Raw genomic sequence first — 72,089 nt, forward strand, 5'->3', positions numbered from 1 at the left:
ATTAGATGGGTTGAAAACAAATTGGTTTGAAATACCTGATAATAGTGATCCTGCTTGCTTACTTGTACCTGATAATAGTAATCATGCCTGCTTACTTGTGCCTGATAATAGTAATCCTGCTTGCTTACTTGTACCTGATAATAGTGATCCTGCCTGCTTACTTGTACCTGATAATAATTATCCTTCTTGATTAATTTTACCTCATAATTGTGATCATTGTTTCATACTTCTGATGGAATTGGCAATACCAACATATCTATATGACCGTTTCATAGGACCAATCGTTAAAATCTATTAAAAAAAAAACTTATTCCAGATGAAAATGATGCAAAGGAAATTGATAAATGAGTACAGGTGTACAAAAGCAAGTCAAAACTATTAGGTTATTGGGGAAAAAATGTGATACAGCACAAAAGCTGGGTCTGAAACTAAACAAATCACACAGAAATGTATTGTTTGTTCAGCAACCTTGGTTTAAATCATATATTCAATTCAATACGAGTTTGAGATAAAGAGCTGACTAATCATGGTTTGAAAAGGCCTTCTTCAAGTTAATGAGCAACTCTTTTATTTGGAAAATAGTCAGTGTGTCTTCCTAACCTTAAAAATAATATTACGACTATTTGGTCTTAAACTAAGTAATAGAAAAGAACGAAAACCAGCAAGTTTTGTAAAATTCAACAAATAATTTTGTTTCCTGTTATACAAAGTGAAAATATAAAAGAAACTTACGGTATTTTGACTTAAATCCCAAATAGTCCTAGAATTTCTAACACAATTCCTACTGAGTAAAGTGCTGGATAAATTTTAGTGGCGTTTCAAATAAAATTCAACGCTGAAGGTGTTTACATGCCTGTAGTGACATGTAGTCTCAAAGGTAATAATGTACTAATGGCCTGAAGTGTATGCCTACTGATGTGCCAAAACTCGTTTGATAAATCATAATAATGTAATCCAAGAAGTCCTTGTTTGAATTCACTATAATTCCAAGTTAATGTCTCTTTTATAGAATTGTATTTATGAGCACTCTGTGTTTCTGATAAATAAATAATTTGAATAAATAAATAAATAAAAATCAAATACTAAACACAACAAATGATTCTGCTTCAAGATCTTACATCACAATTAAATAATTTTTCAAAAATTATACGTTAATGTCTCTGTCCAAGAATATTATTGAGCGTTTTCTAATTCCAGTGACTAATAAACTGAATAAATTAGCCAGCCCAAATCTAATGCTGAACAAAGCAATAATAATGATTCTGCCAAAGATGTTAAAGCAGGATGAATAATTTTTAAAGTAAATAAGATTATTAAAAACAAGACACAACAGTAGAGCCAGAACAAAAGTCCGAGTTAATTTCTACAAAATTCGAAGTTTTAAACAGATAAAATCTGTTAATAAAATTCTATTAAAGAATGTGATAAACAGCAGGTAGAACAGGTTTATCCATGGAGAATAACAATATCCTAGACCCACAAACAAATAAATACGTTTGCTTTTATTGGTAATGATCCTATTATTATACCCACATTCCTAGAGAAATATTAATTATGTATTATTTGTTTACAAAATAAAAACATCCGTGTCTCTTGTCAGGCACACAGTAAAGTTTATTTGGGACAAAGTCAAGTCTAAAATATATAATAATGGAGACAAAACTAACAAACAAAACAAATTAAATATACAAAACACAGCGCACCAGTCAGATATTTTTGTAGTCAAGGACGAACTAACTAGTACACCGGACGGAGTGTTATATTCAATAACTAGCTAATCAGCACATGCATTGAAGAGTTTGTATTCAAGGATGAAATAACCGTGCACCAGTCAGAGAGTATTGTGCTAAAGGACGAACTAACCAGTACCCGAAACAGAGAGTTTTGTATTCAGGGATGGTTTAACCAGTACAACAGTCAGAGAGGTTTCTGTTCAAGGATGAACTAACCAGTGCACCAGTCAGTGAGTTATGTATTTAAGGCTGAACCAACCGGTCCAACAGTGGGGGATTTTATATTCCAGGACGAAATAACCAGTACACCAGTCGGGGATTTTGCATTCAAGGACGAAATAACCAGTACACCAGTCGTGGATTTTGTATTCAAGGACAAAATGACCAGTACACCAGTCAGAGAGTACATGGCTTAAAGGAAAACATTATATATTAAGGATGATAAGAAAGATGACTGCAAAGTAAAGAATTTAAAATTGGACTAGTAGTACTAAATTGTATTTTGGATGCTAAGGAAAATGTTAGGAATTGAATTAACTCAGGTCATACAGTCATGAGATGCAAAGCATCAAAAAGAGCAAAGTAATATTGTATATGTATGACGTCAGGTCCTTTAGGCTGAGAACCTTACGGACACGTCACGATCCTGTAGTCAAAAGGAAATTCTAGCCTCTTTAAAATTTGTATCTTTCTCGTTTGTTTTTACAACTTTGGGTTGTACGTCATCTGTGCTGAGATTATTTTTAGTGAAGATAATTACAATTTCTTTCTTGTCCATGGCAATATTGTAGTCTTTGAACTCAAAATGATCATCTCGACCGGTTCAAAGGGTGATTTAACCATTCTGCTTAGATTGTTTACCACTGGAATGTTAGAATCTCCCTTCTCCTTTACTCCAAAACGACACCTAGAAGCTATTTGGTAAAACAACAGTAAATCTGGGGTTCGCTATGGCCTTGCTATCTGCAAAATTTTGTTTTGGTTAAATGTTCGTATATATGTGAGGCAAGTGTTTGTTGTACTGCTGTACTACGTGTATATGTGAGGCATGTGTTTGTTGTACTGCTGTACTACGTGTATATGTGAAGCAAGTGTTTGTTGTACTGCTGTACTACCTGTATATGTGAGGCAAGTGTTTGTTGTACTGCTGTACTACGTGTATATGTGAGGCAAGTATTTGTTGTACAACTGTACTATGTGTATGTGTGAGACAAGTGTTTGTTGTACTACTGTACAACGTGTATATGTGAAACAAGTTTTTTTTTACTACTGTACAACGTGTATATGTGAGGCAAGTGTTGTACTACTGTACAACGTGTATATGTGAGGCAAGTATTTGTTGTACTACTGTACTACGTGTATATGTGAGGCAAGTGTTTAACTATTGTACTATGCATATATGTAAAGCAAGTGTTTTACTGTTGTACTATATATAACTGTGAGGCAAGTGTTTTACTATTGTTCTATGTATATATGTGAGTTTTTACTGCTGTACTATTTTTTCCATCTTGCTAGGAGTTACACATTCTAGTATTTATCTTGCGAAATACACACATGAATACTGTATTTTTGTTATAAAAATAGATCGTACACATGGACAAGATTTAAGAAACAGGCAAAAAGAAAACACTTCAACATCCATAACACGTGCAATGGATATGTATTTGCATTTCACCTGATCACTAGAGTGTTTTATCGAGATCATTCTGTCATGGCTACATTTGTCTTTCATGTTTTGCCTTTTCCACACGATTTTTCGAAGTTTTTCCTCAGCACCTTGAGTGGATGCATATAGAGATCTGCTTTCATGAATTTGTCACATTTTCCGTGGTTATCTTACATTTTAATTCCTGTCTAATTCTTGTATCATCAGTTCTATTTGGAACAATTAAAATGACGAGAAAGATACGTTCTGTAAATGCTAATCGTTAGATATTATTCGTCCGATCATGACCTCTGTTGTGTCCATTTTTTTTCCTTCTGTATTGATGAGCAAAACATGTTCATAATGTTACGACTTGTTCTCTTCTGATGATTAGAATGTGGATCAGAAATAGTATTACATGTCATTTTAGGACTATGTCTTTATTCACAAATTTACATGTTGTTCTGTTTTTATGTATCATAATGATATGTTCCCGAATTTCCTTGAATGAATTCACAATATTTACAAAATAGTTATTTAGTCCTAAATGCTTCCTTTGGAATCCCAGTGAATAATTTAAACAAACGAAATCCTCTTAAACTATAACTGAAAACAACTTAGATTGATTACACTAAGACTGATATTAAGAAATGGAATGTGCAATTATGTTGATCACAACCTTATAATAAACCTAGGACACAATAAAAGGACCAGTATGAGGGTCAAAAGTTCATATCCAGAACATTCTAAGTTGTGAAAATGTCAGATATTTTGCTGAAATTTGTAGCAAGGAATATGACAACATCAGGTAGACCAGGATATTTCCGAGGAGAAAACCAATGCCCTGAACTAAATTCCACATAAACATGTTTTCCTGCAAGAAGTAATGATCTTAAAATATAATATAAAATCATGGACAATAATCAGCTATGAAATATGTTGTTTACAAAATGACACAATCTATAATCATAATAAAATTAAAAACACAATATAAATAGTAGGACAGCATTTTTTAGTACAAGTAATAAGATTGAAATTTTCTCTAAAATGTATTAAACGTAAATTGATAAATTATATTGAAACTAAATTTCTATTAAAATATATTGAGATTGAATCCATTTATTTCGGTATTACAATTATATACTACTATTCAACAATGATTACGCTATTATGATCAAGTACGAACCGTCTTATACACACATTGCTTGTATCTCAGACTCAGAAAAAAAGTACATTCATTAGGTTACGTAAATAGATGAACTAGACAGATTCCATAGATTTTTTTTAGGGCAAATGCGCTGATCTTGCAGAAGTACCTACGTAATAATGTACATAGACCCAGACGATAATCTGTAGAGACTACGAAGCCTCGTTTTGAGATTCTGGCCAACGCAAAAGAACTAAGAAGCATACCCATATTTGGCTTTGTCTTAAGAAACTGGTATATAAAGCCCCAGCCACGGGCTGACGCCAGTTTTGCTGGCCAGAAACTCAAACAGACTTTTGTCTTTGCAGGCAAGATAACCGTCTATGTACAATTTTTCATAGTATAAGACTTTTTAGTGTTATAAGAATGTTTAGCGTTAAGATGTTAACCTAACATCAGTATTTTTAAACATTAGATCATTTTAATATTTCTTTACTATTATTTAACATAATATATTAGAAAGTTTAATTGTTTTAAGAACTCATATTTACTTATAATTATATTATTGATTATAGTAAAAGCAACGTTCGCTACCAACTTCATACTCAGTAACAGTTAATTTAGAAATAGAATACTCTTTAAATAATGGAGTTTAATATGTTGACTTTTTAGAATAAATTCAGTAAAATATATTTCAATTACGATATTAGTCTGAAACATTGAATTTTATATTCTTTTACTATCGTGAATTTATTCGACATTTAATTATCTGTATTGCATTCTAAACGGCAGTTATTATACAAGTATGATGTTGGTAAGTGAAAGAATATCGTAGTTTTATATGTATTTCTTATATCCGAAAATTGAGCTTGTTGTAGTTTGATATTGAAATGTAAGTTTCTATGTTGAGTATTTCAATAAAGTTTTGCTGGCCAGAAGCTCAAACAGACTTTTGTCTTTGCAGCTCGACCCGTGTACTCTCGCACGCCAAGATTCCCCAACATATGGCTGTATTTTCAACATCATCAAGTGACACCTCTTTCAAGAGGATTGAACTTCCTTTCTCTCTCTCTCTCTCTCTCTCTCTCTCTCTCTCTCTCTCTGGTTTGAGAAACAGATTGACTTAGAGTTTACGAAACAAATCTCTCGTAAAAGCTGGCGAACAAATCTTCACATAAAAGCTGGTGGAGAACGAACAAATTCTTTCGTAAAATAAACATACATAACAGTAGATTGCGAACTGGCTAAAGTAAACTAGAATGATTACAGCTCCTTTATTATCCATTGTTGATTTTGAACGAATGGTTTTTGCAAAAGTATGTTGCATGCAACAGTAAGCACAGAGTTTATTGTCGTAAAATAACTTGTATTTGTGAAGTGTGGGTTTTATGTGGGGGTTGAGGAGGGGTCTCTCCATATTTTCTTATTTTTTGGGTAATAAGTTTACCGATGTATATTTTATTTTAATATGCATGAACTGTGTTAACAATTGTATATGTTAAAAGTCCATCTGCTATCGGTTGATTGTGAGATGACTAAACAAATATTTATGACCAGCTTTGCAATTCTGTCAATGCTCATTGCTGACACTATACCTATTGAATGCGTGTAACTGTGGGAACATATTGTAGTGCAGCATGGTAAACATAGTTAATGCTTTCCTTTACTATCAGTGGACATTCATCTAATGAAACAGTTGATAAACATTAAGGCAGACTTAACGTTTTTATAAAGCATTTCTGCAATTGGATTGTATGCTCCCGAACTCTAGTCGTCTACTTTACACAGACTTCATTTTCATAGACTACCTGTCTACCCCTCAGGCGTGTTACTTCGGAGCATTATGAACTGCCGTATCCATCATCATTTTCAACTTGAATGTTACTTCGGTTCTTTGCCAATTGCCGTATCCAGCATGAGTTTCAACTGGCGTGTTACTTCGGTTCATTTCGAATTGTCGTATCCAATATCATTTTCAAATGGCGTGTTAATTCGGATCATGTCGTATCCAACATCATTTTCAACTGGAGTGTTACTTCGGTTCATGCCGTATCCAATATAATTTTCAACTGAATATTACTTATGGGGCCCCGAATGGCCGATTGGTCTAAATCGCTCACCATTACAGATCACTGCTATCTAACCTCTGTCTGCGTGGGTTCGAGTCTCAGGCTTGGCTAACGTGGGTATGTGAGAAAGCTTGCCAGTAGCTTCTCGTGGGTCGGTGGTTCTTCCTGGGGTTTTCCAGGGTTCTTATTCAACCAGTTATACTGGTCGCCATGTATCTTGTGCTGAAAAATGGTGTTAAACCCCACAACAATAACAACTTCGGTTCATTGCTAATAGCCGTATTCAATATCAATTTCAACTGTCGTGTTACTTCGGTTCATGCCGTATCCAACATCATTTTTCAACTGTCGTGTTACTTCGGTTCATGCCGTAATAGCGGTATCCAATATCAATTTCAGCTGTTTGCTGATTACTTTGTACAGAAACAACTTAACTTTTTGACAAAATGAAAACGAAACGTCAAATGGCAACACCAAAGATTATCAAATAATATGTTTTACTATCTAATCATGCATTATTGTTTTCATGTCCGTGAAATCTTTATCTTGTGACGTCCTTGGTACAGTCTTCGGTGTATATTGTCGTCTTTTTTCTTTAAACATTCTGACTTTCCTTTTTTCATAAAAAATAAACATTTCCGCAAACTTTTGCCAACTTGTGTTCCAAGCTGAACTGTATGTGGACCATTTGTTATGATATTACTTCCTTTGGTTCTTTGCTTACTTTGGTTTCATCTCGATTTTTCTCGTCTTCAATTAATTTGTAAAATAGGTCAGTTAAAGTCAGAATCTGAACATAAGCAGTATTTCATACAATATGACTTACAGTGTTACTTGCAAAATGACTTACAGTGTTGCTTACAATACGACAAGGAGTATTACTTGGAATATGACTTATAGTGTTACTTGCAATATCATATATGAATTAGTGTTACATACAATACGACTTACAGTGTTACATACAATACGACTTACAGTGTTACTTACAATACGACTTATAGTGTTACATACAATACGACTTACAGTGTTACTTACAATACGACTTACAGTGTTACATACAATACGACTTACAGTGTTACTTACAATACGACTTACAGTGTCACTTGCAATATGACTTACAGTGTTACTTACAATTTGACTTGCAGTGTTACATACAATACGACTTACAGTGTTACTTGCAATATGACTTACAGTGTTACTTACAATACGACTTACAGTGTTACTTGCAATATGACTTACAGTGTTACTTGCAAAATGACTCAGTGTTACTTACAATACGACTTAGAGTGGTACTTGGAATATGACTTATAGTGTTACTAGCAATATCATATATGACTTACAGTGTTACTTGCAATTTGACTTACAGTGTTACTTGCAAAATAACTTACATTATTACTTACAATACGACTTAGAGTGTTACTTGCAAAATGACTTACAGTGTTACTTGCAATATGGCTCACCGTGTTAATTGAAATCTGACTTACAAAGTTACTTTCGATAGTGATAGCTATCTTAACGTGTCATTTTTTCAATAAACGGATGTTAGGACATATTCAACGTTCCAAGAAGGGAAAGACACGTAAGCCTTTCTTTGCAGAACTAGCGGCTATTGTAAACATTGTCATAATAAATAATGAAGAAAAAAATGTAAAAATGGAAGATCAAAACAGAGGACGCTATGACAGATACAAGAGACAAAAATACCACCATGATAAACATTAAAGATTGTTTCAAAATGCAAGAGTTTATCAGTATTGATGAACAACGTCAAATTAGACAGAGCATTATATATTATATTACGAGTTTTTGGGTTTAAAGATTTCTTTTAGAAATCATCTGAGCATTATATATTATATTATGAGTTTTTGGGTTTAAAGATTTCTTTTAGAAATCATCTGCAGGATTGCCTGGTATTATTTGTAGTGTAATGAGCAGTCCGCTTATGGCTGCTGGTAAAACGATGTCCTCCCTTGCTGAACATGTTATTCTACTTGTTTGTGGCATTAATGTATTTCTTGTTTTGCAACATTGATCAAAAAGCGTCAATAAAAGTAAACGACTAGCCATTGCCAGAGATGGAGATGTCTTTCTTTACAATAATGCGGTCTGGTTAGAAAAGTAAACGATAGCAATTCGTGGTTGTCGATTATAATTTCTGGTTGTACTACCATATATTATTGACCAGCTTTTGGAATACCCCTCTATATTACTGCACCACTGATGTCTGAATTTTATCCCAGTTTAAACGAATCAATTCGCCCAGATGATGTAAAATATTTGTTTACATATCAACTAATTTTAGTTAACTTTGTTGTTATTCATTGATATTAAATGTGTTATGGATGTATTTGAACTATTTACGGTAAATCGTTTGTCAAAGAAGATAAAGTATTTAAGTGACTCGCTCCTATACCATCTATGAAGGAAATTTTAAAGAAGTTTAACGGTCATCATGACTGTTTCAACATCTTTGTGAACTGTGTTATCTTATATTTCGTTCAAAATTTCGTCGACCATTTTGTATTATTTTGCATTGTATTTGTTTGTAGTCCCTCCGATTTTTAATGTGTACCATTTTGTTGCTTAAATTTTTATTTGTATGTACCTGAGTTTTTCTTATGCTTTTGTTATCAATAAAAATTTGCACTGCGTGCATGTTTTAACACATTCACTTTCTACATTTATTAACTCTCAAAACTGTCATTCTCCTTAATACTGCCGTCTCTATATTGCGTTTGAATTGCCAATGAAAGTGAGGCCTGGTGTAAGCTGAAGGTATCCATATTGGATCATTTATTTTAATAGAACAATGTTTTATGCTGGTTCCCAACTGTTAATCGATTCATCATATCCTTTCATTTCACAAGTCCATATAATTTGACTTGTATTTGTATGGTCGTCTAAATCCGTCATCTTGTTTTTTTTATATATATATAAATAACTGTTATTCTTAAAACATTCCCTCAATTTCCTCCTTTAAAGTCGTACAGTTTGTAAACAAACTGACCACCTAATATTATTTGCTTGATTTTGATTATTTCCACAGTAAAGTTAGAACGGTACATTTATTTTAAAATACAAAATTGGTTTGATATTTAGAAATTGTAACAGTATTGGTTGTCAAACAACGAAGTAGTCTGACTGATCCATGTTTGTAATATTTTTTCTTCCCTGCTGGCATTAACCTTTCACGTCTACCAGTGTTTGACGTGTGTTATTGTATACATACATTCATTTTGGCAAATCGTCAACCAATTTTCTGGTTTCATTTTGATTAAAATACTTTCTTCAGAGTTCAGTTTAATCTGTGTGATAGGGACACTTTCTTAATGCAAAAGTACAAAAGAACAGAACTTATTTTATACATAAATTCCTTTTGGCAAATTGTTCACCAATTTTCTGGTTTCTTTTTTAGTAAAATACTTTCTTTAGAGTTCAGTTTAATCTTTGTGCTAGGGACGCTGTCTCAATGCAAAAGTACAAAAGAACAAAACTTAATGTATACATAAATTCCTTTTGGCAAATCGTCAACCAACTTTCTGGTTTCATTTTGAGTAAGATACTTTCTTCAGAGTTCAGTTTAATCTGTGTGCTAGAGACGCTTCCTTAATGCAAAAGTGCAAAAGAATAGAACTTATTTGTTTTTTTTATATCAGATCCTTAACATATTTGTTTTAAAAAAATTGCCTTCATCAGTCTGTTTCTATTTAGACTTTCGCTCTCTTAAGGTGTCTCGAAAACACCTGTATGTAATCTCACTTCTTTATCTTTGTTCTCAGTTCAAGCGTGTTTTGAGATACCCATCGCACCTTTACGTCAAAAGATTTTCAGACAGTACGGTACGAAGAAGGAAAAAATATGTATTTGCTGTGATTAAATATATAAATTTGTGTTCAACTACATTTACAGTTCGAAAATCTCGTAAACTTTCCAAGGTCACTCTACAACAACTCATCAATTCATGGAAGACAAAAGTTTCATTCAAAGCAGTGCATAATGACTAGGATGTGAATCAAACATAGGAAAGGTAACATTTTTTATAAATTTAAAATCATTCCACACATAAGTTTGGATTAAATAGTAATAAAGAAACCAGGAAATGTTTGCGGTGTCACATTTCTCTATTCAGACTTCATTAGTCAGGATTATTCATAGCCAGTACTTGGAATCACACCTAATGTTGCGGGGGGGGGGGGGAATGTTGCCAGAATTTTCCACAGGAAGTGTCTATATATAGCCTTTAATATTAACCGTATCCAGGGTTTATGAGCGAACACAAGACATGCCTGATATTTTAGTTTACATTTGGGCCCAGTTAGATATTGTTTTAAATCAAAACGAATTTGGTTTGAATTCAGGTAATTTGTTTATAGTTTACGTCTGTCGAAATATAGTATTATTTCTGAGTAATATAGAAGTGACCTTTCTGTGCGCAGTGGCTATTATTTGTATGACCTTTGTTCAAATTTCAGAGTACGGAATTTGTAAGACGTTCAAGAACTTTAGTCTTGTTCTTCTGCTGAATAATGGTAACTGCTTAGTTACTACTCAAAGGAAGAATGGAAAAGACTCTAAACATAGTACTATGTCTGGAATACGCCAGTTCTGTACTACTATGTCTGCATTACAAAATCATTATTCAAATACAGTGTCCACTCGGAATTCGTATAGAATATGCAAAATGTCTATGCTTATGGAGTATGCAAAATGTCTATGTGTATAGAGTATGCAAAATGTCTATCCTTATAGAGTATGCAAGATGTCTATGCTTATAGAGTATGCAAGATGTCTATGTTATGCAAACGCACATCTTTATACTGTCCTCCCTAAACTTTTCCTGTCAAGTGTGTGTGCGTGTGTGTGTGTGTGTGTGTGATTAGGATTTTTAACGTAGCTTTAACAATTTTTCAGTCATATCGCTACGGTGTCTGCAGTGTGGCAGTTTATAGTGATGTCTAGCACAGGGGCACCATGCCGCAAACATGTAGCATGATGTCCCACCCAATCACATTATCCTGACACCAGGCCGACCAGACCTAACACTAACCTCTTAATGCTGAACGCCAAGCGAGGCAGCTGTAAGTACCATTTTTGTAAGACTTTGGTATGACTCAGCCGGGGATAGAACCCACGACCTCCCGCTTCCGAGGCGGACGCTCTAACCACTAGGTCACCGGTTGCCTGTCAAGAGATATAATGAAAAAAATATCGCATACATAGTGCAATGTATCCCCTATATACTCGTTATAAAGGTGGCTCATGCTGCAAACAACATTTACCCGTCTCATAATGCTCCGGTACATCAGGGTCTACATTGTTTATTCTACTGATTACTCCTAACAAACTGCAAAGACCCTGATCCGCCGATGCTCTATGCTATGGTAGACCTAGTTCTATGTATGTAGCAGTTGGACCCGACTTGTAATTTATCTCTCTCATCAAATGATTCATTGAATGCATGGCCAAATATTTGACATCAGTGCTTATAAGATGTGCTTGGCACACCGTCCATGTCTACGTTATCCTAAGTTTAAATGTAACTAGGTGCATTCTCTGTCTGATACCAATAACTGTACATGTTTCAAGATCATCTCACGTTTTCCATGGGGACTGAAAATGTCTACGTTTAGAAGCCCACGCTACAAGTGATATTTTTTTTTGTTTGCTTCGAAAGCACATACAACTATCTTCTAAATGATGAGACTCTCTCTCTCTCTCTCTCTCTCTCTCTCTAAAATCGACAATCGATTAATAATAATAATAATAATAATAATAATAAACGAGCATAAATATTTGAGCAATATCAAAATAAACATGTCTTGTTCAACAATTTTACCAGGCTCCCAGCCATACTTTTCTCATAATGGGTATTTAAAAAGGGTATATGTGTAATAATTACAGGTGGACATATTTAGGGTTGTTTTAGGAAGATTTCACAAATATTCAGTAAGAAAGACAAGCCGTCACTGTCAATTTAATGCCAAATTTATCGATAACGTCCATACACAAATTAGCCAATTTTATTAACACTTTTCTTCGAATTAATAATTTCAACATAAAAACAAAATTAAATTTAAGAAAAACAATCCTTGAGGACACGCGTCATGATAAATTACTATATGTTCGTTTTTTAATCCTTTTCCCAAAACAAGTCATGACTTAGAAGAAAACTTTGGCCCAACAAGACAATGCCTTTACAGTATATTATAGAAATGTAGGAAAATTTAAGGCAAAATAACACAACAGCATAAAATTAAGGGATTTTATAAGCAACAGTATAACATATAAAGATACTTGTCGAGAAGGGGCCTGTATTAATAATATAAATATGATTAAAATCAGATCTTCACTCTTCACCCAGGACCGCGGAGTTCTGATTTTAATCCGATTGGTATTAATATCCATATAGGGATAGTTGCTGAGAAGGGGCCTGTGTTAATATCAATATAGGGATATTTGCTCATAAGGGGCCTGTATTAATCTCAAGATAGGAATATTTGCTGAGAAGGGGCCTGTAATAACATCAAAATAGGGATAGTTGCTGAGAAGGGGACTGTATTAATATCAATATATGGATAGTTGCTGAGAAGGGACCCGTATTAATATTAAAATAGGGATAGTTGCTGAGAAGGAGCCTGTATTAATATCAATAAAACGATAGTTGCTAAGAAGGGGCCTGTGTTAATATCAATATAGGGAAATTAGCTGAGAAGGGGCCTGTGTTAATATCAATATATGGATAGTTACCGAGAAGGGGACTGTATTAATATCAATATAGAGATAGTTGCTGAGAATCGGCCTGTATTAATATCAATATAGGCGTAGTTGTCTAAAAGGGGCCTGTATTAATATCAATAAAATGATAGTTGCTGAGAAGGGGCCTCTGTTAATATCAAAATAGGAATATTTGCTGAGAAGGGGCCTGTATTAATATCAATATAGGGATAGTTGCCGAGAAGGGGCCTGTATTAATATCAAGATAGGGATAGTTGCTGAGAAGGGGCCTGTATTAATATAAAAATATGGATAGTTGCTGAGAAGGGGACTGTATTAATATCAATATAGAGATAGTTGCTGAGAATCGGCCTGTATTAATATCAATACAGGGGTAGCTGCCTGAAAGGGGCCTGTATTAATATCAATAAAACGATAGTTGCTAAGAAGGGGCCTGTGTTAATATAAATATAGGAAAATTAGCTGAGAAGGGGCCTGTGTTAATATCAGTATAGGGATAGTTGCTGAGAAGGGGTCTGTATTAATATAAAAATATGGATAGTTGCCGAGAAGGGGACTGTATTAATATCAATATAGAGATAGTTGCTGAGAATCGGCCTGTATTAATATCAATATAGGGATAGTTGACGAAAAGGGGCCTGTATTAATATCAGTAAAATGATAGTTGCTGAGAATGGGCCTGTGTTAATATCTCTATACCGATATTTGCTGAGGAGGGGCCTGTATTAACATCCATATAGGGATAGTTGCTGAGAAGGGGCCTGTGTTAATATCAATATAGGGATAATTGCTGAGAAAGGGCCTGTATCAATATCAATATTGGAATAGCCAGGGAGTGGGGGCCATCATCAATATGGGGATAGCTGGTTGATGGGGGCCATTATTAATATTAATATAAGAATAGTTGGCTTATAGGGGCCATTATCAATATCAGTGTAGCGATAGTTGGGTAATATGGGCCTGTATCAATATCAATATGGGGAGAGTTGGGTGATGGGGCAAATATTAATATCAATATAGCGATAGTTGGGTGAAGGGACAAATATTAATATCAATATAGCGATAGTTAGGTGATGGCACAAATATTAATATCAATATGGGGAAGGTTGGGTGATGGGGCAAATATTAATATCACAATATGGGGAGAGTTGGGTGATGGGGCAAATATTAACATCAGTATGGAGAGAGTTGGGTGATGGGGCAAATATTAATATCAATATGGGGAAGGTTGGGTGATGGGGCAAATATTAATATCAAAATATGGGGAGAGTTGGGTGATGGGGCAAATATTAATATAAATATAGCGATAGTTGGGATAAAAATACAAGATGTTACAATTCAGTGATGCCAACAGGAAGAAGCATAACTGAAGTGACAACAAAGACATAATTCAGCTTGATATATCATGACAAATACAATATATTTTTATATGAAGTTGTGTATAAACGCATGGGTTAATGGTAAGTTTTAAAGAAATTTCAGAATTATTTTCAAGGGTAAAAAATGTAAGGTAAAATGTATGATTATTTAGACAACATGTTGTACACAATTTTTTTTCCAGTCATGTATGTTTGTAGTATAGTATGAAGACATGTAGAATAGAAATAATACCCAAATTTGAAGGAGAGACTAGTCGGGACTTACATTTTAAGTTCTTCTCCCACCCTCCCCCTTACTCTTGGTGAATCACATATTCATGTGTGTGTGTGTGTGTGTGTGTGTTTGTGTTGTCATCATATGAGATGCATAATGACGTCCTGACTATTAACATTTTTTTCTCAACTACTTTGTCTTTCTTATTTTCGCACATAGAGTGAACATCGCAAGTTTTACAGAAAAAGGGCAGGATGTTCGGTCAATGTGGTCTGTATTTTCTCATTATCTGAACATTTTCTTTGGTGAATGACTCACATCATATATATTTTTAGCGTATTACCACGAAAGAGCTCGGCAGTAAAAAAAATTGTATAGTCGAACGACGAGTCAGATGAGGGTATCTACAAGTGGAATCGGCAATGAAGCTTATCTTATAGCCTATATAATACGTCTGCTACCCGGATCTAATACGCTCCAGTAGTAACGACAAACACGCGAGGATATGGCGAGTGGTGATTATTCAAAATACGCATGTAAGAGATAATTGGTAGCCTCGTGGGGTTTGAGAGCGAACGCTATGCTACACGTGACTGGTATTTTATTATTACTGTTTGACTCATTTAAAAATTAATGTAAACCTCAATGACTTATTAAATTCGTTCTTCTCCCTAACCCCCTCCACCCTTGGTGAATCACATATTAATATATATATGCGTGTGTGCGTGTGTGTGTGTGTGTGTGTGTGTGTGTGTGTGTTATTATCATATGAGATGCATAATGACGTCCTGATTATTAACATTTTTTTCTCAACTATTTCGTCTTTTTTATTATCGCACATAGAGTGAACATCGCAAGTTTACAGAAAAAGGGCAGGATGTTCGGTCAATGTGGTCTGTATTCTCTCATTATCTGAACATTTTCTTTGGTGACTGATTTAAATCATATATATATTTTAGCGTATTACCAGCTCGGCGATCATTCCTTGTCATAGTCGATATTTGCAACCCGGATCTACGAGGAATCAGATGAGGGTATATACGAGTGGAATCGGTAATGAATCTTATCTTATAGCCTACATAATACGTCTGCTATCCTGATCTACTACGCTCCAGCAGTAGCAACAAACAAGCCAGGATATGGCGAGTGGTGATTATACAAAATACGCATGGCCGAGATAATTGATAGTGTCTGGGGGTTTGAGAGCGAACGCAACGCTACGCGTGACTGGTATCTTATTATTACTGTTTGACTCATTTAAAAATTAATGTAAACCTCAGTGACTTATTAAATTTGTTGTTTTTTTTTTTGTTTTTTTTGGGGGGGGGGGTCTTTGTAGAAGAGACACTATAAAATGTCGGTCCATATATGCCAGCAGATGAAATGCTATGCAATGAATTAAGGTATAAGGGATTCAAACATGGAACTATACAAAGGTTTTGAGGGTGAACTCAACTTTTGTTTTGAATTCAGGAGGTAAATCCTGAGGGGGTAGCAATGGGATAATTAAGCTGTTAACAAATTACTACAATATGCTGCTTTGTTATGAAAATTTACCTTAGCTGTTTATAAAATGATTTCACTTTCAAAACACGATCATTGAAGCCTTGGCAAATAAAAGAAAAATGCACGGGTGTGTGGTAAACACCAATTAAAATCCTATACATTGGGAATTTAATTTTTAAAGACGAATAATAATAATAATAATAATAATAATAATCCTTATCATTTTCGTTAATTACATCACTCAACAAAAACGACGACAAAAATATAAACAATAATGACAAATAATAAAATTATCTCCCAAAATAACCACGATCACTCTCACTACTATAACCACCACCACCACCACCACCACAAACAACAACAATTACTACTACAACTGCCACCACCACCGCATATACTAATACTTGTGCTTCACTTACTATCTGGCTGACAGCAGAGACAAAACTTTCGCGTCATCATAAATTAGAGCAACTTAACAAATGTTTTTATATGCTAAAATAAAAAAGAACATTTCAAATTTAGGGCTTGTTTATTACTCGGAAATCGTTACATTCGTTCTACAAAATTTGAAGAATAAAGATATAAAACCTCTAGCACTGTCCAAGATCATAACCTGGAAAACTTATAAAGGAAGTTTTAAACCAAAGTAATAAAAGAAATTAGTCATTTTGACCCGAGATCAGGTATACCAATATGTGTTTCATATACATGTATAATCAGGTAAAAATGTAGGTGCGGCATTATTTCTTCCTTGTCGGCCGCTAGATCCAATAGAAACTTACAAATTACTAACATATCATTAAGGAATTTATTTTTAAAAATTACGTAGATGACGGATCTAACTTGGCCTATATAAAACACATATAAATCAGAAAAATCGAACATTTTTCTTGAGTGTTAACAGACCTCTATTGTAAGTAAGTTTCAGAACAACCTGATTCAAACATCTTTAAGTCTCAGAAAAGCAAATGCAACAAAAATTTTAAGGCTGTTTAAAAATGAAAGAGATGTTTCATTTGTAATCTTTAATTTGCAATTTAGCTATGTATACTTTTTGATTGATATGAATTTGTTTTAAAATATTGAAAAATTTAAAATCGTGTTTCTTTTTAAACTTCAGCAATTCAAATAAGAGGCGGTGCCAAATATGCGTGTCCTGAAGAACTGTCTGATTGTCTTGACAATAGCTATTGACATCGGGCTTTGTGCCCCGCCGTGGAATACGGACAAAACAGAAGATGAGAATTATTACCTTTTCAATAGAAAACCAAACGTTCCGATTTGGAAACATAGAACGAGGTATAATCCTTTAGGTGGCCAGGAGCCTGTAGGCTGGAGATTCGGTGACGTCGCTGATAAGCTGAACACGGAGAAGAAAAATCCAAATACACGGATATACTATCTCGCTGCTGTGGTGATAGATTGGGACTACGCTCCTTCGGGTCAAAACTTGTTCAACGGGGATCAGCAGTAGGTTTCATTTATTTATTTATTTGATGACATTTCAAAACTATATATGCAACATAGTCCTTAGTATTAAAATTACTTGCAATCTCGCAATCTTAAAAATAGGTCAATTCGATACATTTTTATATAAGTAGGTAGTACTCATTAGAAAATGTCCTCCTGCCTCTGTGTCAGTTTTTGCGAATGAGGGTAAAACATAGAAAACAAAACAACAACTTTGTGTTAAATACCATGACCACTTTGCGGACAACTTTGTGTTAAATACCCTGACCACTTTGCGGACAACTTTGTGTTAAATACACTGATCCCTTTGCGGTCAACTTTGTGTTAAATACACTGACCCCTTTGCGGACAACTTTGTGTTAAATACAACGACCCCTTTGCAGACAAAATTGTAAAGACTTTCTGCTTGAGAAATGGAAATATATTCTTTCTTTAATTATATTTGTTCTGTGTTAGTAATTGTGCGCGATGATTACATAGCTTTCGTTCTATCACAAAATGCAAACAAGTTTTGAACTATCGTATAATACTCATTAACAGAATATATGATTTACAAATTGTCTCTGCAGGGCATTTGACGCCAGGGCTAAGCAAGGGACGGACAGGATCGGACGGGTGTACAAGAAGGTGGTCTACAAAAGATACACTGATGAATCCTACACTAAAGAGATCCCTAACCCCGGCTGGATGGGATATCTGGGTCCTACTCTCAGGGCCGAGGAGGGAGAAAAGTTGGTCATTGTCTTCAAAAATATGGCCAACAATACGGGTCGAAACTTTAGTGTCCATCCCCACGGTGTTCTCTACAAGAAAAACTCAGAAGGCAAGTTGTCTTTGATAAGTTTTATTTAATTTCTTGGTACTATATTCTATTTAATTACATATTTAATCAAAACAATTATGTTTAAACATTTCATGACTACACTTTTTAATATAGCTGTAAGATTCGTAGAAGAAAATATCTCTATGCAAAAATTATACACTGCTCGTTATATATATATATATATATATATATATATATATATATATATATATATATATATATATATATATATATAATGCGTAAAAACAGTTTGCGTGTCCAACTCTTAAAGAGGACTAAGTGCAATATTAAACAATGCCAAATACTAATACTCCTGCAGCTGCTGCTGCTACTACTACTACTATTACTACTACTACTACTACTACTACTTATTATTATTATTATTATTATTGTTGTTATTATTATTATTATTATTATTATTATTATTATTATTATTATCATCATCATTTCATATCCCACATGTTACATCGTTGGTGTAGTGTACTTTTAATATTGTACTTTGTGTATTCCTTTGTTTATTTTGTGTATTCCTTTGCTTATCAAGTTTGTAATTTATATGCTTTTAGTTGTCTTTTCTCTTTACACAATTAATGTCCTATGAAGAAACATGGAACGTCTACGACTAATGCTTATAACTTCATTAAAGTAGGCATATATAGTTCATGCTCTCATTAGGTGAAAGTACATTTTTCGATTTTTGATTATGCAAGGAAGTTCAACAATTGCATTCGGGATTAAAACAGACATTTTTCTATATGATTACGTCACATTTTCACTGTTTGGACTCATTTGAGTACTTTTCAACGTTTAACCATAAAATGAAAAAGAGAGAAAGTGATGAAACTTATAGAAAAAAGAAACAATGAAAATTACATTGTGCAGAAATATAACGTAATAAAAAATGTCATGGTGTTCAAATGAATAGAACATCCTGCTTTTCTAAACAGCTTTTACTTATTTCTTCCCCATCCTCTCTTCGATAATAATAATAATAATAATAATAATAATAATAATAACTTTACACTAGTAATAAGGTAATAAATATCTTTCTATAATATTGTTACAACCATCATCATCTTTGTTGTAATTATCATCACCGTTGTCATTATCAGTATCAACATCAGCATCAGCATCATCACTTGCTATTTATAACACAGGTGCCCTCTATTTGGATGGAACATCAAATGCCGATAAGCTAGATGACGGAGTTCCTCCCGGAGGGATGCATGTGTATACGTGGGAAATCACCGGCAATTTTGTGCCCACCAATGACGATGAGAGTTGTCTAGCATGGGCTTACCATTCACATATTCAATCAGCCCATGACATCAATAGTGGGCTCGTTGGAATGCTGATTACATGCAAAAAAGGTAAGAAAAAATAAAAAATAATTTTTATATATATGTGTGTGTGGTGGGTGTGGGGTGTGTGTGTGTGTGTGTGTGGGTGTGCGTGTGTGTGTGTCTTTCTTTAAATTGCTCCTTATCTATGACTTTGGAATTATGTCGTTGTGGGGCTATACATGGGGGTAGTATAACTGGTGAAGGAAAAACCCGGGAAACCCCCGGGAAGAACCATCGACGCACGGGAAGCTACCGGCAAGCTATCTCATGTACCCACTTAGGCCGAGCCTGAGTCTCGAACGCACGCAGGCAGAGATGAGATCGCAACGATCGCGCTTGAGACAACTCGGCTTCATGGCTCCTGACTTAGAATTACTTTTGATAAATTATCCCATTGTTAAGCATTAAATGGTCTTTTTTATTTTAGGAAAATAATTTGTGGTATTAACATTTTTAAGAATTTAAGCTAGCTGACTCTAGAACCCTGGTGGGTTACAATAGTAAATATTATGTATTCACAGTAATGATTGTTATGTTCATTATGGCAGTACTTATTATGAATGCTATCGTAGTAATTAAAATGTATGTTACAGTAGTACTTTTTATGTATGTTACACTAGTAATTAGTACGTATCTTGCACTAGTAATTAGTATGTATGTTACACTAGTAATTAGTACGTATCTTACACTAATAATTAGTATGTATGTTACGCTAGTATTTAGTACGAATCTTACACTAGTAATTAGCATTATGTTACACTAACAATTAGAACGTATCTTACATTAGTAATTAGTACGTATCTTACACTAGTAATTATTACGTATCTTACACTAGTAATTAGTATGTATTTACACTAGTAATTAATAGTATCTTACACTAATAATTATTATGTATGTTACACTAGTAATTAGTACGTATCTTACATTAGTAATTAGTACGTATCTTGCACTAGTAATTAGTACGCATCTTACACTAATACCTATTATGTATGTAACACTAGTAATTATTATGTATCTTACACTATAATTAGTATGTATGTTACACTAGTAATTAGTACGTATCTTATACTAGAAACTAGTTATGCATAAGAACGGAAACTTCTGCAAATTCGCAGAACAGAAAGGAGAGTGGTGGTATGTTTTCTTGAATATCAACATTTGAATATAAAAAAAAACATTAAAAACTAGCATCATATGTTTAAAATTTCAGGCTCACTGACAAAGCCAATAAACAAATTCGAAGAACCTCGAATGAAAGATGTTGACAGAGAATATATCATGTACTTTGATAGCGTGGACGAGACCGTTAGCTGGCTGTTTGACGATAATCTTGATAAATGCGGCAATCGCACAGCGTGCGAGGCACTAGCAGCGGCCAACAACGTCAATTTCGTTAACAGTAACATAATGCAAAGCATCAATGGGTACATATTCGGAAATTTGCCAGGTATAGTTACCAGACAGGGCGAAAGAGTGGCTTGGCATATAATGTCCCTGGAGTCTGGTATCCACGGAGTGACAATACTTGGGCAAACATTCAAGTATATGAATAGACGGTGAGTTCATTCTTAATATGAAAAGTGTTTGTATTAAATAATCCACTTTTTCTAACTAATAAATTCAACACTGGAATCACATAGATACGAACAATTAAAATTACATTATTAGGAACAACATTGTTTCTTTTTTATGCGATATCTTTTTTTTCCATGAATTTCTTCACTTCGATTTATTTCATTTTTATTTCCATCTTAGCACAGCTTTATTTCCATGTCTTGCTCATTCGAACAATGTATTCTATTTTTTTTTTCAAAGGAAACTATAAATATGGCGGTAACAGATTAATATAAATATGATCGTTACAGATTAATGTGCAAATATGAATGGCTGGGACATTTAAAAAAAATGTAAAGTGACGAAGTGCAAGCATATTGATTTCATTTTGAAACGACAAAATTATAATTCTTTAAACTTCTGATAACTCATTTAAGTCAGTGTTTTCTTCCCTTAACTTAACTCTTCAAAATGCTTTGATAATTTAGTGTACAGTATACAGTTTCTTAAACATTCTATTATTGTATTTGCAGAGTATCCAACTTGAACATATTTCCTGCATCATTCGTGACGGCACAGATGCAACCAGTGAACGTCGGAAGATGGCTAATATTTTCCAGAAACACTGATGACTTTCCCGGTGAGTGACCAACTTATATAACTAAATATAATGAAAAATGCAGTTTCCTAAGTTTGATAAGTTTCTTCATTTTTCCCAGAGTAGTTAATTACTTGAAAATAGAGTTACATTGACAGTATGTTATTTCACTTGTGATTCACAGATATTAGAATGACCGTCGGACAATTACTCTACCTATTGCTTTACTTAAACTCTCCATCATGGAAATAATTTTGTTTTTAAATTCACACACATGTGGCATTGCAGAATCACTTGCCCCATGTAATAAGACCATGTATTTGCCACTGGAAGCTACCTGACAGTGATTCACCTGTGAAGCATATCTTGCGCTAATAAAAGGTGTTAAATCCAAGACTACGATGACAACTCCATCTCACCTGTCATTGTTCAGCGACTGCAGTAGGGGAGGGCGATTAGCCTGCTATTTACTAAATTACAAGATTGACCAGTAGGTGCTTTGGAAGTTAAATTTTGTTTTAGACTTTTAGGTAAGTAATTTCCACATATTCGACCAATCACAGTTCATGAATAACTTAGACACCTACCAGTTGTACTCTCTCATAAGTCGAGCACAACTGCAAACTGCACATAGATCTTTCGTCGCATCATGCACCGGCAGATCTGGGTCTGTTTCAGTTTGTTAGGAGTAACCAATAGAACAAACAACATAGCTCCATGTCTACTGGCGCATTATGCCACGGCTGATCAGAATACATATTGCTTTAAGTTAGACCCGACTTATAAGCGAGTATACAATATAGGCCCTTCTAGCGACTGATTGGTTTGGTATCCTGGTCTTTAATATACAAATGTCTGTATCTCACATGCATACTGAATGAAACGGGACTTCAGTTCGTAACACAGGTGAACTAAAATCAAGGATAAATACTACTATGTGAGTATTGATGACGATGCTTAAAGATTTTGACCGAAGTCTGCAAGAGGCAAGTTGCTGACATAGATGGCGAACCTCTCATTGCGATCCAATCCGCATTTAAGTCTTAACAAATCTAATCATATTTTTATGACAGCTGAAGCTTCAGCGACATTATGCGAAATTAGTTGTAACAATCTTAACTATGATTGTCCCGTTTCATTTTAAGTTATATATATATTGTGCTAATATACGGTGTTAACATTTTGTTGCTACAAATGGTCTGGCAGTCACCTAAGGTCAGTTCCAGACTCTCACTCAGTTGTAATCCTATATAAATGTCTTTTGATAACATTAGCGTGAAAAATTAGCGTGCGCGTGTTTTCTCTGTTTTGAGACAGTTGTAATCTTGCCATTAAAGTAGTTAGACCAAATCATATTTTGTGTTACTTAACAAAACATAACATGATTTCATAAGTGAAAATTTTGGAATAACTTGGATTTATACCATTAAGAATTATATCTCCATAACAATACTGAAATTTGGATGCACATGTTTATGTGTTAATTGTGACATCATGGAAAAACTCAGCTTAAATTAAATTGATTGCAAAGAACTGCAAATTTGAAAATCCATAGGATGAAATGATTAGAGATAGAATTGTCTGTGTGACTGATTCTGATAAAGTAAAAGAAAGACTTTTACGAGAAGATCAACTGACATTAAAAAAGCAATGGCTATCTGCAGTGCAGACGAAGAATCCAAAAAGCAGATTCGAAGTATGCAAAATGAAGTAGCTGCATCAGAGTTCATGGTTTGAAAATGAAGAAAACAGAAAAGAAAATGTCACAACCAATGAAAGCGGAAACGACATATATGCAATCACACTCCAGATTTTTCATTTTCCAATTCAGTTAGACTTGACATCTCAATTATATCATATGTTTTTTCTAGGTCAAGTTCCTCATCGTACGATAGCTTGTAAATCTTTTTAATTTTCCTTTCACTCTCTTATGAGGTAGTTTTTAAATGTTCTGTTTCTGGTTTTTGACTTGTAGATGGTTTCGCTTTCTTGGTTCTTTTTCTCTGTTCTTTTTTCTGCTCATTCGTTAATGCTTTACTTGGGTTTTCTTTTTGTTTCTGTTGTCCTATTTCATCTTACGTTTCTCCTTTCTGCTTCTTTTGTTGTTGTTTCTGTTGTTATTTTTGTTGTTGTTCTGTCGCTTGCATTTTCTTTTGTTGTTGGTTCTGCTGTGTTTCATTTTTCTCTCATTCGGTTCTTGTTTTTGTTGTTTCTTTTTATCCATTGGTTGTTGCTTCTGTTGTTGTTGTTGCTGCTGCTGTTGTTTAAACTTTTGTTGTTGAAAAGTTCTGTTGATTCGATTCGCTTTGTAAGAATGGTTGTGAATATCATAGGGTTAGAACTTAATTTTAACTACAATTAGTAGAACTTTTACAACTCGCCAGAAACTATTTGAAATATATATATTCATGTGCAAAATAAAACTTTGTCAAGTTTGAATATGCTTGCAAATGTATTAAAAAGACAAAGATAAATGGATATGTGAATTTAAAAGAAAATCACAAAACTCATTTTTATGGGAGTTATGGTAATATACGATGTTGACATTCCAGTTCTACAAATGGTCTGACAGTTACAGGCCACCTATGGTGTTATTCTCCATATGATTATATATATATATATATATATATATATATATATATATATATATATATATATATATATATATATATATATATATATATATATATATATATATATATATATAATGGGGTTCATTGCAGCAGTCGAAAGGAAATATACCAGACACGTGCATCCGTTATGACAATGTATATATTAGGGCTTGCTTGCAATCAAAAGCATTTAAACCGAGTTTTTTAGTGGATAGCTATCATAGCATACAGCTCACGTACAACATAACAGATGTTCAACTCGGCTCTCATAGCTTTGCCGTCATTATGCCTAGAGACAAATAAAGATTACTTGTTCGGTCTACACGAGTAGAATTTATATGTTCACAATACTCAGTCTTCGTCATGACGCTCAGTATTACTGGGTTGCATACTTTGGTGAAAACTGAACTGTGTAGTATTATTATTCATATTTGATACTGTTTTAAACTGTTCAATCACATACACAAACGATATAGAGAAATCTAACTTTAGTCTTTCGTTCTCCTACTTAATTAAGTATTAAATCAGTCCGCTGATGTTAAATTCCTTAGTTGGAGAACGAAAGTTTCAGGTTACCTTGCTTTATATTGTTTGTGTGACTTACTGAACCGTTAACAGTGAGTAGAGATTAAATCGGTGTATTGACGAGTCCTTAGTACGATGACGAAAGCTTCAGGTTAACTTTTTCATATTGTTTGTGCATGTGATTGAACAGTTTAAAACATGATCAAATATACGGCTGGATAATTAACACCAAAGTCCATAACTTTATCCCGCCCCATTTAAAGCTAACACGTTTTCCGTCCAACTTTCAATATTAAAATTCTGCGTTAATTTTTCAGCTGCAATTTTTCTGGCCTGGATGGACTTAAGATATATAGATCGAAAAAAGTATTAGTCTGTTCTCACTGCACTATGGCCATGTTTAAATTCTGAAGCCCTAAAACTTAGAGGGGACACAACTTTGTCATCTCTCTCTCTCTCTCTCTCTCTCTCTCTCTCTCTCTCTCAGATATGGTAGAGACGCTACAAATATTTTAAAAAATAATATAAATATAAAATGTTCTTGTTCACTGTGAATCATTTGATAATTGACAATTTAAAACTCAAGTATGAAATATTATTTCCAGGTGGAATGACTGCATTTCTGACCGTTGAGCCTGGATTGTATAGACCACCCATACCTTTTGTCGGTACATTAAGAACATATTACATAGCGGCAGAGGAAGTGGAGTGGGACTACGGTCCAGGAGGATTAAACATGTTTGACGGTGGCAATTTGAATGATACTGGAAGGTATGCAAAAGAATTGCGTGACATTCTATTTAAATCACATAGGTTTGGATATAGACTTGCCGCATCGTACATAGGAGACCGAATTGAGATAACGTTTCCATTTTTCTGGATTGCGTTCAGTTCTTTATTTTAAATGGACTCAGAAACACTATAGGACGTAAAACTTTGCATGCCCGCATCTGGCCATGAATACCACACCCCGAAATTCTTCCAAACCTTTAAGAAACGACCGACATCTAGTTAGTTACTTATTCCTTATTCCCGATTGAATCAGGAAGCGGGCATCAGTTATCGATTCAATCAGGAATAAGTAACCAGATACATATTCCCAATCCAACCATTCTCACATACAGTTGGCTTCTTATTCCTTTTTCACATCCTGGTGGCTATTTATTCCATATTTCCAGTTCGATAAGTAATTGGTCACCATTTACTGATTGCCGATTAAAAGAAATCCTACATCAAACCCGAACACTCTTGAGGGCATTCATTTCTATTATTCTAACCCAGCCGGAGAAACACGAGTGTTCTTTCCATACCAGATATATAAAGCTGCGTACTTAATAGCAATTAGTGCCCTGAAGAGTGTTCAGATTTGAGGTAGGATTTCTTTTAATCAGCAATAAGTGGTATTGTATAGGGAATAAGGAATAAGTAGACAACTTGATTTTAAACTGGTTGAAGTAACCATTTACTTATTCGTTAATAAATTTGTAACTGGTTATTTATTCGTTATTGAATCGGGAATAAGGAATAAGTAACCAACTTGATTTCAGTTTGGAAACATATGTGTAAGTGTCATTGAAGTTCAAGTTGAGAATTAAGAGTAGTTTTTTTTTTTTTTTAGCCCGTTCCAAATCCTAGATTTCCGGACCCTCCACCCCCGCTATAAAAACGTACAAACACACAAACTTACAGTCGCTTGTACTTGAAATTTGGCTATCATTTAATTCTTGCGTATGTTTATTGGGTATAATGCACATTTTGAGTAAATGGACACCTAGACTTTTGCGTTGGTGCCCTTTCAAAATTGTGGAAACCCTCCTCCAACACTTGACCCGACCAGGCCCTGGGCTTTATTGTCATGGCGTAGGAATTTGTCATGGCTGTTGTTCACACACACACGCAAGGAATCGTACCGTTGCGGCAAATTAGAACAGAACAAAAGACAGAGAAAGATTTAATCATATTTAGTTTAAATGCATTTACATATTTTACACCTATGCATATACCCTGAACAAAATTGATACAACCACAAACTGACGTAAGTTTGTCTGTCACAAGATACCTGTTAGGTCTACGAGCCCGTCGAAGCATGTAATGATCACTGGTACGTTGACGCATCAATAATCAAACAGAAAGGTTTTACAGTTCGAATAATAATAATAATAATAATAATAAAGACACACACACACACACACGTTAAGTATATCAATCAGTATCTCCAGAACTGCAAATATTGCCTTTTACGGGCGAAGGGATTTTGTAATAAGAGCTTTGATGTCTTTGAAACCTGTCTTTGACTAAACGTATTTGTTACTTCATAGAATTGATTCTTAGTAACTAAAGGTTCACCCGAATTATAAAATTATAAACTGCACCGTATGTCTCTGTGTTATATATGACTGATATTGATATCGATGTACTTGACAAATATTAAATACACAAATAACGCTAAATATACGTATGCCTTATTTCTCTTTTGGACATTCCTTCCTGACTCCCTCAAGCGTATGAGTAGAAATGGAATTGGAAATAAGTACTGAGTATATCAAACTAGTGATCTGATTTGGAAACGATGGTTGGGAGAAGAAATGGGTCGGAACAATGCGGTTGTTTGGGTTTGCAATTTCATTAGCTGAATTAATAATCTTTCATTCAGTTAATGCTCGTGTTTGATATATACACATCTCATGTAAAGGTGTGAACAATCGGTTTAAAACCATTAAAGGTATATGAATAAGATGCACAGTGTTATGTCTCTCTCCGGCTCTAAAACTACAAATACATATTTAATTTCAAAATAAAACAGGCAACACTTTCTTTGTCTACGATAATATTAATGATCTGCATTGTTTTCCAGCACATCGGCAGGGTATTTTACACCTAGTGCCACCAGGATAGGTGGAAAGTATAAAAAGGCCAAATATGTGGAATATACGGACAGCACGTTCACCACCAAGTTACCGCTAACACCGGAAAAAGAACATTTGGGGATCCTCGGTCCATTAATCAAGGCAGAAGTCGGAGACAAGATCAGTATTGTCTTTAAGAACCTTGCGACAAGAAATTATTCAATCCTCCCATACGGCGTCGAATTTAATAAATCTGAAGAGGGTGGATTCTACAAAACTGAGAGTAGGTATATGCAGAATGTGTTCTGACTTTCCCATCTGAAACATAATCTTTTGATTCTTCTGTAAAGTTATCAGATTGTTGTATATGAATCAAACTGATAATTTAAACGCACTTTGTAATATAGAATCAATTTAGCATTGAATTTATACCATATGTGTTTTTGTTTTAATTAGTTATTGAATTAAAATCAATATAATTCAGTCGCGAGACTGACAGACTTCGCGATTTTCTTAATGTATGGTTTACCTTGACCTTCAAAGCGAAGCAAAATGGCTCAATTTCTCCTGAATATGATTTGAACCTATCTTTACACAACTATTTTTTTTCAGGCGGTGTATTAAGTGGTAAAGTAGCCAGTCCTGGTGACCTCATTACCTACCACTTCAGAGTCACAAGCGGAGTAGCCCCAACAGCAGACGACACGGACTGTATTACACACATGTATCATTCCGCTGTCAACATTCTTAAAGACCTGAATTCGGGCCTTATTGGTCCGCTTGTGGTGTGCAAGCGAGGGATATTGAGGGCCAACGGAATGCCGGTATGATTTTTATTAAAAGTAATTTTCTTAATTTTCTAAGGACCAAACTGTCACCATATACACAAGAAAATAATATTTTCAAACCTAGATCAGAATAAAATTTAGTATTCTTAACATGTTTTTGTTACAAAGAAACTAATACAATTTTCACATAAACGCTCGCATATAATATAACATTACTTGTCTGTTTGTCTATACGTCCGTATCTCTTGTAGTAGTTTATATAAAAAAATCTGACCATTAAGGTGACTTATTCTTTTTATACCTAAATTAAACTACGCAGGAGAGTTGTCATTAAGGATAAAATAAAATCTATACATTCTGGAGCTAAAGTCAACGGTCGAAGTCACTGATATGACGAAATAGATTGGTTTTCGTGCTCCTATTTGATATTTACTGAACATAAATTTACCAAACTTCACATGCGGATTGTTTCTTATGGTTATGGTAATTGCTAATTTAAAGTAAAAAGACGTCATCCGTTTCTTTCAAAACATTTTGTATCTGAAGAAATATACATTATATGCGAAACTAATTGCACAGAATTTTCGGCGTGTGTGTTTTTTAAATATATATCCCAATTATGGTTATTGAGAAACGTGTTGGAAGTCCGTCTGACTTTTGATTGTTTTGAATGGTACCTTGAATTATGTTTGCCATGCACCGGCAGTACTTTAGAGTAAGATTACCCTAAAATCCGATTCGAGCTCAGAAAGTGAAAGGTCAACGTAGCTTTAAATTGAAAAAGGTAAACAATTTCTGGGAGATAGTTTGAGTTCAACTGCACTTACCATCGCCTTCATCTTGAAAATATAAAATTGAATTGGAGCGAAACCAGTTAAATTAAACTTCAAGCTGAATGGATGAGGTTTACTTTTCTTCTGTCCGCGGTAACTGAGTGGTATAAAGTGCTCGCGTATACCGATTATTTCCGTCTCATCTTTCTGCTCTTGAGTTCGAGTCTCAAGCTCGGCCAAAATGAGTATGCGAGAAAGCTTGCTAATAGCTTTCCGTGGGTTTGATGGTTCTTCCCGGGGTTTGTCCAGGTTCTTCCTCCACCAGTCATCCTGGCCGTCATATGTGTCATATCTTGTGCTGAAAACAACAACGAAAACAACAACAACAAGAACGACGTCAGTCCGCAAAAAACAATTTTTTGGAATATATATATATATATATATATATATATATATATATATATATATATATATATATATATATATATATATATATATATATATATATATATATATATATAGCAAGAAGTCAAGATGCCTGATTCAAGGAACCATGAAGAGTTCCGATAGAAAAGTTAATAAGCAACCATGACCAAACAGACTTTAGCTTCAGTCATATCAAATTTAACAAGTTTGTTTATTAACTCCTGCTATGATTATTGGTGGGACCCTAGATGGCTCGAAAAATAGTTATAGTATAATTGGCGGTAATGATTAGAAAGTTTATCAAGTCATTTTATGCGATTGGCAAGAAAGCAACCATTTACCTTGGGCGTCAGAGGTGAAAAGGCATAAAATTGATATGGACCTGGATTAGATATTGTCTATATTATGTCAAGACGCTGTCATTCATGTCAGTATTTAATCCAAGATTAAAAATAAAATATTTTATTTTCACTATTGGATCGAAAACGATATATGACTGAAAAGTTCTTGCAGACAGCTTCAAAATTTGGAATATACTCAGAATTTATATTTAATTACCCTGTCACTGTGGAATATCACATAGTTTATTCTGAGTGTCCCTGTCACTGAGGAATATGCACATAGTTTATATTGAATGACCCTGTCACTGGAATATGCACATATTTTATATTGAATGACCCTGTCACTGTGGAATATCACATAGTTTATATTTAATTACCCTGTCACTGTGGAATATGCACATAGTTTTTATTTAATTACCCTGTCACTGTAGAATATCACATAGCTTATATTTAATTACCCTGTCACTGTGGAATATGACAGTTTTTATTTAATTACCCTGTCACTGTGGAATATCACATAGTTTATATTTAATTACCCTGTCACTTTGGAATATGCACATAGCTTTTATTTAATTACCCTGTCACTGTGGAATATCACATATTTTATATTGAGTGACCCTGTCACTGAGGAATATGCACATAGTTTATATTGAATGATCCTGTCACTGTGGAATATGCACATAGTTTATATTTAATTACTCTGTCACTGTGGAATATGCACATAGTTTATATTTAATTACCCTCACTGTGGAATATCACATAGTTTATATTGAGTGACCCTGTCACTGAGGAATATGCACATAGTTTATATTGAATGACCCTGTCACTGTGGAATATGCACATAATTTGTATTTAATTACCCTGTCACTGTGGAATATCACATAGTTTATATTGAGTGACCCTGTCACTGAGAATATGCACATAGTTTATATTGAATGACACTGTCAATGTGGAATATGCACATAGCTTATTTTGAATGACCCTGTCACTGTAGAATATGCACATAGTTTATATTGAATGACCATGTCACTGTGGAATATGCACATAGTTTATATTTAATTACCCTGTCACTGTGGAATATCACATAGTTTATATTGAGTGACCCTGTCACTGAGGAATATGCACATAGTTTATATTGAATGACCCTGTCACTGTGGAATATGCACATAGTTTATATTGAATGACCCTGTTACTGTGGAATATGCACATAATTTATATTTAATGACCATGTCTCCATGAAATATATTTATAGTTTATATTTAATGACCCTGTCACTGTGGAAGATGCATATAGTTTATATTTAATGACCCTGCTTTTTTCTTCCAGAGAGGCATCGATAAAGAGTTTTCCATCCTCTTCTTTACCTTTGACGAGACTTTTTCGTGGTACCTAGATGAAAATATTTTGACTTACACCCATTCGGATCCAACAACTTTCAACAAAAATGACGCCGGTTTTACTGGAGCTAACAGACGTCACGGTAGATAAATTTCTGAATTCAGCAATAGAAGTTGTGTACAATAACTTGCTAATGGCAATTCTGATCTAATATTATATAAATTATACAATTAAACAGATACGTCATTTAGAAGTTTAATAGTAGAGTCGAAATAAATATAGGAACAGCGCTATTTTTCTAAATTAAGCATAGAGATACCAAGATCTCCAAGAAGAAACTATATTGGCGAAACGTTTCACCCTCCTTATATCGAAGGAAACGCATCATAAAAAAAAATTTTTCTAAGAAAGAGTAAGAAATAAATGAATTTTTTTTTCCCTTCCAGGTCATTGGCATGATGATTATGATTTCGAAAGCATTGGATCCAATTTCAGTATTTTTTTATATCGTAGATAAATAAAATTTCATTCAGATTAACGTCTAATATATATATATATATATATATATATATATATATATATATATATATATATATATATATATATATATATATATATATATATATATATATATATATATATATATTAAATCTCACCACTAGCGAACATTTTAAAATCATATTGAATTTGTATATTTTTCAGCTATTAATGGTTATATGTTCGGAACGATGCCCAGACTTAATATGTGCGTGGGACAAAGGGTCGCATGGTATGTTATTGGACAAGGGGGGCGCTTCGATATGCATGGAGTAAATTACCACGGCAATACGTTGCAGATAAACCAGGTGAACCGCGACTCAAACGTAGTCATTCCTGGAACTTCTTTTACTGGTATCATGGACACAGATAATGTTGGTTAGTATTATATATATATATATATATATATATATATATATATATATATATATATATATATATATATATATATATATATATATAAAGAATATAAATCATATGACGAATAACAGTCCTTTCAGGTGCACTGGATCCAGCAAGGGATCACGTTTGTCAGGGATTAATTAAGATAAATGTAAAAAACTGACTACGAACAGTGCAAAATTAGTATATAGCTAGCCTAAGCGCTTTCGACTCTCAATGAGTCTTTTTCAAAGGCAAATACAAAACATAGACAAGACAAACAAATAAAACAGAAAAACCGTTGTCTTTTATAAAACTTTACATGACTATGACTTGTTGCGGATGCTGAAAGATATTTTATATTGACCTGGAAATCGATGAGCCATAGCGTCATATATTGACCTAGAAATCGATGGATCAAACAAAACGTGCAAAACAGAGAATGTAATGTATCTCATCACATGTAAGATCTGTAGCATCCAGTATTTCGGAGAAACTGAAAAGCTACACAAAAGGATCAACCTTCATAGATCTGATTGGATGACAATGAAGCTGTACAGAAGCCCAATCGCAGAACTCTTCTTCTCCCATGGCCACACTTTCAGTGATATAACACTTATAGCACTTGCTCACAACCCCAAATAGTTCCGAAACCAGGAAAGAAAGAAACTTACTGAATACGCCGCCTTAGAACGTTGAAACCAAGCGGTTTAAACCAAGAAGACTAGAAAAAGACAGCCATTCTCAAATAAAAGTACCTTTTTGCAGCAGGCATGTTCTCTTTTCAATAATTATCTAAATTTGCTTATTAGTCACCCAATAACCTATAATTACAATTATAACAATGAAATATCCGGGATATAATTTGCGCGTACATAAAATTACATAAAAGAACAGATGACACTATGACTCATCGAGGTCAATATAAAATATCTTTCAGCATCCGCAACAAGTCATAGTCTAGTCATGTAAAGTTTTACAAAGACAACGGTTTGTCTATTTTAATTGTTTGTCTTGTATATGTTTTGTATTTGCCTTTGAAAAAGACTCATTAAGAGTCGAAAGCGCTTAGGATATATATATATATATATATATATATATATATATATATATATATATATATATATATATATATATATATATATATAGATAGATAGATAGATAGATAGGATGCCATGGTGCCCCTTAATTTTCAGCCCTCTGAAAACCAGATTTAAAAACTAATGTTTTCAAGACTCCATAAGTATTTGATTCAATGGGTGGTACGTATATCAGCAGAAAAATGAATTTTTCTTTGGCTGCTTCTAAATTGTGATTTTTTTAATATAAAAAAAACACTTTGGGGAAAAAATCATCAGATCTTCAAAGGTGTGCAGCCACCTATCAAAGATGTGTAGCCACCCTTAAAGGTTTGTAGCCACCCATCAAAGGTGTGTAATCGCTCATTAAAGTTATGTAGCCGTTCATCAAAGTTGCAAGAATTTTATTCACCTTTTCGTTTCAACTTTTTGTGACAGAGCTAATATCAAGATCAACAAACACTGTCAAAGAATAAAACATCTGTATTCTGAGTTCATTGAAAATAGGAAATTCCATTCCTTCGTACATGTCATCGCCCCAATGGCACAGCAATGATCAATGATAACACATGATAACCGATAGCCTTAACAAAGCACTGAACAGCTCCACAACAACAGTGCTGGATTATAAGAGATTTGAGAATTGTCTGGTTAATGGATTGCAACGAGCATATATTATGATTTAAAATGGAAATCGTAGGTCGGAGAAATTGAGGTCACCAAGTTATTTTTTGAAATTATATTCTAATCTTTTCCTTTCATATATATCTTTGGTAGCTACAGGGCCTTTTGTAATGCTTTTGGAAGTAAAAAGTATAAAACGGCAGAAGTAGGTGATGCACTAAGGCGAACCACACAAGCGGATTTGTTTAAATTCACATAGTTTTTATGCGCTTTTGTGGATTTTGGCGAAGAATGGCTTAATTTCTCCGTTACAAACTCTCTTTCGATCATTAATAAAAGCTGCAAATTACCATTCCTCCACAAATATTATCACGTGACTTCGTGTGAAAATAATTATACAGTAATACATATTATATAATCGACTGGAATGAAAACTGATGTGAAGGTATATGAACAGTTTATACAACCATACAAAAAAAAAAAAAAAAAAAAAAAAAAAAAAAACCAACAACAAACAAACGAATATACTAATATTTGTGAAATTGATTTTATCCTATAAAATGCATTCAGTATCGTTTCACAAAGTTATTTTTTGTTTTATAGTAGGCAGTATTTTTAGTATTACCTATTAAGGTCATGGATTAATACATCACTACTATACGCAGCAGTAAACTTGATATTTTAAGAACCTTTGATACATATTTTTTCTCCAATGAGCATAGCATTTCAGTCAAATAAGATACAAAAAATTTCAATTAAAGAATAATAAAATAGTTGCATAATTAATGCACGTTATCATTGTAACACGTATCTCTTGCTTTCCATCTAGGTAAATGGGCTTTGGTTTGCCGCACGAGTTTCCATTATCAGACAGGAATGAAGGTTTTGTATAATGTTGAATCTTGCGGGAGAGCGACCGGAAGTGTTAGTGGGCCTTTCCGGGGAAAAATCCGAACTTATTACATTGCAGCAGAAGAGATTGTGTGGGACTATGCGCCTCTCAAGAGAACCTTGATTAAAGGAGATAACCTGACTGATCCAAATACGTAAGTGTGTGTGTGTGTGTGTGTGTGTGCGTGTGTGTGTCCAGTGATGTGCGCTTGTGTGTATGCATGCATGTATCCGTGCATTTTATGTATTCAACCATATAGATATGCAGGATAGATGGAAAAGTAAAGATGGATAGACGAATGTAGTCAGTAAGTCAGCTACTTAAATATTTAGATATTAAGTCTAAATTTCGTAGACGTTTTTATCCTTTGGTGATACCTTATTGCATTGGAGGCAAAGCAATAATAAAAGGCACATACATGGTCCGATGATTCTCTCAGGGCTAATGGTCTAACAATAATTGAGCTATGGTGGTTACAAGAGAATATATGACAACAACTTGCTGATAATACCAATGATTATTCTCTGTGGACATGATGGTTTCATTTTTTAATAGGGAAACTCATGCTTTAGAAGTAACAGCAGTTGTCTTACCAAACTGATGCATTTGATGTTTTAACCAGTCGCAAAACTGGAAACATATAATACGATCACCTAATTATAGAATGATTAAACAGTTGAAATAGTAATAATTATTGATAAGGAGCCATTTGGAGAACTGAAGTTTTTGTCGGATGTCTTATATTAACACTTTTACGCCTTTTTGTTAGCACTTTATAATGATCTGACAATAATCTCTTTGGGGTCTGAAAAAGACTTTTTAGGGGTTGGACAAAGATCTCTTTGGGTCTGACAAAGATCTCATTGGGGTTTAAATCCGTGACCTTTTTAATAGCTAATCAAACTGAACATTGCACGATTCTGAAAGTGAATCGTCTTATTTTGGAACTATCAATAGCAAAGACAATATCGTGGAGGAAAATGGCTGCTCCCGTGTTTACACAGAACGATCTCACGCTGACAGGGTATTCCTTCTTGAAAAACAATACTCTTTTTATGTGGCAACATGAAATGTCTTCTCTAAGATAAAATCGAAATCGCCTAATAGTGGTATATTTACTTCGTCGGTTATATAGCGACCAAATATTAGCCAAAATATTACCTGCCAACAAGACACTAAACGAAGTTTTCTATACCTAAAAGATAGCACATATGCATTCTTTTCTGAATTTTACTTCATGATATTAATTTTTATATTCAGGCCTGGTGAAATCTACGTGCGAGACAATGACGTATTTATAGGAAGCAGCTACAAAAAGGCCGTGTACAGGGAATACACAGACTGCACATTCAGTACACAGAAAGTACGTGAGTCGGAAGAAGAACATTTGGGATTTATCGGGCCAGTAATCAGGGCAGAAGTTGGAGACAAAATTAAGGTGGTCTTTAAGAATAAAGCAACTAGATCCTATTCCATTCATCCGCATGGAGTTCTTTACACAAAAGATAACGAAGGAGTCGGGTATCAAGACAATTCCACAGTTCATTCAGACGACTCTGTTGCTCCGGGGTCTACTTATACGTACACATGGGACGTACCAGATAGGGCAGGGCCTACCACAACTGGCGGGAATTCTGTCGTCTGGCCATACTATTCCCACATTGAACCTGTAAAGGATATGAATACAGGACTTCTTGGTCCAATTGTTATCTACAAAACCAACTATCTTGCAGACAGCAAGGACAACTATAAAAGAGGTGGTCCCGGTATGGCGGAATGTAGAAGAGACAAGTCGTCAAGACTTTGTCCGTACGACAGGGAATTTTTTATGATATTTCAGATCTTAGATGAAAATCTCAGCTGGTATCTAAAAGACAACATTGCTACCTACGCTCCCAATCGAGTTAACCCCAGTGACGCTTTATTTATGCAAAGCAATCAAAAGAACGTCATCAATGGCCGTATTTATGGGAATCTTAAAGGTCTAGAGATGTATGTTAATGAAAAAATTGCATGGTACATTATAGGATTCGGTTCCTCTTTGGATGTACATACAGCTCATTTTCACGGACAGACGTATATCCACAGAACCAATATAGACCACCTTTCCGACGTTGTTGAGGTGTTCCCCACCACCACTGAGGTAGTTGAGATGGTGACTAGCAACCCCGGCGAATGGCTTATACATTGTCATGTGTCGACTCACATGGAGGCCGGTATGCAGGCAACATATGCCATTTACGGATAGTAAATAATAAAAATGCAGTTTTAATTAAAACTTGTAAATCTTTTTGTGAGCAGAAGCACGTCAATTTCTGTGTGTCAACCATATTATATCGCAATACATTGGGGAAAATAGCTGTCATGTAAAATGTTTCAGCTGAAGATGTCATTAATGCAACAGCTAATTAGCGTAAATGGAAAATTACTTCCTACTCGACCTATTGCCAATAATCGGATGAATCTTTATATGCATGATTGATGGTTGAAGGAATGGATGGATGAGTGAACATATTGTATTGATATTAATTTCCTCATTGATTAATTTATCATTCCATCTCCTTCTGGGATGAAATTGCGTATGTTAAAAATCTATTATCTTAAAGTTTAAAAAGGCCAAAGAGAATGAATATGGAAGCAAAATATGTTGTAGTGTACGTATCCAGAGATGAAAAGAACCGATATAGTTCTCAGGTGAGAATAACCTTTTGAAGACATAGTGAGTTAACGATATCTATTATTGCTACACACATAATGTTGATACGATAGCCTCTAGTGTCTATGTAAGAATCAACATTTGTGATCCAGGCAGCCGAGTGGTCGAATGCGCTCTCCTTCAGCGATCACTTCGACATATTATCTCTGTCTGTGTAGGTTCCACACAAATAAGACTATACAAGAAACAAACTTTCCTTTTTAGTTTTGTTGTACGTTCGAAGATAATTATAATTATGCGAGATAGTTATTCCTAACGTTTGCTCAATAATTGTTCATTGTTGTTTTTTTTTCTCTTTATTAATTTATATGATATATATTGTTATCGCACAAAAGAATATACACATGAAATTTTTTTTTTTTAATTTTGATGTACTACCGGTGACAATCTTAATTATGTGATGTATTTCAATAAAGCATGCATTAAAATTGCGTCTGAAAATACTGTAATGAAAAATAAACATATTTTCCTATTTTCTGTCGTTTACACTTACTTTACGCACCTCCCTCCAGGCAAATCACGTATTTTTGCCCAAGGTATGGGGTCCTTTTTACTGTAATAGCCATTAACACACTACTCCACCATATGATAAAAATACGATATTATGTGTTTATAAGTAGAAAAGTGGATTAAAACAAAAGAAACATTTTTAAAATCTGAAATTGTTAAAGGATAATTTCTGGGCATTCTATTAGCACATGATCGTTTTATTCGAAATGTTCGACAGGTCATCCTGTTAGTACCTGCTAGAAGAATGCTGAGAGAGAGAGAGAATTTATTTGTCACTCCAAATAGCCCTTTTAATCAGATTTAATTCTGACTGTTTAAGTCGTTCTTGTTTTCTTAACAACACCGTGTATGGTTACCTCACAGACCTTTACTTCTGTCATTGTATGCAAAATTAAAAGTTTTTTTTAAATGTATATCACCTGCATTAGGGATGAAAGAACTCAACAGTGACATTTATCAAGCATTTATTCTGCCTAATGTTGTGGCAAGATGTTGACGGACGATTTTACTGATAAAATGCTTATTAATAGGGCCTGAGTTATGCGAGCGAACACAGTACAAAGCATACCTGTTGCCTAAGTTTTACCGCTTAAGTACTTATCATACACCTATCAATTTTATGCAAGAAAGAGTAGATTCCTATCACTATCCTACCAAAGGAAGTTGGAACTTTTTCCTTGAGGTTTCCCGGTAAGTATGGACAACTCTGCCATAGCCTCACTTGGCATGCAAAAGAAAACGGGTAACATTCTCTGTAAAAATTTGTATAATTAAGTTCCAACAATTTGCCCTATTTAGGTTGTAAATAACTGTCAAAATAATTTTGTAATTCGTATGCAAAGTCCCCATCAGAGCCTCTCACACTGATTTTATCCTGGCCTTGGAGTGTAACTTTCAGAGTCATTAAGCTGTTAAAATTTTCAATGTTACAACTTTTAGAAATGTACAATAAATGTAAATTTCATGTATGAATTTACTGCCCCAGTAGGACTAAGAATTTGTGTTACAAACAGTGACCGAAGTGCAATTGAATAACTGTTTCACGCGCTTCATTCATAAACTGCGATATTCATGCGCATATTGGTTTATCAACGTGCAATTCGATTCATGATTTAGGATGAATTGCGTATTAAAAGTTTAAATGTTAAGTAATTTTTTGTTTGTTTTTCAGTTAAATATAGTGATTGTTTATAGACAAATTCTGAAAATTGATAGGTATACAACAAAAATATAATTATTATAGTAATTCTATTTTTATTGCAAGATCGTGTATTGTTGTCAGCATCATGATCATGACAAGTCGCTTCGCTTCTTCTAATGTACCGGATATTCTGATACTGATAAGTCGAGCATTACTATGACAACAATCATAACTGCTAAAATAATAATAATAATAATAATAATAATAATAATAACATAAAAAAGGAAACATTACGTAAAACAAAATGATTTTGAGGTCAATAACATACTTATCATTTATTTCTGTTAAAATATTTCAATGAACATTTCTACTTTACTTCGGCCATGAAGTAGCTTTGAGTTTATAATAAACCGAAATATTTCTTGTACGGGAAAGAAGCACGAATGTCGAAATGCCGATTTTCTTTTTCAATAATTATAATAATAATAATAATAATAATAATAATAATAATAATAATAACAATAATAATAATAATAATAATAATAATATAATTCAACGAAAGTTTGGCCATATTCAGTCGACTATATTTTCCTTTTTAAAACATTATAAACTGTCCGTTTTCTACTTTAGTTGAGATGATCTATTTCCCCATACGCACTATATTATTAAAACTTCAAACCTGAGTATATACTAGGAAAGTTAATTTGTTTAAATTTAAAAAAAAACAACGGGGGTGGGGTGGGGGTGAGTAATTCATGACTCAACAAGAAGGCCATATGAACTAGCAATGTCTCTCGTAAGAACTTACCAAATTACTATACCATGTTACTTTCATAGGAGTATCTACTTCAGATTTCGGGAAAGGTTCTACAACTAAAACATGTGGAAATATTAGCAAATTATTCTGCCAAAAACATAATATCAGAAGTGTGCATTAAATACAGATTGGACAAGTTTGAACTTATTTGTATGCACGGAGAGTTAGATTTTTAACGACAAATAAATTTCCCTCCTTAATATAGCAGAATGACAATATCAGTATAAACAACGACGACAGAAATAATGAGAATATCTACCAGAATGATGTCATGACCAACAACTACAGGACCAAGTACTACTCTGGTGGCCTAGTGGTTCAAGCGTCAGCACCATGATGTCCCTGTGCTGAACATCATTATAAACTGCCACACTGCAGACATCGTAGCGATATGACTGAACAATTGTTAAAGTTACGTTAAAATTCCAACACTTACACAGAGAGAGAGAGAGAGAGAGAGAGAGAGAGAGAGAGAGAGAGAGAGAGAGAGAGAGCGGGTAGTGGCGGCAGAGTCATAGGCGGAAAAGCAGCGACAATGACACAATAAACATAATCATAAATGAGAGTAGTTAATAAGTTCTTGTAAACCTGTAAGTATTGGTGTGTATTTCGTAAGAGTATTACAGGATTTAACATTACACCCTTGTCTTTACGGGCCCAACATCAATTATATTGCTAAATATGTCCCTGGCTGTGTATGGTGCCAAACACTTTAGAATCGTATCAGAATGCATAGGTTTACATTAGATGCCACTTTAGAGCCGTATGGGAATTTAACATTACACTGTAGGTCCACATTGAATGAACCAATAGACCCAAATGGAATTTACTATCAGCAAAACAAAAGAGGTAGAGAAAAAAGAAGGAAACAAAACAGACACGAGCATACACAAGAAAAAACAACTTGTGTAGTGACCAAAACTCAACACCATACCATCTACACACCGTATGTAGTGAATATAATCAGTAACCTACTACTCAGCACCCAACACTATACGACTATACGATCAACACGCTGTGTTAGTGATCAATACTCAATACTAAACTAACGAATTACCATGTTGAGAGAGAGAGAGAGAGAGAGAGAGAGAGAACTTACCCATATTGAACCAAAATATAAGCGACGACGACGTTATATGCCACCCTAAACTCTCTAAAAAGTGTTCGCAGAAGTTCAGTTGCCATGAACTAACACTATTTAAGATCCACCAAAAAATATCGTTCGGTAGCACCTGGAGATTGTTTTCACTAGCATCCACCCACAAAGTGACTCTCAGAAATTTTTAGAACAATGGCTTACACGTACAAAAATAAACAGTTCAAACTCAAGTTCCAGCAGAAAAAGCAACTGTCTTCGTCACGGACTTGTTGGGGTCATTGTTAGAGGAAGTTAAATGACAGTGCCAAAGCCCAAGATTAAAACCATTTGCGACTATCACTCACAACAATATCAGATCTCTTGTGAGGATCGAATTTATTACACTTGCAGCAATATCTTCTTCCAAAACCTTGGACAAAATTCAACAGGCGTTTGACATGACCGATGGAAAAGCTACTCGTTAAATAACACGTTTTACCCCAACCGCCTCAAGAAGCAGCGAAAAATACATTGCATCAGCTGGAGACCGGACGAAATATCATCCAGATTAGCAACGATCTGACGTGTTTGGCAATGTCAACAGTCTCCTTACGTGACAGCCAATGCTCGTAAAATCGATTTCTCTCTTGGAACATTTATGAAATTGAGTCCTCTCCTTGGACACCGATAGTTGCATGTTCATCGATCGACCTGGAACCTATCATCCAAACATAGAAGACGAACGTTTAGTAGCTTAGGCCGATGAACATTCCGATGAGACTACTTTGAGTTTTGCCAGTGATGGGCCTAAATATTGCGGTTACCTGTACAAAGACAGACAGGACGACAGTTTATCAAATGTAAAATGAAAGGGCTGACATTGAACTAATGTTCCAGTCAAGTGGTCAGCTTTGATGTCTAAAAGACGTCTCAAATCAGGTCACGATCAAGACTTTTGCGTGAAAACGTTGTATCCTCACAAAATTGTACTTGGAAAAAATAAATCAAATTGTCTACGAGAAGAGAATGGGACTTCCCGAGCAAAGCACGTTAAAGTACGCATACCGTTCTACAGGACAAAAAGTGCAAAAACAGTGAAAGACCATTTTGACCTGATGCTTATACGGATAATGATGTATTCCACACAGAAGCAATGTGATGAACCCCTCGATGACTGAGAGTTCAATGCCTTGATACTAGAATGACTCAGTACCCTGCGACATTAGCGATGCACTCACAAGCCAGCCTGGATACCAAGAGCTCATTGAGATTTACAGATCAAAGAAGAATGCGCGTTTCCTGTGGCTTTGCCTGGCTATTGTGATTTTGAACGTCCATTAAACATGCTGAAAGTGAAATGGCCAAAATATCTGGAAGACCTAGTCTCACATCTTTAGTCAGAGTATGGTTTGTCTCCTTATGACAGGAAGAACTGGTGAAGTGTTTCAGTTGTTGTAGGAAACTTCAAAAAGGGGAGTGCAAAGATTACGCTTTCCTGGAGCATTGCTAGAAGCTGTCGCCAACTTCCTTTAGTAGGGCCAAAAGTGATCCTCATTTCGGGTACTTTGTAAGTGGAGAGAATTTGATCAATAGGACTTGTGTACCTCAAAAGACAAGGAGAAAAAACATGAACATTGTCTTTTTTAAATCTGACTATTTTTGTTGTGTTACCTAATAACATACTAAATATAAGTAGTGAAGTGGGGGGGGGACATTTTGGGGCCAGGGAATTATATCTGCAATAGGGTCCCGGTACAATACGATAAAATGGAAATTTAACATAGGAAATTTAATATGGGTCTTTCCACTGTCCCTAGATAGTCCCAATCACCCATAGATTTTAACATGCTCGGTACTGTCAAGGGACAAAGGGAATTGAATATAGGGAATGCATAGAGACAATGGATTGCGCCCGTCTAGGGTCAATAGGAATTGAACAGGGGTGACGTCACGGTACTGGAGAAACAATGGTAACAATGTTGCAAGTGGCTGACTTCAATCGGGCGGAACAGTGTGGAAGGGGTTGACCTGAATACGCGTTACTCTAGGGACAAATAGAGACATAAAAACGTGGTTAGAGACAGGGTTAGAGACAACGTTAGATACATAGAGACATAAATATACAAAACAAGCACACATATACACAAACAAACACATGTACACACACAAACATAAGTTGTGTTTAGGGACAAGTGTTTTTTGTTAAGGAAAACACACACACACTCCGAGCTTCAGTTGAACCGAGCAGGAGATCTCGTAGTTAATTATACAGAAGTTATTTATAGATTTGAGTAGTCAGCTGAGCTAGTCTGTGTGATTCGTTATGCTTTATAATATTTGTGTTTGTAGGGACATATGAATAGGTACGCTATAGCTATACAGATTAACATTTTTGCGTAGTTTAAATGTCCTTAAAGGTTTCTCTATAATGTTCCTTTTTTGTCCCTATTTTTGGTCTCTATAGCGTCGCTAAAGTGTAGCTAAGCAAGTTTATTTTATGTCCTATTTCTATATTTCCCTATTTTTTTATATTTCATAGTCAATATTTACTAGAGAATAAATGGCTGACCTGAATACGCGTTGCTGTAGGTAAGTAGGTAAAATGAATTTGATAGGAACTAAGGGAGTTTTATAAGGACAAACAAAGATCAATACACACACGTACGCGTACTCACACAAAATTATACACAAACGTACGCGCGCACACAAACACATACACACACGTACATGAGCAAATATACAAACACTTGAACATAGACAGACTGATGAACATACATATATCACACAAACAAACGGAAAGAGAAAACGAAGCCATCCCTCCAGATTAATTCATACATCCAGAGCTAGAAAGACCAATAAAAGAAGAACCGCCAGAGAATTACACGTTTTTGATTATTAAATAGAAAATAATGATGCACCTAGAATGTTGCGTATGTTCCAAGTCGGAACTGGAACTATTTGCCGTGCCACCCACAATGATGACAATTCAAGAATCCCAATGGGTAGAATTTCATCCCGTCTCCTCTTTGACGACCTCAAAAACCATCGAATTTGATGTCAAATGACAGCCCGAAGATTACATCGATCTTAATAACAGTTACTTGTACCTGAAAGTCAAAGTGATCAAAACGGAGGACAACGCTTCAGGATCCGATGCTAGAGTAGCTCTCGTCAACAATTTCATGCATTCCTATTTCTGTGAAGTGGATTTGTACTTGAATAACAAACTAGTCAGCAGCAGCATGGATATTTACCCTTACCGATCTTACCTGGAAAATATCTTTTACGTACGGAAAGATGCCAAGAACAATCATCTGGATGCTTGCATGGTATGGAAACCTGACTCAGCGGGCGAGAACAAGTTTAACGACACATTCGTGAAAGCAGCTGCCGATCCTCGCAATGTGGGCTTTAACGACAATGGAAAGAAAATTCTGTAAGAACGAAGTTTAGAACTGACGTATTGTTTAAATTCGGACCTATGGTTGTAAGATAATGTTTTTGTTGAACCGAGTGGATATCTGCCTGGAATTGAATCTCAGCAGTACCGTTTTCTATTTGATAGCTCATGCCAACGAGAACAAAACCATCATCCAAGAAGCCAGGCAGTACGTGCGACGAGTGGAACTGTCACCTAAATTGGGAAACGCCATTAGTCACACTTTGAACAGAACGACCGCCAAGTATCCGATACGATGTGTGGAAGTGAAAACCTCCATCGTTACCTTTGGACTCCGATCCAAGATCGAAAATCATCAGTTTCAAGGACAGTTACCCAAACGTTTAATCATCGGTAGCGCCAGCAACGAAGCCCTCAACAAAGCCGTCACTACCAATCCCTTCGAGTTTAAGCACTACAGAGTGTCCACAATCGAAGACAGTCACGATAGTAAGACCTTGTGTACAAGACCGTTCAAACCTAAGTTTACAGAGAATAATTTCTTGAGATCGCACGAAGCCACGGGACAGCTAGGAACCAGCAGTAGTCACACTATTTCGTACGACGATTATGCACAAGGCTACGCTTTGTGGGCCTTTGATTTCCTTCCAGCCCAAAGCAGCGACGAGGGACATTTCCACTCTGTAAAATCTGGCCAACTGCGTGTGGAACTTCAGTTTGCAGGAGCTCTAACCGAGATGGTAAACGTTATATTGTATGTCGAATTCGACAACACTTTAGAAGTCAGCAGTTTGAGAGAAGTCATTCTTGACTATTAGAAACTATGGAAGACTTGATCGTTATTCTTCCAGAAACGATGACAAAGTCGATCGATGGTTTTGTGACCATTATGGATATTTCTTGTCTTTAGGTAGGAAACGTAGTATACACCAACGGCCATATTACCTCCATCAGTGGAAGTCCAATCTGACTTCACAACTTGTAAACCTTGTCAACAAATGTGTTATTTGATATTATATGAATTGTTGGTTAATTGTTGGTTGAATAAAATGTGATGAAAAAATAATTGTTGGTGGTTTGTTTTAAACATTAACACTGTGAATATATGATCTTTGACTTCTCTCTCTATCCTTCACCATGAGATAAACTACAGCGCTCAGACCCATATCGTAGGGATGTTTTCTATCCCGTCCGCGCTTGAGACATATAAATCATTTCTGTCTCTTGTCCTGACCCATTTAAACAAATTGGGAATAAACCAAGCTTATCCCATTACCTTTAAACACTCAGATAATTATAAATAAATAAAACACTGACAGCAGGCTATATAAGTCAGGGAGCGGAGCGCGACACCCTTATCGGTGACTGGCCAAAAACATTCATGAAAATTGTATCGGCAGGTGTACCTACTTTGGTAACCGCCGCGTGGGTTCAACGGCGAGAGTCCTTGCACCCTCCACAGGGGGGGGGGAGAGGGCACGCTTCACCCACTGATACACATATCAAACACAAACAGCAAGCTAGGACAAAAAAAAAATATTTTAAAAAATTGTATTTCTTTCCCTTTATCTTCTATTCTTCTGCTCCACCCCGCTACACCATTTAAACTAACATAACGCTCCATCCTAACACCATCAATAGCTGAGGTGACAGCTACAAAATAGGCAAGGGTTAAATTCAAGCATAAAATTGACCCAAAAAGAGAACACATAAGATGGTCAAAACACACAGGACCATCATGCCCCGCCGCACAGGGTGTCACAAATAAAAACATTCTTAGTAAAAACAAAATGGGTCCAAAACTTAACTTATACAAGGTGGTCGAAACACCAGAGACCATCAGGTCCGGCAGAACAATGATGCAACTAAAATATCCAACTACAAAGTATAAAGTTAGTATAGGATCCCAAATTTTGTCATGTACAATGTGATCTTAAGCCGAGGACCATCAGGGCTAGCCACACAAAGTGTCAAACTTAGATCAAGATACAACATAGCTGTGATCTAGGAAACCACTTCGTCTTCTCTAACCATCTCCAGATATATTTATAAAAAAACAGCAAAGAGATTATTTTATTAAGAATTCCGTCAAGACGACACTCTTTAGGCCATGAACCCTGGAACTCTCGGCACCATCCTGTGGCCTTGCGCCGACCTGACCTCCTTCCGCCCTTGCCTCAGACAGAAACCACAATTATCAGCGCAGCGTGCGCATAAATAACCAACGTCCGACGTATCCTTAAACGGACTGAATATAGCTTCATACATGAGTGTGCATTGGGTCTATTCTCACTTATTAAAACATAAATTAAAGGTGGTATGGGACGACTTAGTCCCATGACCTACCAGCTAAATCGTCAGCTCTCCATGAATGCAGAAATGCGTGGGAGTTGTAGCACTGATTCCTTCCCCCACGATCAAATTATTAGCCTGCCGTGCAGGCATTAAACAGTCGCACATGCCCTAGCGGTCGAACGCGACTATAATTCAACTAAGTAAGCACTAATCCAACCATAGTTTGCAACGAGATTAGATAGCAGTAGCATCGAAAACTAGTAACCATGACGCTAGCAATGGAAATATTTGCCGCCACAGCCATGAGTGCACTAAAAGGACTTGGACTTAAGGTAGCAACTGGCTGTAGTATAAGAGCTCAGGAGAGGAGGACTACTATACTCTTGATGTGGGACAAAAACTATTAAAGAGATACAAGATATATACAAGATATATAAGAGGCAGCCCTGGAAGACAATTTACAGGGGGAATGGGTGGTAAACGACCACCAAAGGTCAGACGGGATAAAAGCGGTGAAAGGGAGAGGCTGACACCAAGAATGTAGGCAAGTGGGACACAGACTTTTAGTAACCTCCGGATGGAGCTTAAGAGCAGAGGAGAAACGCACAACCTTGCTCTTAATATGGGAAAATAACGACAAAGATAGAAAGAAAAGGATCAGGAGTCGAAAGAGGAGATATCAGCAGAAACAGGCGGAACTTACACAGGCCCAATTATATTGCAACTCTAGTTCTCCGACCTCTCTAAATATTCCAACAAAGGGGACCAGGACAAAGGGACAGCTGTCCCAGAAAAACCAGACACGTTCAGAGAAAACATCAATATCAACAGACTACACAGGAGACGTTCGCAAGTAAAGAAGCTCACTCTCCTGTTAGCCAAATAACATCACAAAGGCATAAAGTTCACCGTGTAGACGCCTCCAAGCTGATGTCAGATCTGGAAATGGCCTCCTCTAGTGAAGAAGATGTAGAGGAAGAGCAAATAGAAGAGGAAGAGGAAATTGACATAAAACAAAAATCTTTATCGGGAAATGGGGATAGGGCCAGCGATGGACGATGTTAAAAAGGCGGGACATTAGATCAACGCAGTAAAATACCTAGACTATAGGTCCCTGAACGTTTATAAACCCCGTCCTGCCCAATGGCGCTATGGAGTCAGGATACTCGCTCAATTATACGATCAAGCCTACAAGAGATAGTCACTCTACCAGCTAGTGGAAGCTGTACGCTACTTGCCTGCGGTGCACGGCTACCATTTTCCTGAAATAATCAGACAAGATAAACGGAGTACGGAGAAATGTAAAGAGGCAGAAGACAAATATGGAACTTTTTCTTAACCTGAGAGAATAAAAACCCTTCTAAGGGCAACCATTATTGCCTCTTATTAAGGGAACCATATTGTCTTGGTATCCCAATTCGATAAAACTACTAAACTGACTTGATCCTTTCATCCATCGCTTCAAAATTAAAACTTTATTTAACCTAATAGTGGCCAAATTATTGTATGTGGCTTAGACATATTATTAATTACAAAATTGTAGGGCACTTACAACTATGTGCTAGAATTACTAGATTTGTTAGGACATAGGAAATTTTTAAGACTCGTTCTAATTGATCTAATTGCACAGGTGGCTTATACACTATTGACATTTTATTGTCCATTAAAATAACTGGACTCAATTTGATTGAGTACGAAATGGCGTTTCAGGGCTCTGTGCGTTTGCGCCTGCTGCCGGGCACATTTCCTAATGGGCATCACGTCGGTAATTTAACTAAGCAAGCAAGCAAATCTGGCCATCCATTGTTGACTCGTCAACGTATGAAGATGACATCAAGACTAGCTAAAGTGAATGAAGCCCACGTGCATTTACACCGTATCAGGAAAAACCTGATAGCCAAGCCCAAAGAGATGGAGAATGTAAGAAAGTTAAAAGAGGCCCAAGGCCTGATAGAAGAGGTCTTCAGAGATGAAATCAAGAAGGAACAAGAAAAATGGACCAAGAAGTATAGAATTCATAAGCAGAAAGAGAGAGAGAGCAGCATCACCAGCAGGATCCAAACAAAAGCTTTGTGGACTGTCGTGTAGACACGAAAAAAATTTCCTTCTCCTTCCGAAGAAGCAGACCGCATCCTGAAGGAAAGCCCGCAGCTAGACGGGGACGCACTCTTAGACGACTCCCAACAAGACAGTCCTTTTCAGAGCTACTATAACAACCTAGAAAAGACAATGCTACTATATTGCCAAAATATTTGTCTGCATTTGTTTGTCTGTAGGTTAAAAATAGAAGTGTACATTTACACACATCGTTGCTCTGGCTTTGTAAGATAGTGTGTGTGTGTGTGTGTGTGTGTGTGTGTGTGTGTGTGTGTGTGTGTGTAGGTAAGAAATAGGACTGTGTCTATGCTTTCTCTATACTCCTCCTCCTTCACCACTTTCTCCTCCTCGAGTCATTTTCCTTCTCCTCCTCGACTGTCTATACCAACTAGATTTGTCGACTCCGACTACTTTGCCAGTCTTACTTCCGTCTCCCCTCTTAGAGACTCGGGACTTAACTAAACAGGAAGTTCTGTTCCCTAAAATACTTCCTGTTAAAACACAAGGACGGCACAATATTTTCCTTAGCCCTCTCACTTCACACTACACCCAGCCTATCATCAGTTGTTGCTGTTGTTGTAGGGTTTAAAGCCATTCTCAGCACACGATATGCTATACATAGCGGTCATTATTATTGGTGGAGGAAGAACCCGAGATAACCCCGGAAAGAACCACCGACCTACGAGAAACTACTGGCAAGCTTTCTCACATACCCACATTAGCCGAATCCGAGACTCGAACCCACACAGACAGAGGTGAGATGGCAGTGATCCGTATCGGAGAGCGCTTTAGACCACTCTGCCAGTCGGGGCCCCGCCTATCATAAGATACCGGCTATTAAATTTCTTCGGTCACGCATTCATTCACATTGAAATACCCATTCGTTGGTGTATGGCAAAACAACGTCGTAATAAAAGCACGGTATCAAATACTTCTCATACATACATCAATAAATTTCGTCACATCAGTACATATTCCTAATCCAATTATACTAAACAATATCACAACAATCAGACGCATTTTCTTACATAATACTCAGCTCATTTCTCAAAAACGCATGTACTTCTTTCTAGTACGGCTCTCAAGTTACACATAATATTGATGTCGACAACAATGTAGCAATGCATAAAATGTGCTCTCGACAACAGATATGACAGGTTTATAGTCCCAGTGGTAAATTCCCGTGTGGCTGTCGATACGCCCTCAGACTGCTGATGAAGATAATATTCTTGTAAATTTCTCCAGATAATATTACATAGACATTCATCAATTGACAAAAGTAGTTTAAAATGAAAATTAAATTGAAATCATTCAACAAATGTACTATGTTCTACTACCAAGGACAAATATAGAAAAAATAAACATAGATTAAGTTTCATAAAGCGAAACATTCCGACAAATGAGATTATTTATTATGTTATTGATAAGACTAGTTCATTGCTGTAAAATATGAGAAACCGCTGACATTAACGAGAACGATTTGAATTTGAAGATTTTTCAGTTTTTAGTTGTATATTTTATTTTAAATAAAAACATTTTTTAATCGATGGACATTCTAATGTCCAATGTTGTCAAAAAAAAAACGTGATAAAATCTACCTTCAGAAGCAATGGCAATTCGTTTTATTGACTTGTAGGCAGTCGCACATTGGATCGAATTTAATATGATTTACGACACTATCAATTTATCGATGTGAACAGTAATTTCGAAGTGTGAGTGACATAGCTTTTACTTTGTCCTGTCAACATGCATGAGGGTTCGCGTTAATTTTCTATGAAGGGACTTTTAATGAATGAAAGAAGTGAGGAATTCCTGACCTCTTCAGTTAGTTTATATTTCGAACATTGGAAGGATTTAGCAGTTAAGTGAAATTCGAAGTCAGCAGGAACGAATAACGAATTTTGTTGTCAGGTTGTATCTGCCGTCCAAATTTTCAGCAAAAAGGTGTCGCAACATATCGTTAAAAAAATTATTGTATCATTTGACTAAAGATTTTGCAAAAGGTTCCAAAGGAGTCTGACCCCTGTTAGAGTTGTCAATGTTGTATAAGCACTCCGATCCCGAACTTATTGTCAGAACTCTTTCAGCTTCGTTTTGGAGGGTTTTAAATCTATTAGTGTCCGTTCTTTTACAACCATTCCCAACAACATCAGAATATTAGAGCAAGGTCAAACAAACTCTGTAAAAATATATTTGAGTGTCAACTTATTTTAATCAATTATAGCTTACTAATTCCAGTGATGATTCAGCAGAATGTAACTTCGGTTTTACCAGCGTCTTAGTAAGGGACGGATGTCTGGTTGCTGCCATTATGGATGACTGGTTGGGTTAGACCAAGACGATTATTCTTTCTCTATTAATTTTAATTACGAACAGTAAATGTTGCAGGTCAACGAATCTCCCACTTAACGTAACAACTGACTACACAGCTTATTGCAGATTCGGGGGAAATAATTGATAACAAGTTTAGATTGGTTTGAACTACAATCGTTATCTGCAGATAGCAATATCGTACGTTATTCGCACTTCCAATTGATATCAGTATACACGATTTTCCTTACTGGCACATTATGTCTATTCGTCTGTAAGTTTTGCCTCATATCGTCCTTATGTTTTGTATTGTATGTTATAATCGTACACAACTAATTTAGTCTTCCGATTTTTGTTTACATCGCCAAAGACATTCTGTAGTCATAGCGACATAGCACAAAAACAATATATTAAAAAAAACGATCTCTTTGGCCTGGAGGTCAGACGTAAGCCATGTTCTTTTGACACAGACATAATTAGGTGTAACTAACTGAAGCACATTCAATCCTCCATGTCATCGGTCTATCTCACTATCATTTTAGGAAAATATGTAGTGACGTCTTCAGCTGACATTTGGGTTTTAATCTATAGTCTCCATCGCATGTAGTTTGAAAAACAATTAAAGACCAGAACTGTCTAATAAGACGTGTAATATATAAAATATATATCCTTGGTTGGTCTTTTCTTTTTTTCCTTTACTTCGCTTAGATTTAAGGTCATTTTGATGATAGATTGGACCGAGCCTTTTTCAAGGTATTATTTGCATTGTAATGTCCCGGTAAATAATCTGCCATTGTTGGCTTGACTTCGCTTGCGAATATTTAAAAAGAGGGATGTCAATGTCTATTGCGCGCGCGCTGGTGGCTGACGAGCATGATACGTGACAAGTGCGTCCGTCACAGAGGCTGCAGGGGAATGTTTGGGTTGTGGTGGGTCCTGCCGATGGTTCCCGGTTTTTTTCTACGCCATCGTTTTTCCTCCAAGATGGACCGTTTGTTCAAAAGTGGCTATGGCTCGGTGAACTGTACGTCGCCAGCTTTCACGGTCAACAGCATGTGATGCCCATTGGCGGTGATCGATGTCACAGGTGGTGAGGGTCTTTTTCAAATAGGCTTTATATCTTTTTCGAGGCGCCCCTCTATCGCGGTGGCCAGTGGACAGCTCACCATACAGTGCGATCTTTGGCAGGCAGTGATCCTCCATCCTGAACACGTGCTCTGCCCAGCGTACCTGTATCTTTATGAGCGTGACCTCAACGCTGGTGATTCCTGCTTGTTTGTGGACTTCAGTGTTGGTGACGAAGTCACTCCAGTGAATGTTGAGGATGGTGCGGAGGCAGCGCTGATGGAAGCTTTCAAGGAGGCGGAAGTGGCGGCTGTAGGTGACCCATGATACGGCGCCATATAGAAGGTTGGTTAGTACGACAGCTGTGGAGAGGCTGATCGTTGTATCTCTCTTTAGACTGGCGTTGTACCACACTCGTTTATACAGTCTGTCGAATGTGCTCTTTGCCTTGGCCAGTTTGTTGTCTATTTCTTTGATGTCTATTTCTTTGTTGATCTTGGCATCAAAGGAGATCACACAGCCAAGGTAGGTGAACTGGTGGATTACGTTTAGCTCTGTCTGGTCAATGAAGATGCTTGGTGATCGGTACTCATCCTTGGGAGCTGGCTGTTGAAGTATCTCAGTTTTCTTTAGGCTGACCTCAATACCAAAGTTCTGTTAAGCTTCTGCAAAGCAGAATGTTACACGCTGTAAGTCGGCTTCCGTCTGGGCAACAAGAGCGGTGTCGTCCGCAAAGATAGGTTCTCTAATCAGTTTCTCAAAGGTCTTGGTGTGGGCCTAAAGTCGCCTTAAGTTGAAGAGGTTGCCATCAGTACGAAATTGGATATAAATGCCATCTTCGTCATTAATGTCTTCTGTTGCTTTTTAGAGCATCATGCTGAAGAAGATTGAGAATAGTGTGGGGGCTAAAACGCAGCCCTGTTTCACGCCTTTTACAATGGGGAAGGTTTGTGATAGGTCGTTATTGTTTCTGACCTTACCAAGCTTGTGTTCATGCAGTTTTATGACCATGTTAAGGAATGTTTGAGGACAACCTAGCTTTTCAAGGATTTTCCACAGTCCAGTTCTGGTTACCGTGTCAAATTCCTTCGTCAGGTCCACAAATGTGATGTACAGTCCTTTGTTTTGTCCTTGGCATTTCTCCTGGATCCGTCGCAGGACGAACACCATGTCTGTTGTGCCAATATTGGCTCTGAAGTCACATTGACTTTCTAGAGTATGTTATTCTGCAATGGTAGGCACCAATCTGTTCAGCAACATTCTAGCGAGGATTTTTCCTGCAATGGAGAGCAGGGTTATCTCACGGTAGGTTGAACAGTCAGACTTTTCCCGCTTGTTTTTGTACAAGGTAATGATGACTGCATCTCGGATGTCTTGTGGGAGTTTTCCTCGCTCCAGCAGCAAACGAAAAACTCGTGGACTTAGGTGTACAATGTTGGGCTTCCTCTCTTCCATATATGTGGTTGGATACCATCCTTTCCTGTAGCCTTGCCAGAATTCACCTATTTTATGGCTTTTACAGTCTCTTGCAGTGTGGGTGCCTCATCGAGTACCATCTTTGGTGGCCGTTGTGGGATGCGATCAATAGCTGCCTCCTTGACTGTACGGCTAGTGCTGAAGAGGGTGTGGAAGTGCTCTGATCACCGGTTTAGGATAGATTCCATGTCAGTGAGTAGCTCTTGCATTCTGCACTCCGTAGGGGGCTCTGTATTTGGAAGAAAGGACCAAACACTGCTCTCAATGCTTCCTAGAACCCCTTGTAGTCACCAGTGCCAGCGTACAGCTGGGTTATTTCTGCAAGCTGTGTCAACCATTCATTTTGTATGTCTCAGAGACTGTACTGGAAGGTGCTGCAGATAAGGGGCAGAAGACTGCTTTCTTCTGTGCTTGAGCGAGATGGGCTTGGTTCGCTGATCTCTTTTTGGAAAGCAGTTCATGGATTTCTTGGATGTTTTCAGCAGACCAATCTTTGTTCTTCTTAGTGGTGAATCAAAGGATTTCTTCTGAGGTTTGCGGAATGGCTGCCTTGATGTGATTCCACATCTCTTCCGGAGGTAGATCTGGCGGACAATTAAGTTCTTCAAGTCTAGATTGCAGGCTCTCTTGAAAATGTGCCTTGAGGTCTTCAGACAACAGGCTTTTGATCTGGAGCTTCCTTTTTGGGGTACCTCCTTGTTGTCTGGGCTTGGGCTTGAAGTGGAAGTCGAGCTTTCAGCGGAGAAGACGACGATCTGTGTGGCAATCTGCACTGGGTATCACTCTGGCATAAATGACATCTTTTAAGTCTCTCTGGCTTACTATGATGTAATCGATTAGGTGCCAGTGTTTTGATCTAGGATGCATCCAGGTCGTTTTCAGGCTGTGTTTCTGCTGAAATACAGTGTTTGTTATGGTGAGCTGTAATTCTGCGGAAAATTCAAGAAGCACGTTCCCAAGAACGGCTTTCCAGGCTTTTGAGTATCGGCCCACTCTGGCATTGAAATCTCCGAAGCTGATTATTTTGTCGCTCTCTTGGATGCTCTTGAGAAGTCAGCAGGTCAGCGTAGAATTTATCCTTTTCAGAAGGATCTGCCTGGAGTGTTGGAGAATATACACTGAAGAGCGTGGCGTGTTGCTGCTTCCCTAATACGAGATGCATGGACATGATTTGGTCGGTGTGACCAGTGGGAAGCTTTGTTAACTTGGTGGCGATTGAGTTTTTGACCATGAAACCGACTCCTGAAATTCGTTTTTCAGTCTTTGGTTTTCTGAATTTTCTGAATTAAGCGCCGAGTTCTCTCAGACTTTCCTCCTCTGAATGGCGGACTTCGCTAAGTGCATCAGTGTCAACACAAAGACAAGAATTCGTGCGCGATTAAGACAGAGCAGCGTTCTGGTATGTTGCTGTCTGTTGAGTTTTACATTGTTCTGATGTTCCAAGAAGCCAGTCTTAGTCTTTTCGCATGATGTGAGGCAGGTGGGGCATGTCTTGTTTTTTCTGTTATGTTTCGACCGCGTTGGAAGATGCCCGTTGGCTGCGGAAGGCCAACTGGGGAGTAAGGAGACAAACCTTGGTTAGGCCACCTTTTCTATGCACCTTTCCATGCGGCGCAAACAGTGCTGTCCCTAGAAAAGGCTGACTGGTTACTCAGGCTGCTGTCGGGTGATGGTGTCGTCTCCAGATTAACACGAGACAGCCAAAGGCCTGAGTCGCCTGCATGAAGGGTTGGGACTACGGCTTCCATTTACATCTTTCACCTGCCGTTTTCGCCCCTTTCCCATCGCTGCAGGGCTTAATAGAGTCGAACGTAAACAGTAGATAGTAGACAGTTCCTTCATGTCTGCATAATGGAGCTTTTAGATGAGTGCAGTCTGTGCAAAGTGGCCCCACCCTTTAAACCTAGGGTTCATCTGCCGTAGCTCAGCAAGCCGGGACGGTGACAGTGAGGTCCGCAGGCCGTAGGTTTGATATCGGAGTTTCCCTCTCCTAGGCAGATGGCCAACCATGGCTGAAGAGATCTGCCTTCCCTGCTATTTCTAACCATAGCTGGTTGGCCACAATCGCAATCCACTAATACATTTGGTGCACCCTGGTCCCGAACACTTCGCCGTTGATCTGTAGAGACCTTCCGCCCTAGCCGGTGACTTCCCTATAGAAGTTCATACGCCTAGTGATGCAGTGATAACATCACCCACTCAACGTTGTTTGGCACGACAGCTGAATTGGTGTACCGGGGTATGCCGGGAATGATTCCTTCTGGAGGGCAGAAGTGAGAGATTTGGGAGATGGATGCATTATTAAATCACGTCTTAAATTGTAATATTGTCAGTTATGTATTTCTGTGCATTTGGCCTAAATAAGTGACCGCTTCTATCCAAATATCTCAATGACACCAGATTTCTTACATTTGCAAAGCGCACATTGATGACCAAGTGAGATTTACAGTGACGCCCTTTATTATGAGGCGTTCATTTCTTTACCATAAAGGAACTTTGTGTCTGCATCAAACAAAAGAAAATCTAAATTACTTGTCAAAATAAGTCATTGTGAACTACTTTACATGTTCTTGTTAACAAGCTGTCAAACACCAGAAACGAGTACAAGTATGTGTGCTAGATAAATTGTTTGTATGTGGTGTTTTTAATCAAGATATTAGGTCATCATGACATAATTTTTTACCACACCCATTTCAAGATTTTAACTGGTTATGCAATTGCGAGCGATAAATTCTATACTGACATCTGTACCAATCTAACTCGCACGAATTAAAGTGTTAGCTATAGTTTTAATAGCTACTACGCACTTTTCATAGGCAAAAACACTGCATTTATGGCTCGATGATCTTGTTTTTGTTTCACCTGAAATGCATGTCTTGTTAGTCGGTTTTAGTTGCCTCGAATTGTTTTGGTTCTTTTATCTTTACTTGTGAATCAAAATTCTGCCCAGGCAAATTAATTCATTGTTCTATCTTTCAGTTACAACTACCACGCGGGTAAAAATTGTGTGTATTGGATTTTTAACGTAACTTTAACAGTTTGAGTCATGTTGCTACGATGTCTGCAGTGTTTCAGTTTATGGTGATGTCTAGCACTGGGGCATAATTTCCCAGATATGTAGCACCATGTCTCACCCAATCACATTATCCTGACATCAGGCCGGCCAGTCCTAAAACTAACTTCTTAATGCTGAGCGCCAAGCGATTCAACTGCTAGTACCATTTTTATAAGTCTTTGTTATGACTTGGTCGGGGTTCGAACCCGCGACTTCCCGCATCTGAGGCGGTCGCTTTAACCGCTTAGGGCACCTGATCGGTCTTGAATTGTGAGAATAATTATTTAATGTCTTCAAGTGTGATAATGCAGTCTCCATTTTAAGGTTCCATCGAAATTCTTGCTGTTGACATATTAGTGTAGTTTAGATGCCTGAGTACCTTGTAATAGTCTTCAGTACAATGGTGCTTTGTACAACCTGCATTTACGTTTTATAGCTACGACCAATCTCATTATAAAGGTTTTTTTTTAACCTATACATTCACTGTGGAGTATGGTAAGAAATAACATTACATACTTCAAATTGTTTTATTGTTGAGAAAATACACATGTTCCTGAGTCAAACTTTTACATAAACAACAACAAAAGTCATATCATTGAAACCTAATGAATCACCGTGGAAGTTAATTGTATTTTAATCCACCAGAGTCTGAACAAATCCTTTTGGACATTTCTTAAAAGAAATAAATTCAAAAGTTTTAACAACTATTTAGTTCATCTAACTTAAACATATAAATAGTTAAGGGGGGGGGGATGTTTCTCCATAATGGAAAATACATTACAGCCTCCCCCCCCCCCACCTTTGGGCACGTTTAGCGACAACACTTTTCAGCACCCCTTGGGCACGTTTAGCGACAAGGGGAATTTAACATGGGAAATATTGGGCCTGTATAGCGACATGGGAAAGTTGGGTTGTTGTATATTGACAATAGGAATGGAACAGGTGAGGTGACGTCACCGTACTGGGCATTGGTAACAATGTGTCATGGGTCTTCTTCTTCTTCTTGTGGGGTTTAACGCCATTTTGCAGCACACGATAGGGTCTAACCTGAATACGCGCTACTCTAGGCAGAGACAAATACAGTAGAGATATAGACATGTACAACACACATACATTGATTCATGACCATCAATCTATCACACCTAAATTATAAAATTGACTAAATATTCTAGGTAAGAGAATAAATGTTTTGGAGCAAAGCTCAAATTTTGTTAGTCCACTCTCATTCACTGCATGTCCTCTTCATCCACCTTTTCTTCTTCAATCATTTGTCTCAGGAAGAGGGAAAGAAAGAAAAAAACAAATCTACTATCCCCACACGGGAACAGGAATGAAAAAACAAACATTTCTTCTATCCATACACGCGAAGAGGAAAAAACAAACCCCAAATCTACTTTCCATACAAACGTACACGAATGCACACAAACACACACTCACACACTCTGCTATTTATACTACTCACAAAGGGAAGCTATATAAAAACATCAATATCTACTATACACACAAACATACGCGAACGCAAACAAACACAATATCTACAATCTTTCAGATTTAGGCTACCGATAGACGCAGATTGCATAAAATTGCTGGGTCCCTACAAATAACATGTTAATGGCAAGGCATAAACTGTCTTCTTTAGCTGGTAATAATAATGGCAAAAAGTATATTTACAGTTTTACATGCTGAATTTCCTTAAAATGTATTTTCTTAGTTCGGCAAATCGGAATTATATGAGCCATGTCATGGGTTCTCAAGCTTGATTACACATTTCGAAATTGTTCTGTAATTTCGACTATATTTCAAGTGCAATTACAACCTCCTTACTGCACTCAAAATGAAATAAACATTATATTCCATAGCGTCTTTTTGATAGTTGCAATTGAAAGACTTCATATGTTTCCCACATTATGATTTTAAACATTCAATTACAGAACAGAAACACACTTGCAAATGTCAACACGCTGCTGACATCCGATGTACTTGATGTAGAATTGGCACAGATAAATAATAATAAGGACTTTGTATAGCGCATAATCTTTAGGAGCTCTAAGCGCTTTACAACATTAGACAACACCTATAAGATAAAAAAGCATATAATGATATGATTTCAAAAACAAACACCGTGAAATTAGAAAACATTAAAAAAAAACATTCTGAGAATATTTAAGGTAGGACACTTTATTAGGTCTTTATAATTTTGTTCTTGCAGTCGAAGTAAGTGAGTTTTGAGAGCCTTCTTGAATGTGATCACTGTGTCCTTGTGTCTAAGTTCAGTGGGCAATTCATTCCACGTTGATGGGCCCTATTATGCAAAAGAACGCTGTCCATATGACTTTGTTTTCATAGCGGGAATAATGAGTATACGATTGTCAGAAGAGGAGCGTAAGTATCTTGCTGGTGTGTACACATGAATGAGGTCGGATAGGTATGTTGGACTAGAGTCCGACAGTGAAACGTAGCACAGAGAACAAATTTTGTGTTTGATTTTGGATCGAATGGATAGACAGTGTAGGGTACAGAGCAGCGGGGAGGTGTGTCCATAATTACGAAATTTCGTAGAAACACAAAAATACCAAAATCTATTCATTCCAGATCAAATAGAAAAGTTGTTACAATGCGCATTCATTCACAATATGACTCCAAATTTCAATTATAAGTAAACCAAAACGCTTTTTTCTTTCGCGAGCTATGTGTAGCGCGCGACTAAGTTCAAATTTATCTGGGCGGAGTTATGTGTGCATTAATAATGTTGTTGGTGTGTAATGATAAATTTGCGCTTGTGTGTTTAGTTTGGAATACGAAATACATTCAGTTACTTTGTTTCTTGTAGTTTATTTTTGTTTATATACTTAGGCTTTAGGTAGGGTAAGAAAATGAGCTTATAATAAAATGGTTACTGCATTTGTATGGGAAAATATGAACTCGTTTTGTTGGATGGATATACTGGACTCCCAAAGTCTTGCAGTATCTCCATCCGAAAAACTCGTTCATATTTCCCCATACAAATGCAGTAACATAAATATTGTAGTATTGATATGCATGCGTATGCTGTAATATTGTAGCATTGCTATGAATGCGTATTCTGTAATATTGTAGCATTGCTATGCATGCGTATTCTGTAATATTGTAGCATTGCTATGCATGCGTATGCTGTAATATTGTACTATTGCTATGTAAGCGTATGCTATAATATTGTAATATTGCTAAACATGCGTATTCTATAATATTGTAATATTGCTATGCATGCGTATGCTATAATATTGTAGCATTGCTATGAATGCGTATTCTGTAGTATTGTAGCATTGCTATGAATGCGTATTCTGTAATATTGTAGCATTGCTATGCATGCGTATGCTGTAATATTGTAGCATTGCTATAAATGCGTATTCTGTAATATTGTAGCATTGCTATGCATGCGTATTCTGTAATATTGTAGCATTGCTATGCATGCGTATGCTGTAATATTGCACTATTGCTATGCATGCGTATGCTATAGTATTGTAATATTGCTAAACATGAGTATGCTGTAATACTAAAGTACTGCTTTATCGTGTTCATGTTAAGACTGGCCTCTGTTCATTAATATTCGTTTTGGGTTATTTGATGTTTAAATAAAGTGGAAAAATACATTTAAAGAGGATGGGACCATATGTTGATGTCCTCCGGTCTCTGTCCCTATTAATTCTTTTGGAAATGTTATTAATGTGTTTTATTTCTTCCAATGTATACTTGTATACATATGTATTTTATCTCCGGTCGTATGCACATATTGTAAATATTTCCAAAAAAATTGGGTGACGGTTTTTGCGTTTTAATTTAATATTAAATTTGGAATAAAAAGAGCATATGTGGTGTGATCAAAAATAAAATAAAAAAGCTAGCATAACGAAACGCTTGTTTCTGTACGTTGTTTGATTAGTATATGTTGTGCAGCTGTGGTACAAATGGGTCGTTTTCTTCCTGCTTAAATGTTAAGCGGAGAGGTTGTAAAGAGGTCAACCTATAAAAAAAATAAGAAATAGAAAGAGATTAGAAAGAGCATAGATATTAGCATAGTAGTGATACAGACGTCTATATCATTCATACATTTAACCTTGAGAAAGTTTGCATTGCACACGGTGAAAGAAGAGAAAGCAGAATGTGTTTATAATTCTCCGATGTTAATGAATTCTGTGTCCATGTTCTGTGCTTTCGGTTTTCGTTGACTCTCCCGCATTCCTGTCTACCCCGCGCTAGCCTCGTAGCATAGCCCTGCGGGATCTACGCATCTTACATCACATAAAGATAAGAATCCCTGTCCATGTATTTTTATAAATAAAGTTTCGACTTCTTAGAGAGAATATACAGATATAAAAGGAACACAGCAGAAAGTTATTTCTCCCATTATGATACATTTATTTATGTTATTGTTTATTTTCAGGAACTTTCTCGGGTCTCCTATCTGGATATCTAGAGAGTAGGGAAGACCACCACCTTCCATAAGAGTGTGGTCCCAGTTGCCTTCTCATGCATAGGTCTTTCTTTGGTTCCCTCGGCCAACAGACTAGTGATATTGTCTATATGTTCTTCATGCTGTATCGCACATCAATAAATGTGCTTTACTCATATTTGTGTTTTGGATTATACGACTATATATACATGTATTGAAAGTATAATTACTTTTTTTTAAAGAGACTTATTTATTTATGTTTTATTTCCTTTTAGGTCCTTGGAGCCCCTGGTTGGACATATAGGGAGTAGGTAAACCAGCACGCCCAAGGCGATACCATCCTGAGGGAATGATCCCTGGTCCACCTCTCCTATGGAGGTCCTTCTTGGATCACCATGGCTATTATGTCTGAAATTTCGTTATATTTGCTACAACTCAGAATTTTCAAATAAGTGGAAAATTACTGTGTAGCAAGAGACGTCTTGATTTTAAATAAACAGATAGGCTCGGCTGTGGTTCAGCATTTAACAAAAAGAGAGCACGTGACGTTATCGTGGAATGGTTGAGACAATTGAAGGTGAGGAAACTAATTATGAAATGACCCGGTTTGGTTTTAAAAAAACTGGTCCAATGAGAAAGTTACAGTTTAATTTTCTATGTCGTATGTCGAGAAATCGAATATCACGTATTGGATCTAATTGCGTGTCCTTAAAGTTTAATTTTCAAGATCGATATTTTAGATTTTATATGTTGAATTATACAGTGGTGGTTTAAAGTTATAATTCCTATGTCGATATTTTAGATTTTATATTTTGAATTACACAACCGTGGTTGAAATTTCAATATCACATGTCGAGAATCCCTAATTCACACGTTGTACGTAACTGTTTATAATGAAAGTTCCATTTCATATGGAGAATATTTAGATTTCATCTGTTGAATTTCGCAGCAACGATATGTAAAATAACGCAGTCCGTTTACGAGAGCGACCTCCAGCGAAGAAATTCAAAGTAATACTCGACACGTGAATGGCAACTTTCAAACTGCAAATGCATGAAATGTAATTACGCCTCATAATTGAATACACGAATGATGTATCTTAATACTCGATATTATTTTGAATTGTTAAAGTGGACATTATTTAACGTTACTTTTAACACCAACACATCATTTCACCATATAAAAATAGCAATTATGCCAAGCACAATAAAATGTCCAACCACGGTGTAATTCAATAGATTCAATCTAAAAACTCAGCATACGAAATGGAACTTTCAGCACAATCAATATGATTCAACGTGCTAAATTGAAACTCTCGACATATGACATTAAACTTTCAACAACCACCGTGTAATTCAGAAGATACAATCTAAAAACTCGACACTGGACATCGATTTTTCAACCAGCTCTGTGTAATTCAACAGATAAAATCTAAATACTCAACATATGAAATGGAACTTACAACATAAACTCTTTGAACCAATATGTAAATTAGTAATTATCGAATAAGACATTGAAATTTCAACCAGCGCCGTGTAATTCAAACGACACAATCTAAAACATCGGCATAGAAAATATAACCTTCAACCACTACTGTTTAATTCAATAGATGCAATCTAAAATCTCGACCTAGAAAATGGAACTTTAAGGACAAGCATTCTTGATACAACACGTGATATTGGAATTCTGGACATATGGCACTACAATTTCAAAAGCAACGTTCTGATTGGACCAGCTTTTGTCCGCTACGGCGCCTCATATGTCAGGGTATATCCTTTTATCAAGCGGATAACATGGATTGAACTTTAGACAGTTTAGAGTTTCAATGATAAACAGAAAGCATGATTCACCATACCCTACTGTTTTATACATTGTTTATAATGAAAAGGAGTCAACAAATTTTTGTCGTTTATTATCTTTACGAAAACCTGCGGGTAATTTAAGGCCGCGGGATTCTAATATATATTTTTTACACACAATAGAAAAAATTACGGGTAACCCACGAGTGTGTATTATACGTGGACGCCTGCTATATTTGCTAATTTAAATATCCTAAAATGATATTTCTGTCATCATTTTAAAGTCGTTGCAAATTCTGAAGAGCTGCCCATGAAATTTTAATGACACTGACATTTACATGCTTCCTTGTTTTGTCACAGAAAGATATTGTTGTACTGTATATAGACTGGGTCTGTAAAGGCCTTAAAACCGATATGTCAAACTCCTTAACATGCAGTCATATACTGAAGAAATACAGAAAATGTAGATTTCCATTCAAAGGTGACATTAAGTGACCCACTTTAGGTACAGTACATTTTTATTGTGTAGATTCACCTGAAAATGAATTAAGTAGTATTGTTTGTGACTGTCCATATAGCGGTTATTGAGATGTAGATTCTGCCTTAGAGACACAGCATGATAACAAGAACATGTAAAGTAGTTCACAATGACATATTTTGACAAGGAATTTAGTGTTTCTTTTGTCGGACGCAGACATAAAGTTCCTTTATGGTAAAGAAATAAAGGCCTCATAATGACGAGCGTCACTGTTAATCTCACCTGGCCATCAATATGCGCTTTGTAAGTAAAAAAAATTACACCCTTGAAATATTCGGATTTAAGCAGTCATTTGTTTTTCATGCCAAATGCGCAGAAATGCATAATTGATAATATACAATTTAGGATGTGCTTTTATGATACATTGATGGAAAAAAATTATTTACCGTGACTTTACAATGTATAAAATGCCGTGATAAAAGCTCGGTCCAAGCTGTCATCAAAATAACCTTAAATCGAAGCAAAGATAAAACAAACAAACCAAACAGACCAACCAGGCACACACAGTTTATCTATAACACGTCTCATTACACATTTCTGGTCTTTAATTGTTTTTCACACTCCATGCGCTCGAGACTATTGACTAAAACCCAAATATCAGCCAAAGACGTCACTACATACATTTCTAATATGATTATTAGATAGAGCGGTGACATGGAAGATTGAATGTGCTTGAATAAGTTGCACCTAATTATGTCTGTGTCAAAAGAACATGGCTTACGTCTTACCTCCAGGCCAAAACAGATCGTCTTTGTGCTATGTCATATGACTACAGAGTTTCTTATGTGGTGGAAACAAAAATCGGAAAACTAAGTCAATTTTGTGCGGTTGAAGCATACACATGCAAAACACGAGGACGATATAAACAGCAAAAATGTCATAAAGTAAAACAAATTACAGATGAACAGACAAAAATGCGCTAGTGAGGAAAATCGTGTATTGGAATGATGATACTGATTGGAAGTGCGAATGAGCAATTGATATTGTTAGCTGCATAGAATGATTGGTCGATGAAACCAACAGAAACGTGCCATCAATTACCCCCTTCCCCCATCTGCAACGTTCCGGGTTTGTAATTTAAATTAATAGAAAACGAAGAATCGCCTGGGTCTAACTCACTAATCATCCAAATTAGCAGCAAACGGACTTCCGTCCACTAAAATCATGCTGGTGAAACCGAAGATACACTCTGTGCTGAATTATCACTAGAATTAGAAAGCTATAATTGTTTACAGTAACAGTTGACACCCAAATGAAATGTATATAACTTTTCTTAGACCTTACTCGAATATCCTGATGGTGTTGGGAATGGTTGTAAAGGAATGGATACTAATAGATTAGAAATTATCCAAAAAGAAGCTGCAAGAATTCTCACTGGTGGACAATACCTTAGAAAAAAGAGTGTTTTACAACAACTCTGACTGGTAACCCTAACAGGGAGACAGACTCTTAAGTTAGAACCTTTGCAAAATCGTTCGTCAAATCACACTAGAATTTTAAACGATATGTTGCCATAAATTGTTGCTGAAAATGTAAACGGCAGATACAACCTGAAAAAAATTTCGTTTTTCGTTTTTTATTGTCTTCAAATTTCATTTAACTGCTAAGTGTTTGCAATGGTCGAATTATGAACTAATTTACCTCATCAAGCCAGGAATTCGTCACTTTTTATTCTTTAAAAATCTCTTCAAAGAAGAAACTAACGTGAACCCTCATACTTCTTGACAGGAGAAAGTAGAGGTGTCGGTCAGTGTAAGTGTGCAAATTGTTGTCGATCTATAAAGAGCACATCAATCTGGACAAGAGAACAATTAATTATATTTATGGAGACAGGTGCGTGTTAAATCGCTATACTGCAATGATTTTCAATGTATGTGTCGTGAGAGGATGTGATTGTTAATTAAGCCTTCGTTTATTTAACCGTCAGACAATCTGGAAGGAAAAGGTTAACTTCGATCTTTGTATCGAACATGTCAGATATGAAATTGTCCAGATTCAGTTATTTGGAAAGCTAGAAGTCAGGCTGACGGCAATTTTTGAGCCTGGTTATAAAAGGCAGTAGATATATTTAATCATGATCTGTTACGCTAAATAAGGGGAGTGTTTCCCACACGAAATTTCTTGGGTTCTATATGCCCCATCACAAAAATTTAGTCAGTCTACGTTTTCCTGCAAGAGGAAAAATATAGGAGACTCAGAGATTGAGTTTAGAAGAAATTATTTCGTAAAACATTTATCTGAGGAACCGGATGTCTGGAAAGCCGACGGACACAATTATGGCGGTAGAAGCGAGCAAAGATTGAAAGTACAAGGTATTTGCGTCAATCTCACGTAATTCGTTAAGACAATAATAATGTTTTGCTTGAATTTGTTTGCTTACATTTGCATGAATTTATTTGTCTAAATCCGGATATCAATTTTCTTGATATAAGTATAACTGTGAGTTCATCTATCTGAATTCGTAAAATGATCTCCTTTATACAAGTTTGACGAATTGTTTGAATTTGTCGTCTTGATTGTTATAGGAGGAATTTCATGCATTACTTTTGTTGATATTAATTACGAGAATCCGTGTGAATTCTCTGATCTTAGATGATAAGGACTTGAGTGCGCATTGACTGAAATTAATGTTGTTAATCCATGAAGTGAGATTTCATGCATGCTAAAGACGTGAATAGCGTAGTTTAGTTATCTAATGAATTTCATTCATTCATTTGTGTAATTGAGACGAGAACGGAACTGTTTTGTCTCGTGTGATGGTAATGTGCGTCAGCGGTGAAATAGCCGTTAGAAAGTACTTTAATCTTATGAAACTAGGTTTGTTTATGGTCCGCCATGTTTGGCTTGACCAGATAGCCTTTGGTATCTGTTTGAATTCCGATAGGACGATATCGGACATAACGACAGGGGAGTAATGATCTATTCCCAGTAGGATATCTGACAGTTGTCCGAGTTTCATCTAACCCTAGTCCCCCCATTTTTTTATATTTGGATATTTATGTTGGGGTGTAGGACCAGAGTCCATTCCCTATCGAAAAGTTGGAATTTTCACCGACACCATTTGGTGTCGGCATGGCGTAGCCGATTACTAACCGGCCCAGCAAACACGAACGACCTTTCATCGAGATATACCTGAACGAAATTCATAGGAATATGATTTTTTTTTCTCTCAGAAATCATAAACATATCATTCATGTCTTTAATCCGCCGACAAACGAGACCAACGTACGTCCTTGCTGAAATCTGACCTGGATCTGGCCATTTGCACCCCGAGTCACGGGATTATACAAATCTCGCAACCAACATATAAATGACATCAGAGATCTGATAGTCACGTGATTTATGGAGAAATTTACAAGAATAATACTGGCCGCCATGCATAGCCTATCGTGTGCTGAAAAATGGCGTTAAATCCCACAATAACAACAACATTTTCATCATCAACATGACTGTGACCACTTATTTATTTATAATTAACCCTTAGGACTGCATGTAACGAAAGGAATCTGTAATAGTGAGTTAGGCTATGTAACAATTTGCAAGATATGAACCAGCCATAAATTTGAAAAGTTTACATTTTTCTATTTAACATATACAGGATTAGCAATCTGTGCTACATTATGCTGTTGGTTTACATTGGCGGCTTATAGACATCCATATGGAAATTTAACAATGACGCAATAGACGTGACTTTATGTCATCGAGAGCACATTGCATTCATTGCTACATTGTTAGAAGTTGTTGACAACGATATCATGTGTAATTTTAGTACTACATGCAAGACCTTGACGCTGATATTTGTTTTAGGCGTCTGAGACGAAGCACTAAAACATAAATAACATGTGATACGTTTTACATTGTATGACTAGTGTAACTTGAGAGCCATACGGGAGTTAACTTAATGCCACAGGTTTACATTGCAGGCCTATCGACAGCCAAACTGGAATATAAGACTGAGGCTATACACTTGATATATGTATCGTCGAGAGCACACTGTATGCATTATTACATTGTTACAAGTTGTGGACCTCAATATTTTGTTTAATTTAACTTTACACCGTCGATCAGTAAAGGGCCAGACAGAAAAGTAAAAGATGTAAGGTAATCTGCCACCTGAGAGCAGTACAAAATATGTAATGGTAAAATGGAAATTACTTAGGCTGAAAAATGTATGGAACCGTACGTGAATATAACATTTTATAATATGCAACATTCGTGTGTAGGGACCAAAGCTCCACACTTACTATCCAACGAAAATGGCAAGATGTAGGGCTTTAAAACGCACAAAATATTACAACACGCCAAATATTTATTTTTTCATTTCCTCTCGCTGTACTTCTTCATTGAGATGTTTTGCTATCTTGCGGAAAATAAAATGATTGTTTTCCACTCAGTCAGGTGGTGTCTTATTGTCTTATCATATGCATGTGCACCAGGGTGTAACGTCACCCTCTTAGTAAGAGGGGTGGTTAATTGGATTTGGCTGGCGTTATCTAGAGGATGACCTCCCTCGATGTTATAGCCCGGCAGGAGTGAAAAAAGAATAGAATTTCAATAGAGAACTGAGCAAGTTACTGGGAAGAAATAAGGCAAATAGGAATCCCCTTAGACAAGAAAAATAACAAACTTAATCCAACAAATTAAATACGGCAATTCTAATTCAATATAAAGTATGTCAATATAATTTAATAGCAGTGACCAATTTGGATTTATTTCATTATAATATCGAGTGATGAAAAGAGTTCAATGTTTACGACCGATTTGCATCACCTTCACCCCTTGACCGTGCGTGTATCAACGTCTGCCTATTTTCTTGACTTCCTAGTCTGTATTCTACGTACTTTCCTGGACTTATTAGTCCTTTATTCTGACCACGTCCTTCTTGTTTTTTCACATGAAATTGAATAAAATAAATTGCATTACAACTCTAGCATCAACACTTTTCCATGAAATGGAATAAACGATACACAATATGGAACCTAGTCATCGCAACCACATTTGCATAAAACAAACAATCAAAAATTAGAAAATTACGTGAGAAATTAAAATTGTCATTATGTCATAAACCCTGTATTTTCTCACAAGACAGCCATCTGGTCCCTTTCTTGTTTAACCAGGAAAGCAATATTCTCTTTAGACTTCCCCCGGAGAAAAACTACTTCTCTCAGGAAATTAAGACTAAAGAATTCCGACTATGTTCCCACTTAAAATTCACATTGCTTCTAAAGTGTACGCCTTAATTTATTCTGCCCAATAGTAGGCAGCGATTCCTAAATTTTCCCCAAGATAATAATTTCTTCCGTCAGATTAAGACAGAATAGAATATGTGAACTAAAGGGTATATCAATTTCCATTTGAAAATGATAATTTGACATGGTTCCCATCAAGCGGTTATGGTTGGTTGCTCAAATGTTTACATTCTCAGGAGAGCGTAGCCATGCCCTTGGTCGAATCTCACTCAGTCATAAATTCTAGCCTTTGAAGTTTTGACACTGACACGGGGGTGGGGGTGGGGGGCGGAAGAATAGAAGAAAGGTCCAAGTGACTATTCATAAAGGCTTTTCTGGCTTAAATGCGGTAACATTTTAATGTTCAATGCATTCAGCTTTAAGGTTCAATACAATTCAAAATTCGATACTTCAGAAAGGGCTTCACAACGTTTTGCAATGGTTGTCATACTTCTTTACAAGTGAATGATATGGGCATGAAGGAAAACACCTGTCAGTTTCTTTCTGCGGACGTACACACGAAACACTAAGTTACCACACTTAATTGTTTCTAGTTTTTGATATTCTACATAAATATAACAAACGAACGAACTGAAAGAATAATACTATGCTGCAGTAAAGAGGATGCCAAACTTACCCGGAAATGAGAGAGAGAGAAAGGACAGAAAACTACGACCACGCGCTGCAACATATGCACTAGCCTACTTGCGAGTCTTTGTTATTATTTCCTCTGCCAACATTACGTATAATGCATTTTTTGTGCGCATTTAGTAGGGCGTATAGTACATATTTCTTATTGTACAGTTGAATAACGATTTACAATTACTTTTGAAGTTTTTTATCCCTTAAATAAATTTCATCAAGCACATAAAGTTTCATTGTGTATAATAACTTGACGGGAGCCAAAAGAGCTGATAAAAATTAAATTGCAGGAAAATCGTTGGCGGGGCCATCATCGTCACCCCGGTGCCATTCATCCTAGTACGCCACGGTGCGTTTACAGGAAAGGAACTAGTCATTCACCGTATCAAATGCGACGATAATTGTAAACAACAAACAGTAGCAGAATGCGTTACGAAATATCGCATTATTACGTTTCAAATAAGAGAATCTATAACAGAACAATTGAAACGCGTGTGGCAGTTACAACAGAAAATCGGTTAAGTTTTTGCAATGAAATAATTTTATGCTCATATTTAAAACTTGGGCACGACTGTTAAAATTTTGATTTGCTTATTCAGTCTACACGGAATTTATTTATTTTTTGAACGATATCAAATATGACTCGATTTAACAGGAGACAAAGTAATGCATACAACAAAGTCAATAGATGCAGGACCACTGCCATCGAATCTCTGTCTGCGTGGGTTCGAGTCTCAGGCTCGGCTAACGTGGGTGCGTGAGAAAGTTGCCAGTAGCTTTTCGTCGGTCGGTTGTTCTTTCAGGGGTTTTCCAGGGTTTTTCTCCACTAGTCATACTGGCCGACATGTATAGCATATCTTGTTCTGAAAAATGGCGTTAAACCCTGCTACAACAACACCAACCAGCATCCAACCATTCTACCTCCAAATCCACCCCAATCCTGTCACGGTCATCAGAGAAGAAACAAGGTCTATGAGGCAAGGAGGACAGTGAAAGTCAAACGGTGACGTGACGATCTCTTAGATATTTTAGCAGAGTTGAGTCTGAAGTATATGTATTAATCCTTTTATAATATGACCCATGAGAAAAATGGCCTTGCCGAGCCAAACAACCCAACCCAGATATTACGCCTGCGATACCAACCCTAGTGATTTTTACAAATCATCGACAGGAGCCAGTCCAATAGAAGGGGTTGGCCGTAGCAAAGGTTTAAGACAGTTAAAGCGAAATATGTTCCGTTTATGAATTTTCAGGGCCACCCACCTCTCTCGAAAAGAGATAGCATTCATTTCGCCAAAATCAAGTAAAACTCAAAATCCCTTTTCTTGCCCCATGATGTAAGTGTGCGAATGCGTGAGTGTAGGTCCATATTCTAAAATTTATAATCAAAAGTCACTTACGATTTTTGTCTGGTCTATCTTGCTCCTGATTTTTTAGAGTATTCTGAAGACCAATGTCCTTTCTCTTGACAATGATTACAGGTATCTTGACTTTTGTCTCTTCTGACACCTGTCTTGCTTTTTTGACGGCGTGGACACTCTGTAACCCAGTGCTCTTTCTTCTTACAGTTATAGCAAGTATCTTGACTTTGATCTCGAGAGGAAGGGGAGTAGTCCGTCGGCTTGTCTGAAGAAAACTTTTGTATGACACCTCGCAAAGCGCTGATCAGAAGTTCGATCTTTATTAGTAGTTAAGTGGGATACTATACGTACAATGGGAATTAGCATTACGGAGACCCCTGGGACAATATACGTACAATGGAAATTTAACATGGCGAAAAATCGTGGGTCAATATACGTACAAGGGGATTTAACATTGAGAAAAATCGTGGGACAATATACGTACAATGGAAATTTAACATGGAGAAAAACGCTGGGCCACTTTAGGGACAATGGGAATTTAACATAGAGTTTGGGTCTGTCTAGGGACAAGGGGAATTGAACATATGGAAATTGAACATGGTGGGTCTGTATAGCGTCAAGGGGAATTGAACATGGTGGGATTGTCTAGGGACAATGATGGTAGAGGGTCAAACACAACAGAGACAGAAACATACATACACTAGTACAAGCGTGTGATTTATATATAAAGCATTACCAAGACCTGAAATCTTGC

The 72,089-nt window shown here is 36.3% G+C and overlaps 2 protein-coding genes across 3 annotated transcripts; one reads left to right on the forward strand and one right to left on the reverse strand.

The window, feature by feature from the left end:
- The first annotated feature begins 17,320 nt into the window (after positions 1-17,320).
- LOC149804694 (hephaestin-like protein) lies at positions 17,321-38,568 on the forward strand. 2 transcript variants are annotated; one of them, XM_089943138.1, is made up of 13 exons: positions 17,321-17,341; positions 17,549-17,898; positions 18,468-18,721; positions 19,879-20,091; positions 21,275-21,620; positions 22,152-22,258; positions 25,959-26,124; positions 28,208-28,482; positions 28,812-29,023; positions 31,854-32,007; positions 32,568-32,780; positions 35,316-35,532; positions 36,639-38,568. In XM_089943138.1, exons 2-13 carry the CDS (start codon positions 17,576-17,578, stop codon positions 37,624-37,626), a joined length of 3,468 nt encoding a protein of 1,155 aa, XP_089799264.1. In that variant the 5' UTR covers positions 17,321-17,341; positions 17,549-17,575; the 3' UTR covers positions 37,627-38,568. The 2 variants fall into 2 exon arrangements, with proteins under 2 accessions (XP_089799264.1, XP_089799257.1); XM_089943131.1 differs by having other exon boundaries at positions 17,328-17,345.
- A 14,134-nt stretch (positions 38,569-52,702) lies between these two features.
- Positions 52,703-53,977, reverse strand: LOC149804695 (uncharacterized). Its single transcript, XM_089933211.1, has 2 exons — positions 53,783-53,977; positions 52,703-53,461 (listed from the first exon to the last, which is right to left on the reverse strand). Exons 1-2 carry the CDS (start codon positions 53,975-53,977, stop codon positions 52,703-52,705), a joined length of 954 nt encoding a protein of 317 aa, XP_089789337.1.
- Between the last annotated feature and the right edge of the window lie 18,112 nt (positions 53,978-72,089).

Source organism: Sinohyriopsis cumingii, chromosome 2 (assembly GCF_028554795.1).
Source record: "Sinohyriopsis cumingii isolate HCF-2022 chromosome 2, ASM2855479v2, whole genome shotgun sequence".
In the NCBI taxonomy this organism is placed as follows: Eukaryota; Metazoa; Mollusca; class Bivalvia; order Unionida; family Unionidae; genus Sinohyriopsis; species Sinohyriopsis cumingii.

What these genes read in the sequence shown, in the direction of transcription:
- LOC149804694 (XM_089943138.1), top strand. Translation starts at nt 17,576, where the DNA reads ATGCGTGTCCTGAAGAACTGTCTGATTGTCTTGACAATAGCTATTGAC. An exon ending in TGGAGCTAACAGACGTCACG is followed by an intron (nt 32,008 to 32,567) that starts GTAGATAAATTT and finishes TATATTTTTCAG; the next exon opens with CTATTAATGGTTATATGTTC. An exon ending in CATGGACACAGATAATGTTG is followed by an intron (nt 32,781 to 35,315) that starts GTTAGTATTATA and finishes CTTTCCATCTAG; the next exon opens with GTAAATGGGCTTTGGTTTGC.
- LOC149804695 (XM_089933211.1), bottom strand. Translation starts at nt 53,977, where the DNA reads ATGGTGTTCGTCCTGCGACGGATCCAGGAGAAATGCCAAGGACAAAAC. An exon ending in ATGAACACAAGCTTGGTAAG is followed by an intron (nt 53,462 to 53,782) that starts GTCAGAAACAAT and finishes GAAGCTTAACAG; the next exon opens with AACTTTGGTATTGAGGTCAG.